Genomic DNA, 72,089 nt, shown 5'->3' on the forward strand with positions numbered 1-72,089 from the left:
CATTCCCATTTCCATAGCCTGGGCAACCTCTAAAGTCTCATAACCTCAATGATTTGTGACTCTCAGAAACTGCATATACATCCATTTCTATATTGTCTTCTTCCCTTCTCTTTTTTCTTGTATCTGTTCTCTCTTCATCTTTCCTTTTCTGCCTCGTTCTCTTTCCTTCATTTTCTCTTTACTTTATTAAAACTTTTTCTTTTCTTCTCTTTTACCTTAATGATTTAGGCACAAAGCCATGAAAAGGGAGACCCAAACTCCTCAGTTCAATGCTCATGTAAAACACTACAGCTTCTGTGGCTTAGGTCAAAGTTTTAAAACCATTTTGACTACTACAATTTTCCTATCTCAACCAGACCATAAAATTATTATAAATCACTGAGTTAGATATCAATCTGTGGTGCAATATTCAATGACCTTGGAGTGGGCCACCATTATACAATTATTAATGATGATATAATGCAAATTGTGGATGTTTTCTTAGACAAGATTACAGTGAGACAAATTATGATGCATGTGTGCACTGGCTATTTGTCCATATTTTTATTAGGCATGCAAAGTTTGTATCATTTTCAGTACATATCTTAAATATATTTTCAGTTCCCCTTTATCTTTAAGGTTATAAATGTTGCATTAAAGTAATTTAAACATATCGGTTTGCCAAATGGATTTATTTATTGCAATTCACTTTGTTCCAAACATATATAGTATCGCTATTGTATGTATTTTCTTTGATAGTTATCCATTTGTTAATATGCATGAAAAATACTTCTCTTTTCTGAGATCAGACAAAATATCCAATCTGTTTTTCTTCTAGTTTTGTCAATTCATCTCTTTCATTCAAATTATTAATCAATCTTGAATGTATTTAAAGTATACCATGCAATTAGCTACTTTTTTATGTATCAAATAAGTAATTAGGAGTTTTAATGATATGTATTAAATAGATATTCTTTCTGATAATGCCAGTGATGAACATTGCTTATAAATAAAAATGGGAGCTATAAATCTGCTTATTTCTAGTATATTTAATCAGAGCCAATGACCTGACATTTAAATTATGTGCAATAAAAAATATGTATTGCTAAACATTTATGGTATATTTAAAACCAGTTTGGCAAGCCCTTTTTTTGTGTTGTTTTCTATTACCAATTCCCAAATTACTGCAAACAGCAGTTTAATAGATTGTCTTGTAGTTCTATGGGACATATGTTTAAGTATGGTTAATTGGGGCTTCTGCTGAGGGTTCCATAATACTAAAATCAATGCTTTTGTGAGGTTGAATTCCCAACTGTAAGTTGAGTAGGTAATAATCTATTTAATATACTACAATATATAATATATTATAATATTAAATTATTAAATTCATAAATATATACCATTTATATTGTGGCAAAAATTCAGTTCCTTGTGGTTCCAGGACTGAGGTCTAATTTTCTTGATAGCCATAAATTTATGGCTTTTAGGTTCTAAAGTTTCTAACCACGTGGTCTACTACACAATGTGTAGTAGATGCAGGAAGAATCCAGCATCTCTGACTCCCCACATCCAAGATAACCTCCCTTTAGATTAACTCAAAGTGAACTTATAAATAGCCTAATAATGGGAATAAAATCATATCGTATTTACAAGTCCCACCTACACTCTGGAGGAAGGAATTATCCAGGACATGAACACTGGGGTGTCATCTTAGAATTCTGCCTGTCCCCCTTCTCACACTTTATTTATCCAAAAATATTTATTTTTAAGATGTTATGTGGAAGATGTGTAAGATACCCCTGTCATTACTACAGTTTTATCTTTTGCAAGATATTTTAAGCCTGTCTTCACATTTTCACTCTTCAATAAATCTTAGTACTCCTTTCAGGTTCTTGATGGAATTTTGATTTTCTTTTCATCAAATCTATTCATTTAGAGAAAGTCTATGGTATGTGATCTTGTCACTCAGGAAAATGGTTTTGTCTTACCATTATAAAGCTGTATTTATTTTTTTTTACCTTAAATTCATTGAATCATAATTGTGAAAATGAACAAATCCAAAGTCTGGACATGTGGGACATGTGAATTTTCTATAGCTGTTGTCACAAATGATCGCAAGCATGTGGGTAAATAACGAAATGTATTCTCTTGCACTTCTTGAGAAAAAGACAAAAATCAGTGTCACAGGGCTAAAATCAAGGTGTTGATAGGGCCACACCCTCTCTCGAGACTAAGAGAACACATTCTTAGCCTCTTTTAGCTTCTGTTAGCATCTGGCATTCCTTGGTCACATCAGTCCAATTCCTTCATCTTATTTCCCATTACCTTTATATTTGTGTGTGTATATATACATATATATATATATATATATCCCTATAACCTTATATATATGTGTGTGTGTGTGTATGTGTGTGTTGTCTCCTATTTTTTTTTTTTTTTGGAAAATATCCCCTTTACCTCTCTCTCATAAGGTCACTATGAGAAAAAGGTGATAGTGCTGTAAGTAATCAATATATTGATCATTATTTTAAGGAGTCATTTGATGATATATAATCCTAAAATATTGAAATATAGCAGGATTAGTTGTTTATTTACCAGTATAGAGTTGATTACTACAAGAATCATAATTTATGAAGTGGTTACCATTAATAAATGAAATAAAGGTTTTTAAGGGGAAGATAAATGTGAGAAGATAAATAGTTTTTATTTGATATTATGGTAATATTTGACAAACAGAATTTTTATTTATTTTTTACCTATTCATTTTTTCTCTCAATGGCTTTGTCATGGATACTTTTCACTTAACTCTACAGTGCATAGTAATTGTGGTTTCTGTGGTTTTGCCATCAGTCCTTTTCTACATATAATTATTCTCTTTTCATTAACCTAACCAACATATTTGTGAAAGTGAAAGTAATATCCCATCATAAGTATTTTATTAAGTGTGTATATACAAACATTCATTCATTTCTTCATTCATTGATTTATTCATTCTAACAGACATTTGTTAATTGTCTGTTGTGAAATAAGAGTATCAAACACTTTGGTCGTGAAAACCAGTAATGCAATTCCACTAACTTACATTGCTTAATTTTCTTTTTCTTTTTTGGTTTAAATTTTAATTAGCGTAGTATCAATAGGAGAGTTTACCTAATGAGCAAAAAATTTAGCATGGTCTCTGATGTTTCTGTATTTTGAGTTGCTAATGATCTTTTACTGGCAATATTTAATACCTTATTATCTACATTTTTTATTGATGTATCATTGGTTTGTATCCTGTCAGTGTTTTGGAAATATAGGACCCTCTCTCCCCCCAGGAACCATTCTAAATTTTTTTTTTTTTTTTAAGATTCTTTTTTTTTTTTTTTTAAGATTTATTTATTTATTTATACAAGCACTGGGTACAGTCGAGAAGCACGGGAGGGTGAGAGAATTCACCAGAGCCAGAGCGGGGAGCAGAGCAGGCAGAAGGACCGAAGTACACTGCTGAGGGGAGCAGCGGGCGGCAGGAGAGGTCTGCGCGCCATGCGGGACCCTCCTCCGGTGGTCGGGGAGCAGCCGAGAATCGAACCCGCGCGGCAGAGGCCGCGGGCAGCTTCGCAACCCAGCGTTCAACCGCTGCGCCACCGGGGAGGCCCCATTCTAAATGTTAATGGACTAAAGTCCCAATTAAAAGACATAGAGTATCTGGTTGGATTAAGAAATGGAATCTCTATTTCTGCTGTTTTCAGGGGATGGATTTGAGCTCCAGAGATAAACATAGGCACAAGGTCTTTTTAGCTTCTGAAACTTTTACTATTTCCATCTTAGTAGCACTCTATATTCTAGTGTTTTCATTTACACTTTTTTTAAAAGATTTATTTTTTTATTTATACAAGAACCGGGGTATAGGCCAGATTCGCAGGAGGGTGACATGATTCACCAGAGCCAGAGCGGGGAGCAGAACAGACACACTGATGAAGTACACCGCTGAGGGGAGCAGCAGGTGTGGCAGGTACAGCAGGAGAGGTCTGTGCACAATGTGGGACCCTCGCTGGTGGCTGGGGATCGAACCGGCGCTGCAGAGGTTGCAGGCAGCTTAGGAGCCCAGTGCTCAACCGCTGCACCACCGGGGAGGCCTTCATTTACACTTTTAAAAAAAGGCATACACCTCACTTTCTCAACATTTTAAAATCCTCCACAGAGATTCCAATGTTATTTTTTGCAAGTAATCTCAGTGTATTTTATATACTACAGGGGAGGTTAATCTTAAATACCTATTAATTTATTATGGATGGTGGGAAAATGCATGTCAGGTATACAGGAAAAGCTGCAATTATGACAGTTATTATAAAAAATCCTTTTGCTGGGGGCCTTCCCCGGTGGCGCAGCGGTTGAGCGCTGGGCTGCAAAGCTGCCCACAGCCTCTGCAGCGCCGGTTCCATCCTCGGCCCCGGCAAGGGTCCGACATGGCGCGACACAACACTCCTGCTGCTCCCGCTGCTCCCCTCAGCCATGTATTTCGTCAGTCTGCCTGTTCCCCGTTCTGGCTCTGGTGAATTCTCTCACCCTCCTGTGCTTCTGACTGTACCCCGTGCTTGTATAAATAAATAAATAAGTCTTAAAAAAAAAATCCCTTTGCAGGGCCTCCCTGGTGACCTAAGTGTTAAGTCTCAGCGCTATCACTGCTAAGGCCTGAGTTCAATCCCTGGCCAGGGTGGTCACCCACTGGGCACAGCAGAACTTTCCTTTTTCACCCACTGCTCCCCTCAGCAGTGTATTTCAATAGACATAGCTGCTCTGATTCCCCACTCTGACTGGTGAAATCTCTTGTCCCATGAACCTCTGGCAAACACTTCAGTTCTATGCAAAAACAAACAAAAAAAAAATAAAAGCCCTTTTTCTTGTGTCAAACCTAGGGAAAGCAAGTTGTTAAATATGAAGATGAGATTTGTATATTTGGATATTGGACTTCCAAAATCCTAATACTTGGTTTCTATTTTTCCATGTATATGTGTCCATATAAGTCACATTCATACATTTTTGTTTCTAATGAAACCAGTTATATGTATTTGACCCACTGAGTCCAAAAGACAAAATAACTAAGCTTCAATAGAGAGAGAAACATACATCAAGAATGGCTATTACATATCCAAATTGCTCCATAGGCCATGCTACAAACATACAGAGATGCTAATTTGATGTTAGGAGCATATTTATAATTTCCATTGAGAATTATGTGTATCAGATCATCCTTTCTGTGTGTTGTTCCTCTGGTAATGTTTCTGGTAATGTCTAAATATGACCTGTAGGTGTATAAATATCTATGGTGATGTCTAAAATTAAATACTTCTCATAAACACAAAACATTAGACTTTATCATTTATTTTTATCATAATGTAACTGAACAGATCAGATACATTTATTCATGAATTGATATAAGACATGCAAAGAGGACAGAATAACACTAACAAGTTTCTGTTTGGAATTTTGTATATACTTTATTTAATTTTAAAAATATTTCTGCAAGACTTAATTTTGTTTTATAGATGAATAAGATAGGGTGCAAAATCCTAACAAAAATTTGGGCTAGAATTTAATGCCTCAAATGCCAAAGCACATTCTTTACTATAGCTGTTCCATACACATGAATAAAATGAGTCCAAAGTCTGTATAAAATGGAACCTTTATTCTTTTCTGACCATGTCCTTTTATGCCTCTTTATATGCTGTTTGTGAGTGTTGGACTGACCTCTGGTAGCACAGAGGCCAAAAGTCGATATTGTAGTTATCAAAGAGAAAGTTTACCTAATTTATCACTGTGTAAAGTTCAATATGGGGCAGTTGTTTATAACCAGAATTATATCCACATATAGCCACACACACACATATATACACTCACATAGTACAAGGCAATGAAATAGTATTAGTTAATGATCTTATTGCAATATGAAAACATTAATGAGCATCTCAAAGAAAATAGGGCATTGGATAATTTAGAGGCATATAAACAAAACCCATTGGCAAATTTTGTTGGAGTAATAAGGGGTGATGGAATATGTGAGGACATGGTAGTACTTTGCTATTACCTCCTTCTTTGGAAGACAAATGTCTTTTCAGAAGACAGAATAGGCAGGTAAGTTTCAATATTTCCTACACACACACCCCTATACCTACACACATACTTACACACAGAGATTCAATAATGCACCTCTTTAACATTTAACATTTTTACCTAAGATATCTGTATTTCCCCTGTTCTTTAGAATCTTACTCTTTTGTTGTTGTAATACGGTAACTTTTATGAACATCTTTCTTTTATAAGAGCTCTAGAGAAAACTGAAGAGGTATAAATGTGACAGTGGCAGCTGTGTTGATAATATGGTACAAATTTTGTCAATGATAGTGCGTTTTCAAGAGAGCTATTTGAATAAAATACGAGTGTTTTCAGGAAGTCCTGGAGGTTAGGAAGTTCTGTTTTTTGTTTTTTTTTTTTTTTTGATGTTTTTTCTTTTTGTGGTCAGGTACTTTGTGTTTCTTATAATTGTTTTGATATTCTGATTAGATCTTCATTAGACTAAGGAAGTGAATTTTCATCCTTTTTTCCTCCTTTTTTTAAGATTAATTCATTTATGTGTACAGGAACTGGGGTGTAGATACCAGAGGTGTTGGGGCATGACAGGATTCACCAGAGACAGAGTGGGGAACAAAACAGGCAGATTGACTGAAATACACTGCACCACCAGGGAGGGCCCCTCATCCTTGTTTTCACTGCCTGTTGACTCCCCAGTCACTGTAATTACTGTACATTCTGCTGCTTGTGATAATCTTACACAGAGATTGAACAGCAATAGCACTAAAAAAAGTTTCAACTTAAGTTGATTTTTTTAAACATTTGAGTGTTAGTGTTCAGACACAAACCAGCTTACCCCCACACTCAGTGTAGACACAGAAAACTAAAGCCACATCTTTCTTCTTTTTTTTTAAAGATTCATTTATTTATGCATACAAGAACTGGGATGTAAGCCAGAGGTGTGGGGGGTGAGAGGATTAACCAGAGGCAGAATGGGGAGCAGAATAGGCAGATCTATTGAAATACACTGCTGAGGGGAGCAGTGGGGAAGGAAGGAGAGGTCCACTGTGTCATGTGGGTAGCTCCCTGGCCTGCCGGGGATCGAACTCCAACTCATGCTGCAGTAGCTGGCAATAGCTTCATAGTACTGTCTTTAACACCTGAGCCACCAGGGAGTCCTAAGCCACATCTTTCTTTGTATAATAATTTGATTTAATTTGCCTCTGTGCTCAGTAATATGATTTCATTTTTCTAGGGCTCTGCTTTCCAGAAAAAAAAAATAATATTTGTAAGCAATTACTGAAGTTCCCTGAAAGATCCATCAATTTTTCAATGGAAAATATCAACAAACAGTTGATACCCTAAGGTTCTTTGAGTCCTTCAGTGCAAAATCTTTGCCTTGCTGTTTCCACAAATCCTAAACAATAATATTGTGATTCTTACTTAATCCTAGTCAAGTTCTTGCATTGAAAGCTGTGCCATACACCAAACTTCCAATTCTTGGTAAATTCTGACCTTAGCTGCTCCTTCTTAAGACACTGCTAAAGCTCTCCGACTTACCATGATAACTCAACTTGGTTTTATCAACAGATTGTGTTGGCATTATTTGTGGAGTTAGTTATTTACTGTTTATACATAGTAACAATCTTGGGAAAAAAAAGTAAATTAAGCTTAAGAACTTACATGGAATGTTTTATGTCATCTGTGTCTAATTAGTCATAATGTTTTATACACAAAAATACCATTGAAAGACAAATTAATTAGACTTGGTGAAAGTTTTCACTATATCCTTTATCAGCATTTAGAATCCTGTACAAATGAGATCAAGAGTCTGGATAGTGCCACAAACAGACACCAGGAAAGTCTAAGAACCACAGTGCTTTTCTTTCTCCTACTGTTTCATTTTGTGGGGAATTTGAGGAGGTGGGAATAGGAAAGGGGTGGAGGAGTTCATGGGTTTCCTGCCATTGAACTCATTCAGCTGCTGACTCTACAGCTGTTTGGTGTCTGAATAAACCCTGTTGTGGACTGAGTACCAAACTGTCTTTTTGAAGTGGACATCTTTCACGGGAAATACTGTGATAGAAAGAAAGTGAGAGATATGAAGAATGAAGATAATGAAGAGTCTGTACCAACAACTGATTTTTCCATTCAGCCCTCCGTCTACCACATCAATTCTACTTTCTATCTATTTAAGATTTGCAAAATTGACATTGTTACTCAGCCTTTTAAAGATAATTGTTATTACATTTAAATGAAATAATAATATACGTGCTTTGCAGGATTACTGTGAGAATTAGCCTTGTACTTTGCACATAGAACATACTTGTCATGGGGCCTCCCCGGTGGCGCAGCAGTTGAGCGCTGGGTTGCAAAGCTGCCCGCAGCCTCTGCAGTGCTGGTTCGATTCCCAGCTGCTCCCCGGCCACCAGAGGAGGGTCCCACATGGCGCACAGACCTCCTCTGTCGCCCGCTGCTCCCCTCAGCAGTGTACTTCGGTCCTTCTGCCTGTTCTGCTCCCCGCTCTGGTTCTGGTGAATTCTCTCACCCTCCCACACTTCTGACTGTACCCAGTGCTTGTATAAACAAATAAATAAATCTTTAAAAAAAAAAAAAAGAACATACTTGTCATATTTGAACTTCTTTTTGAAATAAGAATAGTGTGTTTCAATTTGTATTACACATCCCTCATTCCCCTTTCCATTTTTTTATTTTCATAAATGATAATATTGAAGACTCCACAAGAAAAAGGGACACATTTTTTGTGTGTATTACTTAAAAACTAAAATTGAGTAATAAACCAGTAAATCTGGAAAAATAGCTTTAAGAGAGAGAAAATAAAAAGAATCAGAGTGGAAGCAACAATAATAATGACATTTATTCTGCTCTTGATTCCTTTATATACCCATGATACACCCCCTTCACACGGGCACGCACACACACAATGAAGGTCAGTCACATGTTAACATTTATATTCAAAAGAAACTAGAGATACATTTTTTTACCATTTGCCTTAAAAGTGCAGAATGGACGTATTTGGTTAATGGAACTTGTGATTCTCCTGAAGACATTTAACTTTGGGCTTTTCTAGCTTGTAAGTTCTATATAGCCATCTGAATGGAAATGCCAAAAATCAGAATTACCTGTAGGAGAGTGTAGTGCCAGGAAGGGCACAGAGCAGGATTTCTCTGTTTGAAGCAAATGGGGAAAGGAGAGTCCTGGAGCCCTCGGTGGCCTTCTTGGGCTTTTATAGAGCTTTTACATGCTGGTGCAACAACCAGGTACACCGAAGGCAGGGATGCTGGTGTGGCAAGGGGGTATAGAAGGGAGGGGTGTGAGGGGGTGTTGAGGGAGGTCGGGAGGCAGGCAGGCCTCCCAGCCTCCAGTGAATCTTCACTCTTTTCTGGGCTCTCTGGCCTTCTCTCTCTTTTTCTCTCTGCTGTTCTCTTTCCTCTGCTTCTCTTGGGGAATATATCAATACTGCAGCCATGGCCATAAAAGTAAACAACACAACATATAACAATATAACAAAGTACAGGAACCCACCTAATGGCATCAGGGCAAAAAAGTCTGAAAATCATTTACCCTACAGAGAGTAATCCATGTTAGATTGAAATATTTAAGGCCATTATCTTAGGAATCAATTACAGATAGAGAAATGTAAAGCTTAAGCCATGGAGCACACTAAACTGAGAGATCAGAAAGGTGAGAGCTCTTGGAAAACTAAGAAGTTTACCTGCTGAATGAGACAGCAGGAAAACGAAGGGAAAACTATCACAAAATCCAAGAGATTAAAATAATTCAGGAATGATTGAGTGATCATTTATGCTTAATGCTGATCATGAAGTTGAGCCCAACCCCTTAACTTGGTAGTGTGGAGGATATTGATGACTTTAAAAGAATTTTTTTGTAAAGTGATAATAAAATTCCTGATTAAAAGAAGTTAAAAGAAATTTAGAGCAAAGGAAGTTATGACAGTAATTTTAAGAATTTTGATATAAAAAGAGCAAATATCTGGAGGAAGAATTGGGTCAAATGAGGGTATTTCCTCCCTTTTCTTCTTTTTAAAGATGACTGATATTAAAATATGTTTTTATGCTGATGAAAATGATACAGTAGAGAGGGAAAAATGATGATGCAGGAGAAAGTATTTGAGGATTTGTTAAGAATACAATGTAAACTCTATTCTTTTGATTGAAGTAATTTCAAAGTTTTAATGCCGTTAGCCTTATCACACTTCTCCGCTTTTCTTTTTGTACCATGTGGAAAGAAGGGGAGAAGTATCATTAGTTCAAGGGGAATATGAGATCTGTTGGATTTTATTGCAATAGCAGATTGGAAAGTAGACTCAGGGGAAAAAAAATCCTTAAAATAAAATGGCTATTGTATGATATAATTGAATAAATGTAAGGATTTTCCATGTCAATCAGTGAGAATTCCTTGTCATGTTCCAGGGTTAGAATAGATTGAGACTGACTTCAAAATAAAATTATGGTGACTTAGAACAGAAAATTCTGATTTAATCCTAGAAAAAGAATATAATTTCCAACTGCCTTGAATTTTTGGAAAGGAATGATATTGTGCTAATGTTGAGGTATATCTACTCAATCAGATTTTGTCACTGCCTGATCAACCATTTCAAATGGTTTCATGTGAATACATCATGTGGGCACTCTTGACAATAGAGCCAAGAGAAGCTTCCCATAAGATACAAAAACTCAGAAGAGAGATTGTCACTCCCTGTTTTGTTATGGTACCACAGAAGGTAACCAAATCATAGGCGTGATATCACATATTCAGTGGTTCCATCCACACAAGGAGCAGAAATTATAAAAAAGGTGCATGCCATTTTAATTACTTTGATATTCTGCTTCTTGTATAACTGTTCTTAAAAATATTAAATTATCCTTATCCTACATAAGAGAAACACAGAGAGTAATTGGAATGATTGCTTAGATTTGGATGAGTGACTTGTGGGTACAAAATCTCATTCTTGAGTATAAGGTTTAAAGAACAATATGAGACATTAAGAAAAAAATTCACAAAAGAAGGCTGTAAAACCTCTGATACTGTCATATTTATGAGGAAAGCCACTCATACCAGGTCCAAAGTCTATGCCTCAATTGTCAAAATGAATTAAAAACAATTAAGTACATTAGTCCATTAATTAAAATCCATTGTGCCTCAAAAGGCAAGCTTGAACTGTGTTCTAGTACAAAATTGCAGTGGCCTGTCCTTTGACAAGATATGAAGACAAAATCTTATTCTAACAGAATATGTTTGGAATTCTGATTAGATCAAGGGGGTGGAAGGGGGCAGGCAAAATAGCTTCAGGGTAAATTGAATGCTCTAACCTGAATTTCTTTCCCTGTGACCACTTGGTGCTTGACAATAATAGGGTTAGCATAGGACAGAAGAAAAGGAAATTAAAGATATCGGTGTCACAGATTTATGGTTTCAAGAGGCCAATCTAAACCTTTATAAATCATCAGTGTAAGATTGAGCTGTTGTTCTGGGAAATATCTTTGGTCAAAATTGCATAGTGCAGCTTCTATAAATACCCTCAGAATATTTATTTCTCTATTGCTTGTATTTCTTATCCTCAAAAGGGGAAATAGCATAACCTTACATTGGATTTCTTCATGAATGGCCGGAAGCTTCAGTTCTGTGCATAGTAACCACAAAAAGCAAGCATCCCCATTAACCATTCGATCTGATTATTAACCTTTGAAAATAAACACAGGTTAGATAGTTTATTCCCCTCTAAGAAAGGAAAAAAGAAATCAATAATAACTTAGATTCTATATGTGAACTAAAATGCTCAAGCTGTTGAGCAAAATGTGTCACAGTGTAACAGAGTTAAAAAAAAAAAAACAAGAATTGTTTTTTATGGGTTTTGATGTTCTTCAGATTTCAAGAAAAACTTGAACAAAAAATAACAGAGAAAGGATACAAATATTTGCTGAGCATACACTGAGTATAATGACAATTACACTTAGATGCTCTTACATGCCTCCTCAAATGATAGAAAGAGAAGAGGTTAATGCTTAATGGCATGAACTGTGGGGTCAATACTACAAGTTTCCACTCTTCATGTGACAAGTTGGGCAACTAAAATCTTCCTTTACTTTACCTGGAAAATAGGACTTATAGTATACCCTTTATGAGATTATTAAGGCGATCAATGAGCTAATGCAAACAAAGTACTTAGAAAACCACTCAACTTTTAATTAGAGATATTATTATTATTATTACTATTAGTATTATTATTATTATCATCATAATTATCTCATTTTATCTTCAGTAGCCTTGATATCCTTCTTGCTGCCCAGACTTTAGAGAGTTAGAGCATCCTTTCCATGCTTGAAAAGACTATCATCAAATTCATTTCAACCCAAGAGAAAGTCGAAGTAGATTACAACTGTGCCAAGAGTCATTTACTGCAATGATAAATAAGAGGAGAGCAAGCTCTCATTTGACATACATACAACTGGGTACCAGTAAAAATGTTTCAACTAGAAGAATCAACAATTCGATGAATACCAAATACAAGCAGATAAGACAGTTTCAAATTCTGGAGGCTACAAAAATTAGAGTCATCTATATCTCCTTTGAAAGTATTTCTCTACAAACCCACCAAGCATTCATAGAAAAGACTAAAAAAATCCTTGAAAAATATCTATTGTGGTATGGATTCAAAGAAGAGGATTGGCAGTGGTCAAGTGGGAAGAGAAAGAAACTCTCTAGATTAATTTTCTGTTCATTAAAAAAATAATCTCAATGGGCTCGGGAAGCAAATATCTCTGTTATCCACAGTTGAAAACTTCTACAACTATGACAGGGAAATCCTACTCCCGGGGCAAAGCAGGTTACATGCTGACTGTGCAGCCATAGACAGAAGAACAGCAAAAATAAAAGGCCACATTTCACAATGTGGGGACTTCATATACCTAAGAATAAGGCTTAAAAGGAATACGATACAAGAAATTCTGAATAATAAATTCACAATATTGATGAAAGAAGAACAGGAAAAGAACAACAGTCTACAAGATGTGCTCTGTGAGGTACATATCAAAGGAAAGACCTGGAAACCTCTAACCTGACTCCAATATTGTGAAACAACATCCATTGTACTTACAAGGCAAGACACGCATATAAGGATAACAGTCTCACGCCCCTTCCCAATTCTTAAATGGGTTAAATCACATTTATTAAAAAACAAGAAAATTAGAAGATATACCCATTTCTAGGAGTAAAATTTATAAATCTCATTCTTTGCTACGCAACATGTTTGGCTTCTAATAAGTTATTGGATGGAATATTTTATCAGGAAGTAAAGACACATTCACAATAAGCAAGCAATCATGAATCTGCTCTAGACTTAGAAGTAAGTTTATGTATTTTAGAACTATCTGAGGGGAAATTTTAAACAAGTATGAATATATTACAATGGAAGTATTGGAAAATATGAGAGATCAGATAGATAATTTCAGAAACACAGAATTATAAGAGCCAAAAAAAAATTAGAAAAGAAAAACGCTTTGTCTAAAAATAAGATGCCTCCCACAACTCTACAATAGATTTGATATAGCGGAAGAAAGAATCACAAACTTAAAGTCAAAAGAAATTACCTGAACTGAATATTAGGGGAAGAAAAATAAAAAGAACTGAGTTCAAACATTCCGACAAATGTATATAATTGAAATGGCCAGAAGAGAAAAGATAAAGAACAATGCAGAAGAATTATTTGAACTAATAATGACAAAGTTTTTAAAAAAAAAAGTAATGATAGAGACTAAGCTTAAAGGTTACCAAGTAAAATTAGTAATTCCAAAACTGAAAATATGAAATAATACCTACCTATATTTAAATTGCTGAAAACAAAACAAAACAAAAATTATTGAAAGCAGTTAGCAAGGGGGAAAAACATTACACACAGTGGAACAAGGATAAGACTACAGCCACAGAAATAATACGATGCAGAAAGTCAATAGAAAAGCATAATTAAGGTGCTACGATGGGAAAAAAAAAAAACCTATCATCCCCAAATAATCTAAGCAAAAATATTTTTGGAAAATGAGACTTTGCAAATCAAACAAAACCTCAGTAAATTAAAATGGCTAAAGGAACTTTTCATCCAGAAAATGTATAATAGACACATGAGAATGTGCAAAACAGTAAATAACATTGAAAAGGGAATAAAGGAAAGTTCAGAGTTCAATGTTGTTTTTTTTTAAAGTAAAACCTCTGAAAGATAACTATCTAATGCAAAAAAAACAGCAATAAGCTGTAATTTTAGAATATGTGAAATTTAAACAACACAAGAGGATTTGTTAATTTGACATTGTAAAGGCAGGACAGGCCACAGTGCAGGTTCTCTGATCCCATGCAGACCAGGTAAAGGAGGAGTCAGAGTCCTCAGTAGTTTTGCAGGTTTTTTATTGGGGTTCAGCGGGTACGTGGCAGGCAGGGGTGCTGGCAGACCTCCCAGCCCCCAGCAAGTCTTTACTCTATCTGAGCTCTCTGGAGTTCGTTCTGCCGCTTCTCGGCTTCTCTTTCGGCTTTGGCTTCTGCTGCTGCTGCTGCTGCTGCTGCTGCTGCTGCTGCTGCTGCTGCTGCTGCTGCTGCTGCTGCTGCTGCTGCTGCTGCTGCTGCTGCTGGCGTTTCCGCCCCCCCCCCTCCAGTGACGCCGCCCTTAAAAAGCACAGTCTTAGCTCAGCTGAATCCCATCTACCTATGCCCACACCCTATTCCAGGTGTCCGCCATCAGGCATGCATTCAGGACAAGGATCCATCATCTATCCTGATGGCGGAAGGGCAGAAAAGCCTGACATTTTCTTTACCCTACAGACATATACTATGGTGAACTTCTCAAATACATGGAATGTACATAACTCTATTTGAAGGTAAACTCTAATTTAAAATGTACATTGTAAACCTTACTACAAAATCTTTTTAGGAGATATGTAAATAATAAGTTGGTGAGACTATATAGCAGTTTTATCCTTAGTTGACAATAATGAAAACAAAACTTATGTCCTAGATAGATAAAACACAAAACACAGAATAGCCATACAATTGAATACAGGAAATGCTACTTAACAATAAAAAGGACTGCAGCATTCAAAGAGTGATATATATTGTAAGCATTAAAATTCACACTTTTCAAAAAGACTATACAATTCATATATCTACCAAACACAAGACACTACTTCTCTTTACTATATTTTGCTCAGAAAAATACAACTCTTAATTTGGATTTTCAAGCAGCTTGTTTTCTCTTATGAGCATATTTTTGTAGGGTTTGATATATAATTTTATATCTATTATGATGATTGTAAATGTCAAAATACAGGTGGAGATATGTATATATATTTATATAATACTCATAGCTAAAATGCAATTTTCTTTGGAAGAAAACATTCTGTTTTTGTTTTTGTTTTTGTTTTTTTCTTGTCAAATTCTTATTTGGAATAGCTTTCTAAACAATTTGTAGATTCTTCCACCTATAGTTAGGTACCTATATTTCCTAAAAAATTAGGTCCAAATCAGTTATGTATGAACTTATGACCTTGATGATAGCAAGATACATATGGGGAATGGTAACCTATAGAATTAACTTTGCTGTATTTTAAAACTTCTTGAAGGTAGTTTTCTGTAGATATACTTGTTTCAGAAGACACTCGAAAAACTTCACATATGTAATTATAGCAATCAAGACTCATAAAGCTTGGAATTTTACAACTTTTCAGAGAGCCTCTGGGTATAGAATACCTCACAATTCAGTGGGCGAATTAAATACAATTATGCTTCTTTCCTTCTTTTGGCAACCACTCCCTTTGTACTCTTATGATATGCAAACTTAGAAAAATGCAAAGAAAAAAGAAAAGATCTAAATTGTACTATTATCAGGAGAAACGGAGTCCAATATTATCCTAACATATAAACTCTTACATTGCAAAAAAATTTCCTTCAGTTTATTTGTGAAGAGTCTTTTTTCTAGATTGAAAAGAGAAAACCTGTTAACATATTAGGATATGTTATAGACAAGTATATGCATGCACACACAGCTACTTTTGAGTTTCAAGCATCAGTGTTTGCAATATCGTATGCTTTCCTCATTTGAAATTGCAGAAAACTTAGAGAGCGAGAGAATCAGCTAATGAGCTGAGAGACTGAATATACAGATAATGGTAGAATCATGCATAACAATAAAACTTTGACTTACAATTTGTAGGAGCCTCAGCTTTGTAGCAACAAGTAGACTTTCTTATATCTAATAAACAACACAGGAAGTCAGCAACTATAATTAGAATTATAGTAAGACTGCTGTCTTTATAATAATCCAGGAAGCTTAACAAGAACTTGCAGAACAATAGGCTCAGAATGTTCAGGACTTGATTAATAACTACAGTTTCTTTAATTTTTGCCTGTGCTTTTAATATAGGACTTACCAGAAAGAGCCCAATGTGCTATCTAACCAATCACATAGTCTCCCCATTTCTCGTTAGCCAGTCTCCAGCTTTCTCATACCAGCTGCCTCCTATCAGGACACCCCTCAGGCCTTCCTTGTTTTTCAGTAGAAAGCCTTACCACCCTGTGGCTGACTCCCTTGCTGTGGCAAGTTCTGAACGAATAGCCTTGCTCTTCTCAGTTGGTTGGTCTTTGTTTATTTCCACAGAACGACAAGTCTGAATGTCTAAAATGCTTTAATTTTCTTTATGGCTCAACATGGCCACTTCCATGTCCTTTCAATTGTTTTTTCAAACGTAACTCTAGTGAAAATTATTTTATATTGGGACATTTTCTAATTTACTGAAATAAAATACAATATTTTATTGTTGATAAAATAACTAAAATAATATTTTATAGAGGTTTTGTTATATATCTAGCTGCGTATTAATGTTTTCTTCTTGTACTTTTGTACCTAGAATTCATAATTGATAACTATTTTTCATTGAAATGTGTGTGTATATATGTGTGTGTTTAAATGTATATACAAGGGATGTTGGTGTTTTAAAATAAATAAATATATCTATATATACACAATTCAGCGGAACACAATATGTATTTACTAGACACTAGAATTTTATCTTCATTCTTTGCTTTTATTATTTGAGTAATCATATAGCTATCATTGATAATTAATATGAAACTTCTAAAATGTGTCCGGCTAAATTTTCTTTAGGTTCCTGAGAATTTACAATTGACATTAAATTATTCTATTATTAGAATATGAGTCAACAAATTTTTAGCTGTGGCTTTCACTTTTTGTACTTTTTAAAGGGCTACATATAGTGAATTTCCTTTCTGTTCAATGAGTTAGTTGTCTTACATTGTCTTACAAACTGGACAAACTAGAATTTTTTAGGAATTTGTTATATGTTTTATTTTTTTAATGTGAGAGCACTAACAAGTTGATGAGATTATTTTCCATAAATTTATCCTATAATCAAATGGCATTAGTTAAGCAAAAATCCAAAATCATATGGGTCTCCCTGGTGGTGCAAGAGGTTAAGTCTCAGCTATCAATAACCATTGCCGCCTGAGTTTGATCCCCGGCCAGCGAGCAACCCACATGGCACAGCAGACCTTTCCTGTCTTGCCTGCTGTTCCCCTCAGCAGTGTATTTCAGTCAATCTGCCTGTTTTGCTTCCCACTCTGTCTCTGGTGAATCCTCTCACTGGCCTACACTCCAGTTCTTGTATGCATAAATAAATAAATCTTTAAAAAAATCTGAAGTCATAATCCAACAAAAAGGATGTAGAATCACCCAAGCACAAATGTTATCAGCTCTTATTCTATGTGTGGACCAGCTTTCCACAGTTGGTTGGTTGTTTTCCTAAGCTCCCTGATACCTTCTTTTGTATAAACTCATTATAATTTGTTCTAATGTTAGTTTTAAGGTTAATTATTTGTTCTTGTCAAATAGATACAAGCATCTGTAAATCAGGAATCTAGTTGTATTTGATCTCTTTGTATGTCTACATCCATTTAGCAAAGTACACTGCTTAATAGGCTGATAATGCATGTGAACAGATATGGCGTAATAAGGCAAAGAATAGTATATCTTAAAAGATTTTAAGGGGACCTCCCTGGTGGCACAGGCAATTGAGCACAGCGTAGACTCTGCAGTGCCAGTTTGATCCCCACTGGCCGTGGAGCAACCCACATGGCACGGCAGACCTCTCCTGTCTCGCCCGCTGCTCCCCTCAGCAGTGTATTTTAGTCAATCTGCCTGTTCTGTTCCCCACTCTCTCTCTAGTGAATCCTCTCATCCTCCCGTACATCTGGCCTGTACCCCGGTTCTTGTATAAATAAGTAAATCTTTAAAAAAAAAGATTTTAAGATTCCGGGTTATAAAAGTATGAAGAGAAGGATTTTAGGGTTCATTGAATTGTGTCACTGCCCCCACATATAAATCCTAACCTCACTGCCTGAGAATGTGATATTATTTTGAACGTAGGTTGCAGATATAAGTAATTAAGTTCAGATAAGGTGGAGTAAAGTGGGCCTCTTCTCTAATATGATTGATGTCATTATAAATAAGATAGCCTTGTGAGAACAATGCACACAGAGTAGTGCCAGGTGACAAAAAAAAGACAGACTGTAATTATTCAGTTGCAACCAGGACTGTCAAAGTTCATTGGAAAATCATTGCAAGAGAGGAAGAGGCAAGGATTCCCCTACAGGTTTTATAGTGATGGGACCTGGATTGTGTACTAGGAGCTTCAGTAACAGAGCCAAGCAGTTTCGATTGTTTTAAGTCACCCAGTTTGTGTTAATTTGTTTTTGTTTTTAAAGATTTATTTATTTATGCACACAAGAACTGGGGTATAGGCCAGAGGTGCAGGGAGGTGAGAGGATTCACCAGAGAGAGTGGAGAGCAGAATAGGCAGATTGACCGAAGCACTCTGCTGAGGGGAGCAGCAGGCAAGACAGGAGAGGTCTGCTGTGCCACGTGGGTCACCTCCCTGGCCAGGGATTGATCTCATGCTGCAGTAGCTGGGGATAGCTTCACAGTGCTGCGCCTTAACCCCTTGCACCACTAGGGAGGCCCCAGTTTGTGTTAATTTATTAACAGCAGTCACAGGATGCTAGTACACATCATTTTAGAGTTAGACTTTCTGAGTTTCATTACTGGCTTCACGTACTAATACTGGGATCATGGACAAATTATTGAACCTCACCTAGTTTGTGGTGCTTTATTACTGCAGTCCTAGAAAGTGCATACAGAAAGGGGATTTTCTCTAGTATTTCATCAGTGTTTCCACATCCCTACTTTAGTATCACAATATTCAAGCACTGGTATATTGCAGTTTTCCTTCAGTATCCAGCAGCACCTCCAGCCCAAACACTGAATCACTAGAGTCAATAGCAGTTCCAGAATCTCCACTCCCAAAGTTACATGTTGTATGTTTTGGGACTTGTTATTATACTTCTTTCTGGGTCAGCTTTTGTATCTCTAGAATAGTGAGATTTTATTGTTCAAATATTTACCATAGGATTCAGACAATGTGGCATAAGCTGATATATGCATTGCAAGTGTTCAGTATAATTTAAATACAATATTCTCCATGTACCCAAATTGCTACAAGCTAGAGCTGAGAAAGCAGAAGAGAGAATTCTTTCTTTGGTGTTTGTTTAACTAGGGGTGGCCCTGGTTGTCTCTGCCACTAGATTACTTCAGAGTTTCTCCTTGTGCCCACATATTGGTAGGAGGGTTGAGTGATATTCCAACAGAATATTTTACCCCCAGAAACAATTTCTAACAATTTCTAACAATTTGCTCCTGTTTCTTTTGCTGCAGCAGTTAAGTCTTCTGAATTCCTGATGCACAATAAAGAATGTAGCTGTAGCGTGCAGTGTCATCCTTTGCTAGGATCCCACTCTGCTCCGAGAGTATACCTCAGAGCCTCTCAGTTGATAAGCCAGTCCCACCTCTGCTCACAATAGTGACACTCTTCAGGATGCCAAGTGTGACATTCTACCAGCTGTGTGGCTAGGGCAAATAGGAGAGGGCCAGCAAAGAGAGACAAAAATACTATACTTCCCGGGCACAATAAGTTATAGCTTCAAAAGGAAGAGAGAAGTTGAAAAGTGTTAGGAAAACAGCAGTGACTGTCAGACCCTCCTTGCCTGAAGCATTCTGAAAGCAGGGAGTTTTTTGATCAAAGATAGCAAGGATGAAGCAGAGAAGCACAAACTGCACTAGTGTGGGCAGAGTTGCTGCCTCTGAAAACTAAAAAAGTCTTGTGTGAATGCCACATGGAAAGATTATAGCAAAGAGAACTGCCTTCAGGTGGACTGTCTTGCTCTCCAATTACAATCACCACTGGGAATGTGTCCTCAGGCAAATATTACCTAAAATCTTTGCCTATTATCTGGACAAAGAATTTAGGCTATACCCATTTCATTTGCAGATGAAACAATATAGATATATTTTTCAGTATCACATTTTATTAAGAGTATATTTGATATAAAATTTGCTTTTTGCTATACATAAAAGGGGGAAAAGTTGAAAACCATAATGGAAAATTTAGAAACAGTAATATAGAATAAAGAAAACCTGACTAAGCATACTCAATTAGAATGGGAGTCTAAGTGGATCAAAATGGCTAAATCTGCATTCCAATATCATTGTTCTTTTTAATAGTGTAATAAACTTATAGTAAGTAAAATTTTAAAAGTTTCTTTAATTGACTCAAACTATGAATATTTTGTTTCAATTCCTGCTTTGAATTTTCCTGAAAGTTATTTCAGTGTTGTTTCCCTGATTATTGGCTTCAGTCATTTGGATTTTTGCCATTTTATTACTATAAATCCATTTATTTTTTCATGGAGAAAAATTGATAGAATTTGAACTACACGTAGAAATAAGTCTGAAACTTACTAATTTTGGAAAGTACATTTCTCACTGTCACATAATAAGCAAAAAGAAATGTGCATGTTTGAATGAATTTTCAAGTAGTTAATATAGTCCAGCAACTAGTATTGGGATTAAGAAAAAATTCTTCATAAATGTATAGTAGAATTCCTTAGTAAGATCATTTGGGTCAATAGCTTTTAAATTATAAAATCCATTTCTTTGATGGTAATGGAAACTACCCAGGTTGTTTATTTCTTCTTGATTAATTTTGGTAGTTTGTAATTTTGAAGGAAGTTATTCATTTCTTCCATGTTGCTAAATTTATGACATTATTACGTCACCATGCTACACTTCTAATGGCTATAAGATTTGTAAAGATATCCCTTTTTAATTGCTGATAATGATAAATTACTTTCTTCTTTTTATATCTTTGTTTCTTTTGCTAAAGATCTATCAACTTTTATTAATTTAAAAAGAAATATTTCTGCTTAATTTTATATACTGTTTTCCTATTTTTAATTATATATATATATATTTTGCTCTTTATTGTATTTTCCTATTCACTCTTTTTTCTAATTTTGTTCAGTCCAATATAATGCATTATTTTATTAACTTCACTTTTCACCCATGGAGTATTTGGAAAAGTGTTGTGTAATTCCTTGTTATCTTCTTACACTTCATTTCTAGCTGTTTGCATTATAATTAGAGAACAGAGTCTGTATGATTTTTAAGTTTATTAGGGTTTGTTTTATGACAACTGTATTTTATAATTTTTACACTAATTTTTCCATTTTTTTTAGTATGTATCACATCAATTATGTTTCACATATTAAAATAACTTGGGAAAATACAAGAACTGTCAGAAAAAAATAATAAAAATGAATAAAAAGAAGACTCATATTTAAGGATTATTTTCAAAAATATAATTATTTTTAGTGTTAGAAACTAACCTGTTCTGTTGACAAAATATAAATTCCTGTTCTTTGATTTTCTCTATTCTGTTAATATATGCATAACATAAAATATGTTGTTTTAGATTTTATTGTACAATTCATTGGGATTTAATACTAAACATTAAATATTGTACAAACATCATTATTCTGATACTTATTTAAAGAATAGTAAATTTGGGGATGCAAAGATGCACTTAAGCTCATATGTTATTACAAATAATTTATATTCTGTTATTCAGTAATATTTTGCTTTAAGCTAGAAGGTGGTCATTGATGGTAAGAGAGATTTTTAATTGAATGATTGAGATATTCATTTATTTTACACCATTTATCAAAACTGAGGTCTTTGATTAGATTGTTTTAATTTAAAGATAATAATATCATAACAATTCCATTGCCATTTAAGATTATTTCATTTTTTAAACATTTTAATTATCAGTCTTCTCCATTATTTTCATTTATTTTAAAAGAATATTTTTCACATTATTTTCATTTATTTTAAAAGAATATTGTAACTTTGCTCCTTTGTTGGCAGTAAAATGATCAAGTAACTTAGGCTAGAAATCCTCTAACTCTAAGCTGCCATATTGATTTTAATTGCGCAATGTCAGTGTTTTAGGTGCAATTAACATCATCATGTCCTTAATCAATTATTGTACCTTATTCAATTTATGTTCTAACCACGTTTCCAATTACTATGAGTGCTAGAAACTAGTAATTAATATGGCCATATTGATAAAAAAACATATTTTTAACTTCTTAATTTTATTATGTCTCATTTTGTTTCTCCTGACACTTAAACTATACCTAGACCTAATGCTGAAAGAAAGTTGAGATAATTGTATGAATAATTTAAAATATATACACTATATTAAGTATATACAATATATTAAATATATACAATTTGGAATGAAATTACTACACAGCATGTGTTGTTTAGGATGAGTCAAGTGGTGACTGACTTTGTAAGTAAATGCTAATATTTGTAAAGAATAGTATTCTCCCATTTTCTAACTAAGGATGTAAATTAAATTTGAGTAAGGAAAATTATCACTTATTACTTAAATGCTGCTCTATATGGCCCATGTGTGCTAATAGCAAGTGCCACGTGAAATTTAGGTAGTGAAATAAAGAATCATGTGGTTCATTCAGTCAAAAAGATGAAGGTTGAGGTTCAAAATTGTGATGAATAAAGAGATGGACTTATACTTTCTCAAAATGGATTTGCCTTCTTTCTTTAAAAACCAGAAGGAGGAAAACTCACCAGTACTCTAACTCATGGCCTTTATACTACAACTCAGCGTTCTCAGGTGGATAAAGAACAGGAAAACTGAGACAGAGCAGTGTTAGTAGAGGTGAACTTGGGTCACATGATCTGTCCAGTGTGTCAGAAGTAAAAGGTCTTGCTTAAGTTGTGAAGTAAAGGGCATGAATAACCAGGTCTATGAAAATACTGAACACTGAGACTGAGCACTTAAAATTAGATCATTGAGTAATTACAAGCACAGAGACTAAGAATACTCTACAATTAGTATAATTGCTCTAATGCAACAGAGGAACATGGCATAGGACTAGCAAGGGAAACTGAAGAAATCAGTGAACTCACAAGGAAATAGTAGGCGGGAAGACACAGTCTCTACTGTCCTGAGGTGGTTCTGTAGCCTTAGTATCTGAACTCTGCTTTTTCCAGTATTAAAGATGAAAGTTTCCATGAATAGACATCATACATTACATCTTCTAAGAATTTCTTTTCACCTTTATTCCAACCTCTCACCTTCATTGAGAGCATGGATATATATCTTAAAGTTCACCTTAGACAGAATATGTTAATATAATCATTAATACATCTTTCTAAATGAGAGAGCGTTGGGCCACCAGACATAAATTAAATTAAACTTTTCCCACTAGTCTGCTCACCAGTCCTGAAAAATGTAATGCCTGTGTGTGTGTGTGTGTGTTTTGTTTTTTTGTTTTTTGTTTTTTTTTGTCATATTCTTGTTAAGTAGGGGTGGGGGAAAAAAGCTTGGAGAGATTTATTGCCCATTTGTCTTTGGAAAGAATCCAAGGATAGTTTTTGTTCCCTGTCTTGAAGAAAGGAGCATAACTGTAATTTTCTTAATTATGTGAGGTGCCACAAGTAAAAAGGTAGCAGCGCTAGCTCGGTTCCCTGTGGGAGCATCAGCATCTGTGAGAGGTTGCACAATTCTTGAATTAGTAAGCTTCTCAACAGGGGGGAGCCAAGCTTGTTATTCTATTTTGGATCTGAGAGAATGTTTCAAATTTACCAGTGGTGCTCTGAAAATGCCTTACCAATCACCTAAGCATTGTTGTGTAATTTTAAAATGTGCTGGAAGAATGTCGACAAGATAGATTTTAGAAAAGTAGATTTGACAATAGAATTCAAATTAGAGGAATTCAAACTTCTTTTTTTGTTCTCTGTATCACAATTTTTATAAATGTTCTTAAGAGGGCTATGTAGTTAATTCCGTATATGGCATTTGAAAATATACTCTGGAGGTTGCAGTTTTTTTTAATGACTTTTTAATAATAATAATAAAAAGAAAGATACAGCTTCTGTTCTGTTCTGTTCTTTTCTCGTTAAGTGATTTCTCTGTTTCTAAGTTTTAAATTGTAGGGTAAAGGCGTAGAAATTCGGATCAGCTTATATTCACTTCAAAAGGAAGAAAAGAATGAAACATAAAGAGGCAGTTAAACATTTACCTTTCCAGTCCTTGTCAAAATGCAGCAAATGCAAAATTCTTCTCTAAGTTTTGACTAATACTCACAGGAAAAAAAATAAGTAAATATTTGATTCATATGTTTTATATACTTATATATTTGAAAGATGAGACTAAGAAGGGAATGATTAAAAATTGTGTGCAGTTCAGTGAAAACTGATAACGCCATGTATCTGAGGAAGTGGGAAAGAAGGCATGTCAGTCGAAATTACTTTTTGTTGCAAAAATGAAATTTAGGAAACGTATATTGTGTCTTTAGCAATCAGGGATTTCCTTAACTTATATAACAAGAATTCTTGAAGGAGAAAGCTACAGTCTGTTCAGTGCTTCAGTGATGGACCAAAGTCCTCTCCATGTGACAGGAAGGTGACCAATCAAACATTTGGCATTGGAGACAGGAAGGACACAAGCACTTGTGAATCCCTGCATTCTTATTCAGGGGACATAGTAACCTTCCCAGGCAGAGACATTCCCAAGCCACTCCAGTTGTTATTAATCACAACTGGCCATATGTATGGAAATCATTTATTAGGGTAAAAAATAGTGAGAAATGGCATTATTAAAATAGTCTTTGAACAGTCATGATTATTGTGCTGATATGACACAAAAATCCAGGTTATCATAATAAGTAAGAAAGAATGAGACTAGAGGGTAGAAAAACAACCTCAACCCAGCAAGGCAAATTAAATTGGTGTAAAATTGGAAGTGCCAGAGTGGACTAACTGGTGGGAACTTTTTCCACCCAGATAGGATATAAGCAGAAATGATAATGAACGTTGATCTGCTTATTGGTGAAGAGATAGGCTTAGAGACAATCCATGTCTTTTTATCCTCAATTTAAACAGAAAAATGGAAGGGAATAGTGGTGACTTGAAAGGTATAGGAAAAACAATCAGGAAAACGGGGAACACATTGTGTTTGGGAGAAACATATTGAACTTAATTCTTTTTTTTTTTTTTAAGATTTATTTATGCAGGGCCTCCCTGGTTGCACAGGGGTTCAGATGCAACGTATGAAGCTATTCACATCCACTGCAGCACGAGTTCAATCCCCGGGCAGAGAGCTACCTACATGGCACTGCAGACTTATCCTCACTCGCCTGCTGCTCCCCTCAGCAGGGTCTTTCAGTCAATCTGCCTATTCTGTTCCCTACTCTGTCTCTGGTGAATCCTCTCGCCACCCCCCACACCTCTGGCCTGTACCCCAGTTCTTATATGCATAAATACGTAAATCTTAAAAAAAAATATTTATGCATGCAAGAGCTGCGGTGTAGGCTAGAGGTGTGTGGGACAAGGAGTGGGTGAATGGATTCACCAGAGACAGAGAGGAGCAAAACAGTCAGATTGACTGAAATACACTGCCTAGGGGAGCTGTGGGAGAGACAGGAGAGGTCTTCTGCTGGGCCATGTGAGTCACCTCCCTGGCCCAGGATCGAACTCCTGCTGCAGTTGCTGCAGATAGCTTCATAGTGCTGACACTTAACCCCTTATGCCACAAGTGTGACCCCTGAAACTTAATTCTTAATGTTAGCCTGAGATCATTCATATACAGACATTAGGTTCTCTTTAGTAAGTGCATATACATCAGAGTAGACAATTTTTTCCCTTCTCCAGGACTATAGTGCCCTCCAATTTTTTGTGAAAGAACACATGATTTGTGCAATCTGCAAAAATTTCCAACACTTCCCTAAGGATGGCATAATGTTATTTTTTTGCAAATGTTATGATTTGAGTGAAAGGTTTTCTCAACCTCAGGACTAATGTTGCTTGGAACAGATAACTCTTTTTAATGGGGCCTATTCTGTGCATCACAGAAAGTTCAGCACCATCTTAGACCTCTAACAGCATTACTGGCTTCTACCCACAAAATATCAGTAACTATTCCAACCCATCTTCCCTCTTGTACCTCCCACTCAGTTGAACAAAATGTCTCTAGATATTGTCAACTATCCTCTGAGGGACAAAATGCCCCAGATTGAGAACTACTGTGACCATAAGTACACAATATTATATGTACATGTTATATTTATATGTGTGTATGAGCATGTTTGTGTATACACATACACATCTTTATACATAAATATATATATACACATGCCATAAATGTGCTTGTGGTATTTGTTCTCAACCATAAGCAAAGGGATAACTATGGTGTTTTTCTTTCTTTCTTTTTTTTATATTTTAAATGGACAGGCTTATTAGAAAAAGGAGAAAGGAGAGCAGAGAGCTTCTATGTGTTTGAAAGGAAAAGGTTTGTGAAAAAAAAGATGCCTCATAAATATAGGCAAGCAGTCTTGGGATGAGAGCGGCTGCCATGATGTTTTATTTAAATGGGGACTCTAGGATTCTACTCTGATTCTCTGTCTATGAATATGAATTTTAATAAGATTCCAAAGGAATTCATATGGACATTAAAATCAGAGATGCACTGATGTGTAACATACTGCCGATAGACCTTTTACTGTCTTCTCCTATCCTAGCACCATAATCTCTAGACTAGTCTAATTGATAGACTGCTGTCAGATTGATCCACAGATCTGTGGAATAGAAATGGAGAGCTATTTCCTCTACCTAGTTTTGAGGCTTTCCTTGATCACAATCCCAAATAATCTTTTAATGCAATTTCCAAAATGTCTCACTCAAAAATTCAACATTTCAATCCAACCCAACAACTAATTTGCTGTCACCCATGGGTTGAGACTTTTTATTGAAATACTGGCAATCAGAATAATGGCAAGCATACGAAATCCAGCCTCTTCCAAAGAACTTCATGGTTTTATGCTTGAACTGTTGTTTTTTCACCCCACCTTTGTGTGTGTGTGTGTGTGTGTGTGTAGTAGAAGATAAAACATTAAGTATTAAGTCAGAAAGACTGTCAAGTATGGTTGTGCCACTGAATATGGTCTCTGGCAAGGTAATTAACTCCCCTAAGCCTTAGTTGCCACAAAAATCAGTTACTGCAAGTATATTCATCAAGTGTTGTTTTGACAATTCAGTGACATAACCCATCTGATGACTCACACATAGAAAACCCAAAAGAAATACCAATCATTTTCATCATTAACAATGATTTTAAAAAGCAATAAAATAAATCATGAACTTTGTTTAAAATAAAGAAACACAGAAGTTTGTAAAATAAAAAGGTAATATTTTGTATTTTCTATTCTTCCATTTAATAGCAAAAGCCATTTTTAGTTATTTATTTATTTTTAAAGATTTATTTATTTATTTATACAAGCACTGGGTAAAGTCAAAAGCACGGGAGGGTAAGAGAATTCACCAGAGCCAGAGCGGGGAACAGAACAGGCAGACTGACAAAGTGCACTGCTAAGGGGAGCAGCGGGTGCAGCAGGAGAGGTCTGCGTGCCATGTGGGACCCTGGCTGGCGGCCAGGGATCGAACCAGCACAGCAGAGGCTGCGGGCAGCTTTGCAGCCCAGTGCTCAACCGCTGCGCCACCAGGGGAGGCCCCAAAAACCATTTTTAAATATTGATATCCACTACTATTTATACATTAATTTAAAAGTGTCTAATTCATTTTTGTGTGTGTGTGTCCCAATGTACTGTTTATACTGGTATTTTCAGCAAACAGAGTTAGCAATTAATAAATATTTGTTGTTGAACAAATTTCAGCACATGCCTTAGTTTTACTATCATGTATTTAGAGCCTGGGAGTCAGAATTTGTTTCATTGCTTTCGATCCCCCTAATACAAAAAAAAAAAAAAAAACCAGTGTCTGAGCTCAGTAGAAGCTCAATAAATAGCTGTTAACTATATGCAATGATTGACTAATTGGTTTACTGTGGGAAGCTATTTAAATTAATGGGTATTTTAAACCTAAAAGGAAATTCCTTCCTGGAAAAATTAGTCTATGTATGTTTACTTCTCACTCTCTATTCTTTCCAGTGATGAGAAAGACATTTTCCTCCAAGTAGGTAGTTTATGTTAGAAACTTGACAAAATATTTTTCTTTAGCCATCTGTTTTCCCATTTACGACAAATGGAAACTTAATATTCCAGCATAAACAGTCATCTTGAAGAGAACTATTTGCATCCCAGTGTTCCTCCCCTATTATGGATCCCAAATAAATCACATTGCTCTCAAAGGTGCACACAATATAGATAATGTGTCATAATTATTTTCGTCACCAAGAATCACTTGCTATTTGCCAGTTGATAGGATACTATTTAACTTTCCCCAGTTGGAAATGTCAGTCAGCACTTGCTCTTGCATTATGTAAAAATGCATAATGACTTTCTATTAAAGACAGTTAATTTTGAGGTCTGCTTCAAAGTGCATCATTATTTTCAATTTTTAAGAGCTAACTACGTTGTTGTTCTCAAGATGTATTGATGGGACCTGCTTTTTAGATGTTAAAGAATACCCATAATTATTCTACTTATCTCAGAAAATGTTAGTTCCTTTAGTTGTGTTTAGCATTATATTCTTTCTGGGCATTTAACAAAATTTTATTCATAGAGTTAAAGAGTTCCAGCCTCATCAGAACAGACAGATGGTTTCTATGGAAAATACGCTGTGAGTCCTTGGTTTCATCTCCAAACCCATGACTATTTTCTCTTCAGGAGGTAATACCTGGGATGCATTGTGTCAGAAAAGATGAAGCAGAAATATTTCCTTTCTTTTATCTCCATGTCAACTCCAAACCAAATTCTGCCAATTTTAATCACTTGTGTTTTTAACTTCTTAAACTCTGCCCATTTTTATACCTCAGATTTTTTAATTTGGAAACATTGTTTTCCTTTGGCTTTTGATTCAGCATCTATTCTGGGTTCTGCTTCCATCACTAACTGTTGTTTCTCTTCTTTGTTTGCCCCTATTATACCTTTACTTCCTTCTCTCATATCACCATAGGGCTTAGTTTTTAGAGCATCCAATTTTTCTTTCTGTAGTCACAAATGAACAAACATATACACTCTTGGCCTTTAATTTTATAGCTTAAGCTCAGACTTCTACCCTAAACTTCAGTTACTTAAATATAACTTCCAACTCTACATTCCTATCTGAGTTTCTAGTAGATATCTCAAAATGAACATCAAAAATTAAGCCCCACACCTCTGGTCTGTACCCCGGTTTTTGTATGCATAAATAAATAAATCTTAATATAAATTAAGCTCATAATCTTCCACCCTAAATCCTCTCTTCAGTGGTCTTTGCAATCTAAGGTAATGGCAATTCCATCTTCCCATGTTTTGAGACTACCATTCTAGAAATCATTATTTAAAAAATTATTTATGTATACAAAAACTGGAGGAGAAAGGATTCATCAGAGACAGAGAGGGGAACAGAACAGGCAGATCCACTGAAATGCACTGCTGAGGGGAGCAGCGGGCAAGAAGGGAGAGGTCTGCTGTGCCAGGTGGGTAGCTCCCTGGCTGGGGGTCAAACTTATGCTGCAGTGGCTGCAAAAAGCTTCATAGATTGCATATTAACCCCTTTCACCACCAAGAAGGCCCCTAGAAATCATTTTTGACTATTGTTTTTCTTTCACATTCCAGATTCAATACATTGTTTCATCATATGTCTTTGCCTTCCCAACATGTATTTAACTGTAGCCATTCCTTCATTCTAGCCAAGCCTTCAGATATTATTCTGCACAAAAACTCATTATTCTTATTAATGATATTATTTTAATAAGCTCTCTACTGGTCTCTTTGCTCTGCCTCTCTTCATGCCCATTTATTTTCATGGGGAAGCAATAGTAATACTGTTTAAAAGAAGAGAGCATGTCAGATCATACCATATCTCTGCTTAAAATGCAGCAAAGACTTCCTATTTACGCTAAGTAGATACCTTGACTGTTCTTCCCCCTGACATCCACATAGCCGATTTCCCCCATTCATCACATCTTCAGAGAGATTTTGCTGACCATGCAATTTAACATTATGGTCCTCTCCAAGACTCCTCTCTAATTTATGTTCATAGCACTTACTAATATATAACATACTGTGCCGGTGGTTCTCAAAGTATAATGGCCAGACCAGCAGCAACAATCCCATCAGATAACTTGTTAGAAATAAAAGATGTGGCTCCGGTCTGTCTACTGAGTCAAAAATACAGCACATGGAAGCCAGCAATCTGTATCTTGACAAACCTAGGTGAGTCTGATCCATAGTAAAGTTTGAACATTACTGTATATGTTTTGTTCATTATTTTTTTAATTTCATGATGTTTTCTTATAGTATATTTTATTATTATATCAGCACGTGCATGTACACATACACTCATTTATATTCTGTCTCTTTCCCACTAAAATGAAAGTGTCAAGAGGGAGGATTTTATCAGCATTTCCTCATGCTTCTAAAGCATCTAGAACAATGACTCTACTGCAGTGTGGTCTACAAATTTTCATACATGAATAAATAAATGTAGGATTTCACATCTCCATATCCCTGCTTGTGCTATCCCCTCTTCCTATATCTTTCTTTCAGTCCTTGCCTTAGTAAGTCTGACAATCTGTCTATACTTACCTCATGGAGCATCTATTTTTCCTTAAAACTCTACTCCTTTTCCCCATAAATCAGTCTTCATTAGGCCTTTCTCCATTTGCCTAAGGAAAGTTCTGTGCCAACTATAATAACACAACACATAAACTGAAATTACCTGTTTGAATGTCCACAATTTTCTCCACTACTGAATGTTTCCTTTAAAGGCAAATTGCCTTTACACATACCAAGACCATTTCATAACACAGGATACAGAGTAAGTCCTTACTCAATAGTTTTTTTTTTTTTTTTTTTTTTTAGAGATTTATTTATGTATACAAGAACCAGGGTACAGGCCAGATGCGCGGGAGGGTGAAAGGATTCACCAGAGACAGAGTAGGGAACAGAACAGGCAGACTGATGAAATACACTGCTGAGGGGAGTAGCGGGCAAGACAGGAGACGTCTGCCACTCCATGTGGGTTTCTCCCTGGCTGGCCGAAATTGAACCCGCGTAGCAGAGACTGTGACAACTTCACAGTGCAGCGCTCAACTGCCTGCGCCACTAGGGAAGCCCCAATAGTTTCTATATTGAGCTAATTTTGGAAGATTGTTATTATGATTGTACAACAATTGAAAATGACTAAAATTAATTTAAGAAAAAAACATTTTGGTTGTTGGAAGGATAAATGGTGTTCAAAAGGGTCTAGAATCTAAAGCCAAAAAGTCTGGAATGTTACTGCCACTTCCTCTGTTGATAGATCCAGGCATCTGGATCTCTACAGACAGACATCCTGTCTTCCATCTGTGTCGAAGAAATAGTGAAACTCAAGTCTGGTGAGTTTCCCACATCAGGTTCAAAATGAAGTCTTGTTGGCATCACTGAATCTTTTTTGATTTTCCAAATGAAGGAATCTGAGTGATTTTCTTTAGTAAGGGACTCAGGTATGGTAAAATATACTGTATTCCTGGAGTCTTCTCACTAAGAATAGAGTTGAGATGGCAGGCAACTTAATACATCCTTTGTTTACACGCACACACACACACACACAGAGTTATATTTGTATATAATCATACATAATCACACAATTATATATGATGATTAGAATGTTCTGATTGTAAATAACCATGTATTATATAAATCATATATAAACATATAATATATAAATGGAATAAAATTATATATTAAATTCTATACCAGTGCTACTTACTACAAGATTGAATGCATATTCATTATAATATGAAATTTTATAACTAAGAGAAATTTTGTAATCTCAGTATGAATGAAGTATTTTTCAATATAAAACTTGAAGTTGAAAATCTTTACAAAAATTGTGTATAGAGAAACTTCAACAGTTTGAAATTTTCTAATAACCAACCAAGTTTAATTTGATGCATAACCAGTGTAACAACAAAAGTCTGAAGAATTGTTTTATTTTTCTCTGCATCTAATAAATTTACATTTTAGAAGAGCTTAGTTTCCATCATAGAAGAAAAAATAATTGTTGATTGTTAATTAGCACTGATGTGTCAAACAAAGGATACAGATTGTCTCCTCTTTGACTTGCATCCTGTACACACAAAATAAAATGAAAGTGACCATAAAATATGTTTGATAAAGGAGTAGGTGTTGAAAAACAGCAAAGGGTAAGATAATGGTCATAAAATGCCCCTTAGGGTAACCGAAAAATCTCACGCCACCTGCAAACTTTGCAATCACCATTATGTAAGAAGAATTGCCCCTGTAATCATGGTGAACTATATGCAGCTCAGCTCTCTGGTGTTGATGTTACTGCAGGCCAATAATAACTGTCTACATCAAGTACCTACACTAGACAATGAGTTTTACCTTCTTTGTAAAACTAGTGCCCACAGAGCATCATATGTGAGGAAATCAGGTCAGTAATCTCTTTCTAGTTGCACTCGTGCAATTTTTCCTTTTGGGCACAGTAGAGTTAAAGATGAGGAGCAGATTTTAGACCAGGCTTTCTCTTCTGGGTGTTCATGGCAATATTATGTTAACAGCTTCTCTAGCATGAAGAGCAGGATCAAGTAAAATATTTCAAAATATATGCAAACTACTAAATTACTTCCCAGAACTATTGTGTATGAAATAATGAATACATTTGGAAGACTAAATATTTACTAAACTCCAGTTGGGTAATCTAGTCCTCCATGGTGTAATCTAAATAAATAATACTGAACATGCACATCTGGAACAGAGCATGTTGCTTGAATAATTATTTTCTTGTCCAGATTATCTAGATTTATGTCCCTTTGAGCTTCCTGAAACCTGGGGCTATGCTGTAATTTCTCTTCTATGCAGAGCCTAGCCCGGTGGCAAACACTCAATAGGCCCTTGGTGGCTGTCATTTGAATGGAATAATCTGTTTTGCTATGCATTTGCATTTACAGAATTCATTTCATAAAAGATACTCTCTATACATGATAAATGATAGGAAAAGAATATAATTTTGTGGCTTTTCTGGAATGGACTTGAAGTCTGCCATTTCCCTGCTTTTGTTTTCCAAGAGAAGAATAATAAAAATAAAATAACGATAGTCTGTTCATTTCCCTGTCAGTACTTCTGACACTTTTCTGAGATCATTTAGGGCTAATGCAGCTTTTTCAATTCCTTTATAGATGCCGATGTTTTTAATAGGGAAAAAAAAGATGCTCTTGAAGTCTATTTAGAGTTTCTCCTTTCTCTCAAACTCTTTGATGTATTTCAAGAAACATAGCACTTAAAAAGTGCATTGTGTTCTCATCCACATCCACCCTCCCTACCACCGTCAAATGAAAGAAAAAATAAAAGACAAGTGTGGGGCTGATATATTTAGTTCTTATTTCTTCTTTTTACACTCCTTTTCACAGTCTCTCTGATGTAGTCACTTGGCCACCTCACACATGCTAGAACTCTGAAAATTATTCTCACTACAGCAAAACCACTGAAGAAACATACTTCACAGTCTGATAAATGCTCTTTGTGGTTGTGAATATACCGTATTCACGCAATAATTTTCCAGCAGGGAACAGTGAAACATGAACACAGGAAAGTCCAGGCTGAACACTGCTCCTTTCAAATATTTTTTCTTCATGTAAAACGAATATACTCACCCTTGGCATAACACACATTGAAAGAAATCAAGGTGGTATTAAGAATTAAAAATACAGCCTCCCTGGTGGCATTGGGGTTAGGTCTCAGAGCTATTACCCATCACCGTAGCCTGAGTTTTATCCCCAGCCTGGGAGTTGACCCATATATGGCACAGCAGACCTCTCCTGTCTCACCTGCTGCTCCCCTCAGCAGTGTATTTCAGTGGATCTGCCTGTTCTGCTCCCCACTCTGTGTCTGGTGAATCCTCTCACCCCCTGCACCTCTGTCCTAGACCCCAGTTATCACATGCATAAATATTTAAAAATTTTGTTAAAAATTTAGAATTAGAAATAAAGTGACTATATTTTATGCTTTTGAATATTTTAAGAGTACCTCACTAAAATATTGCTTTCAAAGCTATACCCAGTATGGTGAAACTGTATTTTCTATTTATGTGGCACTAACTACATTTATCAGTATAATAAGATGTAATAGGATGTAAGGTTGTATTACCTGTGTCAATATACCATTACAATTCAAGTTAGTGGAAACACAAGAATAAATTTATTGGTTCAAATAACTGCAATATTTAGGATATTCTGTCTTTAGGCATTGTTGGATTTAGGCCTTAAATAATATCTTTCAGAATCTTATTCTTTCAATCTGCTAAATACACTCCTAACAGGCATGTTGGTGGCAAAGATTTTCACCCTGCGGTTGCAATTTAACCATGGGATTTAGTTTTGAGAGTTTTTGTAACAAACACTTGAAAGAACTTTGTGCCAGGAAGATCAGTGCTGTTGCTGGATAGACCATGAGGCTTTGTCCAGGTGGGACAATTCTGGTAGAATTATGTGTTTCCCAGAGGAAAGAGGAATTAGCAATCAGAGAAAGAGAAAAAGCATTTTGCAAAATCAAAAACATCTGGTGTCTATAGACATAGACATGTAGATATATAATGCTATGTCTATTTTAAAGATGAAGAGAGCAGGACTCAAAATTTCATAACTAGCCTGATATTACATGAGCACATATGTCCTAGTAAGCAACAGAAGAGAAACAAGATCTCTCCAGAAAATGAGATTTTAACATGTGCTTTCTTTTGGGTGTGTGCTTTTCCATAATTCAAAACTTAAAACAATCATATCTTAGTTACTTGACAATTATCTTAAGCGCTTTGCTCACACAAAACTTTAGATTTGCCTGTGATGCTCTGTTGTCAGTGGAAGATGCATGCAAAATACTATCTGTATCTGTGCCTAAAAACTATGGAGGGAAGACAAATCACAGACAAAGTCTGCTGCATGCAAATGTTCAATTGCAATAATTGGCTTTCATAGGAATAGCTTTATTTACTTAAAAAATCCAATTCAACCCACGTTCCCCCGGTGAAAAAATCCATGGATTAAAAAAATGAATAGGGTAATATTAAGAGTGCTAAACTGTCTTTTTCTAGTGTTTATTTCTCATTCATTGTCCCCATTCCAATATGTGTCATTTGTATTAAATTCTACTTATCTGAAAGAAGTGATATTCAAATTACAAATACCCACAATGAATATTAGTGTAAGTGCTTCCTTCTCTCCTGCCTTGGACTGCTTTGTTGGTACATGAATTTGCTTTCATTGCTTTTGAATACTTGTGACAATACCTCCAGTGGCCCAGTCCCCTAATACCTATGCTAAGACATAAACCATGAATAAATTTGCTTCCCCAAACTTCAGATACAGCCCATCACTCTTCATGAATTCTCTTTGGGAGATTTTGAGAACTATGGCCAGTGTCTTTGTCTTTTGCTACCAAGCACCAGAGCATAAGGCTGCAAGAATACTACCAATCCCTTGCAATTCCCCATATGCTAACATGACATTCTGTTCATTACTTTTGATACACTTATGCTACACTGATGAATCAACCAAATTTTTACAATTTTGCTGTCGCTATGATGCTGTTGGTTTCAACCTTTTCTTTGGATGTCTCTCAAATTAATAATGTGCTCGATTATAGAGAATTTATTTCCCTAATTATTGGAATAATCTCTATGTTGTTTCACAGGTTCCAAAGGAGAGCTGTATGTAAAATATGTTTTTTTTCAAATGTTACACACAGTACCTTACTTCCAAATCCCATTTACTTCCCAATGACTCAAATTCCTGGAGATTGAGATGTACAAATTTAAGTGTTCATGCTTTTATCTCTCCCTTTAAACAAGTAATTTTTCCCAATCAATCCTGCTGTTTTGAAGATCAATCAGATAGTTCTGAGTAACACTATGAGCATACCATAAGCTAGTAGTGGGACAGGCATTGCTACTGTGATACATCCTCTGAAGCCAAATTATAAGTGAGAAGGAAAAACATCACTGAATTTTAGACAGTCTGAGGATTTGCTGAGCATAATACCACTTCATTCTCAGAATTACCATGTAAAACAATTCTTTTTAAAAAAATGTAATTTCTTAAGAGTATCATTGTGAGTACTATTTCAATCTTTGAAATCAAGGAAAAGTAAACTGTTCATATTAATCATGTATTGACTATGCAGATGGTAGGTAACAAAATTTAGAAAGCTTACATGGTCATTTCTGAACCCAGAAATCAAGGTTCTTGTTTTATTTACATTTCTTGTCCCCTTTAGCTGTAAGTAAAACAGGTAGCTGATTCTTTGTGACAAATTAGGCTATTTTATCACCCAATTTTATTTTATTTTTTAAAAAGATTATATATTCACTTATGCATAGAACTAGGGTATATACCAGAGGTTCATGGGGTGGGGCAAGAGGCTTCACCAGAGAGAGAATGGGGAGCAGAACAGGCAGATTGATGGAAATACACTGCTGAGGGGAGCAGTCGACAAGACAGGAGAGGTCTGCTGCACCTTATGGGTTAGCTCCCCTGCCAGGGATCAAACTCTGGCCATGGCAGTGATAGCACTGAGACTTAACTCCTAGGCCACCAGGGAGACCCCTTACCTTTCAATTTTAAACAGTCTAATAAAAGGCTAGCATTTTGAAATGAATGGCATTTAGGCTGATATTTATGTATTTGTTTATGTATCACTATCTATGTTTGTATATGTAGTATGTATATGTCTAATATGTAACTAGAAGGAGTGTAAATAATTTATTGTAGTTCTAGGAAGTTTGGGACATGATGGACTTTGGTAGAGGACTATGGGTGCCTTGATGTGGAAACCCACTTGAAGAATGTAATCCTAAACCTCTAAATCATATACAGTATCATAAACCTATGTTGTCTCACTACAAATATATAAATAAAAATAAACAATAACTAAATGTTCATAAAAATAAACTAAGAAATTTTAAAAAGGCAATTGACACAGGTGTTTTTAGGTCAGAAAACAAATTATTAAAAGATTGATCATACTTAGCAATTATCAAGATGAACACACTTAGCACTACATGTGGTGCTAAACATAATCGTATTTTTATGTATTAATATGATGTAATATTACAGTAGGCTCATCAGAATTCTATGGAAGCTATTACCTGGTGAAATACCACAAATGGAAAGTAGCATTAATGATACAATGACAAAGACTCCTCTCTTATGTGGAAGGGCTTTGTTTTTCCAGTAAATTTTGAGGTGTCCATATTGCACATTTAGTTTTCATGATACCCTCTGCTCATATTTTCAGACTGTAGACCCTTTTGTATCTTCATTGGCAGCATAAAAGAGGGTTAGGAGTCGCTCTAGTGGCTGTTTAAGAGATCATCCAATTCTGTAAGCACAACTTCACCTAAATCCAAATGAAATGAGAGAACTGGAAAGAACTATCGCTGTGATGCATGGAGATCACTTTCCAGGGAGTGCTATTCCCCTGTTGGACAATACAGACAAGGGTGACAGCTCTAACTGGAGCTGTGAGAAGCAGAGAAATATTTAGTAATAAACTGTGATAGTTCATTTACATGCAACTGAACTAGGACTTAATGCTCAGTCTTTGGTCAAACACTAGGCTAGAAATCACCGTGAAGATATTTTTTAGATGTGATTAACGTGGAAATTATTAGACTTTGATTATAGTAATGTAACTCCCACAACATAGGTAGATTTCATCAACTTAGTTGAAGATCTTAAAAGACAGCTCTCTCTCCCCCAAAGGAGAAGTAATTATGCCTCCAGATTGCCACTGGACTTTAGACTATATCAACCATGAATTCATCATCCTAAGTCTCCAACCAGGAAATATACTTATTTATGTGAAAATTCTGAATAACAAAAATAATTCTAATTTTGGACCATCCATTGTAGAAATAATAAAAAAATATGGTTTAATCTACCCATTAATTAATTTCCTGCAAGAATACTTGATTTAGGGCCTTCCCTGGTGGTGCAGCAGTTGAGCAGTGTCTGCAGTGCCGGTTCGATCCCAGGCCACCAGCGAGGGTCCCACATGGCGTGCAGACCTCTCCTGCTGCCCGCTGCTCCCCTCAGCAGTGTACTTCGGTCCTTCTGCCTGCTCTGCTCCCTGCTCTGGTGCTGGTGAATCCTCTCAACCTCCCGCGCGTCTGACTGTACCCAGTGTTTGTATAAATAAATCTTTAAAAAAAAATACTTGATTTATGCTTTTCAAATGTAAGAGGGTTTGGGAGCTTATTATTTGTATAAGAAAAGATACATGATTTTAGTTTCTGAGATATGCTCTATTAGCATTTACCATTCAATTTCTTCTTTCAGAAACAGTTCTTTATGTAGGTGTGGTAAGAACACCCCTGAGTTACCCCTAATGAGACAGTCCCTTGTGTAATCTCCTTGTGTTAGTGTGTGATAGTCACAACTATACGTATACTTCCTTATGGAGGACTCTTCACAGTGTATATGTAGGCATTATCAGTGTATATGTAGGCATTATCATCCTTATATCATGAGGATGTGAGCTGTCAGGATGGGAGAGGATCTGGGGTAGGTTCACCCGGCATTAAAATATGCATAGCTTTTAGGAGCTTAAAGTCACTCTCCAGTGACATTCAGTAAGAAATCAGGCACCTCAGTCCTACAAATATAAGAAACTGAATTTGGTCAATAACTGCACGAACTTAGGAAAGAGTTCCAACTTACAGAAAGGAATGCAGGTCGGCTATAATATATTGATTGTTTTTGAAACCCTGAGCACAGTATCCAGTAAAACAAAGTCCAAACTGCTGATTCACAGAAACTATGGAATAATAATTAGATATTGCTTAAAGATCTTATATTTGTGGTAATTTATTACACAGCAATAGAAAATGAATATAGTAGATAAACATTCAGTAATATAATAACATTGTAATGTTTTATACACTGATGAAATAATTATGGAAAATAAAACTCATAAACATATATTAAAATATATACATTTATTCTCCACTCATAGGAGTATTAGAAATATTTTGTAGTAATTTGTGTTTATCATAATTGAGTTCAGTTTAACTAAGTTTATTATATAGCTACTGTGCATCATAAACTATGCTGGGTATATGAGAAATAGCTCCAAAAAAAGGTAAGACAGAACCATTGTTCTCTGGAAAACACATAAGGTGAAATACAGGTTTAAATGAGTATAATCTCTACCTAATTACTCCAGCTAATGGCCAGTATTGTGTTTACCTTTTTATCTGAAATTTTGTGTCATTTTGTTACAGAGAATGGGAAATCTTCTAGTCTAAACTTGCTTAAGAAAAAACTAGTGTGTCAATTGAAACAAATTTTGTGTAATAATCCTTTAACATTTGCTAATTCAGTATTAGATGCAGAAATACTCATAATACCACATTTAGGATAGTTACTGAGAAATTTAGGACTTGAAAGTCTATATTGTCTATGTCCTCCCAACTTTTCTTTTGTCTGAGTTCTTTTCATTTTTCCATCCAAGAAAGGGGGACGGGCTACATCAATGAGTAGTATCTTCCTCCCTGCTCAAAATCAGAACCAATTAAGAAATAAGACAAAGAAGTTGTCAAGGGGATTAACACATAACCTTAAGTACTGACAAAGGACAGGCTGAATGATTTCCCTTATTTCTCTAGACAATTGTCCTGAATGCAGAATTAGAGAGTTTTTACAAATGCAATTACAAGTATACGTTCCTAGAAAATTCTGCCATTAAGAAATGGAGAGGAGATAAGCACATAATTTTGTGGCATTGTAAGCAAAGGTCTGACTCCGTTTGATGTTTGTGGATGATACCGATTCATTTTACACTCTTGCCTCACATCTGGGCAGGCCAATGAGTAAACCCAGATGCCCCATCCATTGGCTCTGACAGAGCCATGCCTCTCCGAGTTGTGCATGCACACAGGAAAGCACACTCTAGCCCTGTTACTGATTCAATGAAAATCAAATAAAGCATTCCTCCTGGCACTCTTGAGACATTTCCAGAACTGCTTAGGAGCTTTCCCTGTTCTCCCCAGGAAGCTTCATTAGGAGATGACTTAATTTTTTAATTTTATCTTTTTTTTTTTTTTTTTTTTAGTTAACCTTGGTTAACAACCCTATATATGATTTAGAAGACAGATGTATGGTGCAACATCACAGCGAACACCAAAGCGCTCATAATCCTCCACCATAGGCTACTGGTCCTGTCCCTCCTTTTTTTCCTCACCACCCCCCCCCCCCCCAATTCTTAATTCTGACAACAGCAATTCTGTAGACAGATTTCTGGAGTTTGTTACTGTTTCATTTTGCTGTTATTTTGTTTTTTTTCTTTATATTCCATATATACTTTTTTCATCTCTTCCTGATGTGTGTGTGTGCATCATACCAGCATCCAAACAAAAGTTTATGTTAGAGATCCATTATGCTTCTGTGGGCTACCACATCAGCACTTCCTCTTAAGAGAAAAAAGAAAATATAGGGGTTTGGCACACAGGACTTGTATTTACCTTCAAGTAACATGACAGAAAATGAATTCCTTCCTCTAGTGAGTGGAGACAGTGAGTAGATACACATAAGAAGTATAAAGCCTTTGGATAAAAGATTGTCTATGGAAGGCAATGTCAAGATTGAAGTATTACTGCTACCTCCAAGCTAATATTTCTTACTTTTCGCTAAGCATTCAAATGTCATTCCATTCTCCTATGCTCCAGTCATACAAATGCACTTTTCCTGGAATTCTTGATTTCCGCTCTCAAATCACTGGTGTCTCAGGTTTTTGAGTATCTATGCCTCTCCTCTTCCCAACAAACCTTACTTACTGATTCTTTCGATGAGCAAATTACTTAGCTAGGAAACTGTATAAATCACTCATATAATAAAATAATTCTAGCTCTGGAATGAATGCATCATGTTTCTTTCATATTTGTATAATTCAGTCCCATTGCCTGAAGAGTGTGTCTTTATTCAGGTAAGACATTCTCACGGTAAGTATTTTATGCACTCAGCTTAATCAGTGAAAAGGTCTTTCACTATTCTTCCAATCAAATACTACCCAAAGGGACTGTTCTGACCAGAGAAATATATGTTCTAAGCTCTTGGCTATATTTAAAAAGATAAATCAAAAACAACTGGTTTCTAAAGTTACTATTGAAATAAGTATCATAGTTATTTGTTAGCAGTCTAGCAGAGCAAGAAATAAGATAGCAAATAAAGTGTGAAAAATAGTTTTAACATTTCATATACTAGATTTAGCAGTTTCTGTTAAATATACCCAAGGGAAGTTTGCATGGAATCTTAATATATTTTAAATAACATTTTTTGAGGCTATTAGGTTTGATAAAACTTATATATGACATTTTAGTGTCTCATGATATAAGAATTTACATATAATATTCACTGGCAAATGCATGCAATTTCTTTGATTGTTACCATTTGGGTGTGTTATATGTTTGTGTTTGTGTATTAAGGATATGGTTAGTCCAGGACAGGACAAGGTAACCACACACTTTTGGTTAGGGTTTTACATCATAAATATTAGTGCTAAACTGAACTATAATTAGTCATTAATTTATTTTGTGAAGGCAACATATGTTCACTTCTTAACGCATGAAATTTATTTTTTTAAGATTTATTTATTTATGCATACAAGAACTAGGGTACAGGCCAGAATTGTGGAGTAGGTGAGCAGATTCACCAGAGAGAATAGGGAGCAGAACAAGCAGATCTACTGAAATACACTGCTGAGGGGAGCAGCGGGCGAGACAGGAGAGGTCTGCTGTGCCATGTAGGTAGCTCCCTGGCAGCCTGGTTTGAACTCATGCTGCAGTGGCTGCCAATAGCTTGATAGTACTGTCTTTAACCCCTGTGCCACCAGGGAGGCTTCTTAACACATGAAATTTAAGTAACTTTTCCCATTCTGCTTTTAAGCTAAAGTTTTTTTATTTCCTTATATTTGTTATTCTATGACTGTACATCTCTTAAGGCCGTTCCTCAAATAGATAACTATCATCACATTTGACAATACTTATCTAGCCTTTGTATAACATTTAAAGCTCAGTACAAAGACTAAGATTTTTAACAGTACAACAATGCAATATTAGGCTTCTATACTCTTCTTATTGCACTTGCATCCTAAGATTAAGAATAGTGTCCTTACACCTGCAACAAAAAAAATCTCCTTTGCATGCTTCTATTTTTCCTCCATGTGTATTTAAAATGTCATGTTTTCATTCCCATCAACAGTGTAAGGACGGTTCCCTTTTCTGAACATCCTTGCCAGGATTTGTTGTTCCTGGTCTCTTCGATGTGACCCATTCTCACATGTGTGAGGTAGTATCTCATTGTGGTTTTGATTTGCATTGACTGACCACAAGTGATGATGCTTTGGTCTTGCTTGTAACAACTCAATAAATTTTTTAAATGTATTTTCCTTTGATTTACATTTTAGGTGAGATGCCTTAGTATCTTCTGCAGATTTCATTACCACCCAAAGTATCAGCAGCCACTAACATATATAACATACAGGTATATTCCAAACCTTTATCTTCAGCCCAGACTCCACTTCTGAATTCAATCCTATAGAGAAATGTTTTAGCATAGAAATAAAAAAGCTATTCCTTTCCAAATCTCAGTTCACTTTGCATTACACATATTTTCTTCTATATGGTATTCTCATCTTTCTTATGTTAAAAGACTTTTTAAATAAAGATTCAGTCCAATAGCAAGTGATCTCATCTCATTTCCATGTGGAATTGATTTCTCCATTCTCTCCTCTTTTTCTATTAATATTTTGCTTCAAAGAATGTGTATTACTTTTTGGACTTGCACATATATAAATATTTATATTTATTTACCTAATTAAGCCTAGGGAAATATTTTGAAAGATTTAGACATATTTCAAGTATCTAAGGTTATTGTGAAATCCTTTAAAAGTTATAGATGCATTAGTGTTCAATGAAATGTAAATTATTTCAAAATGTTGCTGAAATAGAAGTGCTCTTTGATAGTATACACTTTTACTATCAATGGAAAATAAACCTTCAGCTTCTTTGTATGGTCCCTTTATATTTCTGACACTGAGGTGTTGGGGCTCAATAATGAGAGATCATGTATTTTTATAAAGAAGCATATCCTGGGCCTCCCCTGGTGGCGCAGTGGTTGAGCCTTGGGCTGCGAGGCTGCCCACAACCTCTGCAGCACCAGTTCGGCCACCAGTTCGGGTCCCACAAAAAAAAAAAAAAAAAAAGAAGAAAAAGAAGCATATCCATCCAGATTTTGGCAGCACGGATAAGTGACATATTCTTTTGATTTACCAACACAAATTTTGTCTGTCACAGAAGGAAATGAAATTTGTCTGAAACAATCTTTATTCACAATGTCATAGTATGCTACTCTATGTGCTTATCTATTCCAGTTGTATGCTTGTATGTGTTTTTGATACTTACTTACCGAGTTCTGTTTTTAGATATTCCATGATTTTGAGCTTGATATTCCATGACATGGCTTGTAAAATTGTAGGGGGGGTGCAGAGTTTTCCCGTTATTCATTTCTGAGGAGTCACACAAAGAAAGCAACTGATAAAACTTAACATCTGATTTTGTTGAGTTCCATCTTAATTTGTTTTAATACATTAAGGGAGTAAACTTCAGAGACTGCAAAGAATACAGGTAGTTTTCATGGGAAATCCCCACCGGCAAACACTGAAATATAAAGGACTTCTCTGAATCTTTTCTAACATAAGGTGCTGGGTTTATATGATCTAAATAATGATGATTCTGTAGTACCCAAAGCTTTATCATGTCCCCTGTCATCTTACTTGCCAAACAGGAAAAATGATCAAACTACAGAGGAGTCCAGTACTTAGGGCTCTCAGGAAAAATGGACACAGCTGCCAGAAATGTTCCAACATGTGCTATTCCAGTCCACCAAAAAGCACAGCAGGTATAGTTCACTGCATAAACTTACTAATGGAATGAAAACTAGTAGTGAGATGAAATGAAAGAAACAACTTAAATATTTATAAACGCATATAATATTCATGCAACTATTGGAATTTTTGACAAGCTCCTGTAAAATACACCCATTTTCCCTGCTTAGACATCAAAGTATATGAGGCAGACAACATAAGGATAGAATGTAGGGACAAAAGGGCCCCTCTCTTGTTGATGCAGACCAGGCTGGAGGATGTGACTGTATATTAAGCATGTAGATCTGGTAGTAATGAGCTGAAGAAATAAACACATGTCCCCATCTGGACCTGAAAATGCTGACCTCTGGTCAGTCTTCCTAGTATGGCAGGGAGTGTGCTAGTCTTTGGAGAAATACAGGAATCTTATGACTTCTTGGAACATCTGACAGGAGGAGGGACAAAGTTCAACAAATATGCCCAGTAATTTCCCCAAAAGTATCAACCATATAATCATGACATATTTCCTAGAGTATAATGATATAATGAACAGAGGTTACTTCTCCACTCTCTCCTCATTTCCTTTCCTCTCTGTTGAACAACCACTTTATTCTCAGTCTAAAAGCTGTTTTCATTGTATTCTTTGTTTCTTTGTATTCCACATTTGATTGAAATCACTGGTATTTGTCTTTCTAATTTTTTTTGCTTCGCATAATCACCTAAAGTTCCATCTATGATGTCACAAAAGGCAATATTGTTTTTTTTAATAAACTGAACCGTATTCAATTGAGTCTATATTACAAGCTAAACATCAAGCTTCATCTAAACACCCATCAGCTTCATCTAAACACCACAAGCTTCATCTAAACACCCATCAGTGGATATTTAGATTGTTTCCATGTCTTTTTTATGGTGAATAGTGCTACAGTGAACATAGCCATGTATATATCTTTTAAAATTAGTGTCTTCATACTCTTCAGAAAATACCTAGAAGTAAAATTGCTACATCATATGGTAAATCTATTTTTATTATTTTAAGGAATATACATACTGTTTTCCAAAGTGGTTGCACCATTTACATCCACAAACACATCCTCACCAACAGTAGTTATTTCTAGTCTTTTAGATATGGACCATTCTCACAGGTCTCATGGGGTGATGTCTCAATGTGGTTTTGATTTTCATTTTCCTATTAATAAGGAATAATGAATCTTCTTTTAATGTGCCAATTGGCTATTTTTTTATCTTCTTCGGAGAAGTTACTATTGAAATCTTCTGCCTATTTCTTGATTGGGTTGTTTGTTTTTAGGTGTAACTGAGTTGTATTTGTTCTTTGTATTTTATAATTAAGAATATAAACTAATTCAAAAAGTTTTAATTGTTGCTAGTAACTGAAGTTAATGGGGTAGCTGTTATTAAATCCACATTCATGGTTCAAAAAAGAAAAAGAAGGAACAGAAAAGTCTTAGTTACTCAATCATGACCTTACTAACACTGGTAATATTAGGGCGATAACATTCATCTCTTGAGGCTTAATCTAATGACCTTTCCCCTGATTTGAATCAGACAACTATGTCTATTCAGTGGAGAGTCTCGGCTTATGAATAAATTTAAAGTACTCCAGCAAAAGTAATAAGGTAAATATTTTTCACAGTGAATATAAAAAAAAAAATGTTGTATCTTCAAAAGGGAGAAAGCTCTGTCTTCCTCAAACAACATTAGGTTTCTTTGGGACCCATTAGATATTCCACAGTTTTCCTGATCATTTTTTTTTTTCTTCAGGGGGTGCTGACAGCTGTTTGCAGTTAAAAATAAAGATTCTTGAGTTGCTTGAAGGCAATCCAAGTTGAACAAGAATTTGACTATCCTCAATAATTTCTCTTATCTTTACTTAGTGATGGCATTTATAAAAGGAAAAAAAGTATTGCCTTGGGTACCCTAAGATTAACATAGTATACACAATATTATTTTTATAAAGCCATCATATTTTATTTTATGAAAATATGAATGCCCCATTTAGTATGATCTGTGATGGCACATTCCTCATAGTGGGATAACAATAAAATATGGACAGGGCCTTAAGTCAACAAGTCAATAACTATCAGGATAGGCAAATTATTCTCATTTGATAAAAATAAAGTGCTATTATATATTCTGTTGTATGATTTGACTAATTGTGTCTCATAAATAGATATAATTACATCATCTTATGTATGAAAGATTTTGTAAATACAACAATATATAGTATAACTTTTCTACCATCAAATGCCAATAATCTCAAGAAGCAAACTATTGAACAGACTTTCACAGTAACAAAGATTTATAGTATATAAAATCTATGTATAATGTATAAAAAATGATCAAGGATAGGCAAGGCAATACATAACCAGGTATAGGGAGAAAATGCAGCAAGAAGTCTTCATATAAGAAGTGGTGTAAATGTATAAGTCAAATGTTAAGCATGAGTTAGTCTTGGAAATAAAAAGGTACAGGTGTAGACAATAATGGTGCTCACTAAATTTTTGAGTTTTCCTTTTCTTCAAGGAAAAAGTCAATTTTTGGACAAGGCTATGTGACTTATTGGCAAAGTGGATGTAGCCAATATAAGTGGAGATGGCATGATTTTACTAGTGGGGAAATACAATTGAAGGTCAGAGTCAGTGTCCCATGCTAGCTTGTCATTCCACATTGAAACCTGAAGAGTTAGTTTGGATGCCAGCTTCTATGGACAGTACGGTTTCCATTTGCTGAGTCCCTGGTCGGTAAAATGAGAATATATTCTCAATATGCATTGGACATGTAGCATAAAAAATAAAACTTTGTTGTCTTAAACTATTGGTATTTAGTCATGTTTGTCATTGTGGTACAATTTATCTTATGTGGAGTGATACAGGATTTTGGTAATTTAGCACAGATTTTGGAAATAATTTAGAACAAGGAGGTAGAGTGACAACAAAATAATATCAAGGGCCTCCCCAGTTGAGTGCTGGGTTGCGAAGCTGCCCGCAGCCTCTGCAGCGCTGGTTCAAAAGCAGCTGCTCCCCGGCCACCTGAGGAGGGTCCCACGTGGCGTGCAGACCTCTCCTGCCGCCCGCTGCTCCCCTCAACTGTGTACTTCAGTCCTTCTGCCTGTTCTGCTCCCCGCTCTGGCTCTGGTGAATTCTCTCACCCTCCTGTGCTTCTGACTGTACCCCAGTGCTTGTATAAATAAATTAAATAAATAAATAAAAATTAAAAAAAAGAAATTTTAAAAAAGAAAGAATTCAAAATAATATCAAGATTGCAAAAGGGACTGAGTTATGGAAGATTTTGCTGAATTTAATGATTTTGGGTTTTATGTTGTGATTATGCATATTACTAATATAAATAGATTTGTTGTTACTATAGAACCATGTATCACACTCTTGGCACTGTTGATATTTTAGGCCAGATGATTCTTTGTAGCAAGGAACTATCCTTTTCATGGAAGATGTTTAACAGGATTCCTAATCTGTACCATTAAATTATTGTGTTTGTACCCTGGCTTCCCACCCTGATTGTGAAAACCAAAACTGTTTCTGAATCACAACCATTGTGAAAACCAAAGGTGACATTGCCAAATGCCCCACAAAGAACAAAAACACTCTATATTGAAACTATTGAATCATAAAAGAAGGTGAAAATGGTGGAAAGCAAATAGCAAAGAATGGCTATTACAGCTATGATAGATCACTTACATCTTCTAAATTAGAATACATGAATAATCTTATTTGAGTTTTTGATAAATATCTCTTTGTAACATTGAAAATGGACTAAAGAGGTACAAAATAATTGTTGAGATGCTTTCTTGTTAGGCTATGGAAATTATTTGGCTGTTAAAGAATTCTAAAATTTCAGTCTGCTCCATGACTGTATGGGATTTTATGTAGTACCTTTGTGGTAAAAATAAATTTATGAAAGTTGATTGTCCAAGAATTTCAAAACAGTCTTATACTTCACATTAAATAGAAAAATGTCTAGCTATGTTATGCATGGTTCTATCATAAAACATTTGGTCTTTGATATGTGATCAATGGAAAGAACTAGATAATTCTCTAATCCGCTGCCTGAGGCTAGCTAGAAATATAGTGCATTCAAATTAACCTTTTGCTTATGTTGCTTATGTAAGTTAGAATGATGTTAAGAACTTGATCTTTGTACAAATCTTACATTGTGTATGTTGCCTTAAGATGTGTCAAAATTTTATGCCACATTTCAGCTGAATCATTCAGATAATATAATGACATTTTTTATATTATTACTTTAAATACTAAGTAAGGTAATAAAACAAATGATAAAATTATACTCTGTGGCATGTAATAGAGTTGCTTATCTGTAAGACTCTTGTAATTTTTTAAAATAATCAGATTACATGTCTTTAATACATAAATAAAACCAAATTTGTCAAGTCCTTGTTTTGTATCCTATACTTTGCAAGTGTTTGCTTTTATATCATGAAAATATCTGGATCTTGAAAAATTCCTTTTTTTCTTCTGATCTCCCTGAGGTTTAATTACCCTCTTTTCTCTACCTTTCATAAAGGTGGAAGCATCTTCTGTTTCAAGCCACCTATATATTTGTATCAGATTGTTTCAGACAACATGGGATAACCAAAGGAATCAATTTCATGGGGACGGATAGGCTAATACTTTCATTTTTAAAGATATAGGATATAAGCAGTTATTCTTTTAGATTTAAAGGCAATTCAATGGGATTAACATATATTTTTATTCATCTATTTATCAGATACTCATTGAGCATAAATTAGAGTTCAAGGACTATAATAAGCAATGGTGATATCAGTGAAAACATTCAGATACAGATCATTGCCCGAGATGACCAAAAACACAAAGTTCAACATAATGTGATAAATGTAATGTTAGATCTTCTCACATCCAAAGGTTTTCAAACTTGAAGAGCAAAATGAAAGAAATAAAGTATTTCAGATATACATCACAATACAACAAAAGAAAAGCCAAAAAAATGAATTATTCTCAGAGAAATTGAAAGTAGATGATCCTGTCTGGGGTATGGAATGTAGCACAGGAATTGCAATAGGTTCTAAGGCAGATGATGGAAGAACTTCCTAGTCCTACTAAGATACTTGGGTTTTATCTGAAGAGAATTGGGAGATAACAGACATTGAGTCATTATAGTGTAATAATAAGATCAAATTAAAGAGATGATTTAGGATACATGTTGGTAAATTGCAGGATTAAGGCAGGCAGCTTAGTAATTACACTGCCAAAATGTATAAAATATAATAGCTGCTGCTGTTTTACTAGGTTGCAAACAAAATTATAGAATATTCATCTTGATTTGTGATTGATTTGATGTGAGTGAGAGTAAAAGGGAACAAATAATTTGTGTAAGTGTTCCTGACTGACCTGGTTAAACAATAATGCTGCTTAATTACCAAAAGAACACCATAGAAAAACAAGTATAGGAGAGATTAATGGAAGTGAAGGTTAGGGTTCTATTTTGGCCACTTAGGGCTGGGACTCAGCTGATAGAAATGGCCTGGGGTTATTAATATGTTGTTAGGCATTAATATTTTGATAACTTGCAATATTTATGCATGAGTTTACACAATGTTATGAAAGGAAAGCTGCAGAAGAAATTCTGAAATTTAAGGTGCATCTGAAGAAGAATGCTACATACATAGACTTGGGGAGTTGGTAGAAAACCCAGCATAGTTACATTTTGGGAATTAATATAAACAAGTATACACTGAAAAAGAAAAGTTACAACCTGAGTTTATACTGTATATAACGTTAGGAATGAATGACCTATAATAATCCTCTGTTAGAAAGAGAACAACTTCAAAGAAAACTCTTATCACCTTCCAAATTAGAAATTATCCTCCCTTTAAATTATATTTGGAATTCCAAGATAAATAGCATAGGAAATTCCATTCATTGTACTCTACAACTCTCTCAATATTAACATATTTACTATTTTTCCATGAACGAAAGGCATTAACAGATTTTGAAGGGATAAAAAACTTATTTTATAATGCAATGGTTACATGTATCTTGTTATAAAAAATTACTCACTTTAACAACATCTAGGGATATTATACCATAATCCTTTCAGATGGGGGCACATTATAGTGATTCATGTGCCCTTTTCTCCCTGTCTCATGAGAGAGTCAATATGAAGAACAAATAACAGTTGTGAGCATATTGTACATCTTTTTAATGCAAATGGCCCAGTAAATTGTGGATCGACTCTTTAAATAGAATGAGTATCTATATCCTCAAAAATTATGTGAAATGAGGTGGGGAAAGGTAGCAAAATGTAAATATAGACTGAAAAGCTCGCTAATGATGTTTATTTTGTTACTTAGCTGCCATTAGATAGATAGGGTCCTTCAAAAATAGAATTTCTGTTCGTCCTTAATAACAGTCTTTGTGTTCCTTATTTTATTGCAGGCATGATGCAAGAGTGGCAATTTCACAGTAAGCAGCTGGACTGATGCTATTCATTAGCAATTGTACAACATATTATAGGAAAAAGTAATGTTTTGCTTAAGTATGACTTTCAAACCTTAAATCCCTAACTGAATGTCTGTCTTGCCCACACAAAGTATGTATAATATCATTATTTTTTAACTAATAAGAATGAAAATATTTAAATAAAATTTGAAAGTTTAGGATAAATTTTTAAAAGACAGCTGGGTGAAATGCTCTATATTATGCATTATTGCTATAGGAAAGAACAATCCTTCTCATTAGCTAGATATCCTACTCAGCCCAGCTGGGCCATTCCAGTGATCTAGGGAGTTGAGGTGATCATGAGCCAATGATTATTCATTTGTATGAGCCGCCAGCATAACCTGCCAGTAATAGTTACCCATATTCAGCATCTGTGCATAGACACTGATAGGGGTAATTGTGATGGCAGCCAAAATGGCAAATCCCAGCATGTCCTGTGCTTGAGCACAGCTATTCAAACAAAAGAACATTTTCAAATTGCCTGAACTGGCATAAATTCCCCAGCGAATTTGACCTATATAGCAATGGGTAGATTATGGTTTCAAAGTCTGGCTCAAATCTACTGCAGATTGACTACCAATCATATTTAGAAAAGTTGTACAAAAAAACTGATGCAAATTTTGAGTCTCTAGACAGCATACAAATCTATGTGATTACACTAACAGTTCTGGAATCATGCATGCTGTTGCTTTATTTTGTTGGGAACTAGAAGTTTCTCAAACATAATATATGCATATGTGTGTATATATACATATATGTATATTTAAATATATGTCCATCGTATGTATCAATTAATAAAAGAACTTAGAACTTCATGTTTGTATAGATTAATCTTATTGTATATTTCATTTTAGATGCTTTTATTTTCTGATAGCCTTCATTAATTTCTCCTCTATGAAATGATGACATTTCAGGGAGAATTTTTGTCCATTGAATATTTCTAACTCTGACATTTGAATCATATCGTTTAAGTCAATGTTTTCCAAAGGACATCTTCCTATACAATAGCTGGGTTGATTACTCAAAAGATGTATTTATAGTCTCTATTAGATTCTATTTAAGCTTTGTAGTTCTGAAAAACAGCCTAAGGATATGACTTTTTAAAAATATTTATTTCTTTATGCATACAAGAGCTGGGGTACAGGCCAGAGATGCGGAGTCGGGGGGGTTTGAGAGGATTCACCAGAGACAGAGTGGGGAACACAACAGGCAGACTAACTGAAATAAACTGCTGAGGGGAGCAGTCCACGAGACAGGAGAGGTCTGCCTTGCCAAGTGAGTTGCTCCCTGGCCGGCCAGGGACCAAACTTGTGCTGCAGAGGCTGCGGATTGCTTCATAGTGCGGTGCTTAACCCCTTGTGCCACCAGGGAGGCCCTGAGCATATGATTTATTTAAAAGCATATTTCCAGATGACTGTGACATCATGTTGTGATCATCTTTTGATAGCATTAACCCCACTAATTAAATTATGCCACTCAGACATAAGGTACCAAAAATTAGAAAGAGAAATAGATCAGTAAAAATTACAATGACATGACTTTCGGCATCAGAAATTATAGATATAGATAACATTTGTGTTCCTTCCCTGCTTTTGTATGTGTTTAATATATACAATGACTTTATTCAATAGATTGCTTTGTTTCTTCTTCACTAAACAGTAAAAATGAACATGTGTGTTATGTAAATATTGAAATTATTCCTTTGTGTGCTTCCAACATATATTATTTACTCATTTCATTTGTGTGACCTTCATTATTCTTCTATACAAACAATGCTACAATAAGCATGCCCTTCTAAAGAAAATTTGAAAATTTCTTTGTGCTGGAGTGGATCTGCTAAATTCGAAAAGTATTATATATGTTATCAATCACAATATTCTTATGTGAGAAATGTGATTGATGCAAAGTGCAAGTCTTTATCCTTTGTGTCATATTTTATTAGAAGTGGTATAGATTGTCCTTAAAGTTCATCCATGTTGCTGCAAATTGCAGGATTTCTTCTTTTTTTTATGGCTGAATAATATTTACCCATATTTGTGGGTGTCACTTTTTTTTTATCCATTCACCCACTGATGAACACTTAGGTTGTTTTTATACTTTGACTATTGTGAATAATGCTGCAATGTACATAGGAGTAGAGTTATCTTTTCAAGATATTGATTTTTCTTTTGGATATATACTCAGAATTAGAATTTCTGGGCCACATGGTTGTAATATATTTAAATTTCTTGAGGAACTTCCACATGTTTCTTATACCAGTTTGCATTCCTAAGAGTTTGCTTTTCTCTACATTCTTGTCAGCATTTGTTATGGGTCTTATGTGTTTTGTTTTGTTTTGTTTTTTTGATAATTACCATCCTAACAGGTGTGAGTTAATATCTATTTTGGTTTTGATTTGCACTTCCCTGATGATATTCATGTTAAGTATCTTTACATGTACATGTTAGACATTTGTATGACTCCATTGGGGGGAAAAAGTCCATACAGGTCTTGCCCACCTTTAAAGAGTATTCTTATTTTTATTTTCATATTTTTATTATTGAGCATATAAGTCCATTTTATATTTAAATTATTAGCCTCTTAGTGAATATGTGGTATGCAAATATTTTCCATTCCTCAGTTTGACTTTTTATTTTGTGGATGGTTTCATTTGCTGTGCAGAAAGTTTTTAGCTTGATATAGTAAGCTTGTTTATTTTTGCTTTTATTACATTTGCTTTTGGTGTTAACTACAATAAATTCTTGCCAAGACCAGTGTCGAGGAGTTTACCCCATGTGTTTTGTTCTAGGAGATTTCTAGTTTCAGATCTTATATTTAAGTCTGTAATCCATTTTGAATTTATTTTTGTGTATGAAGTAAGATAGAGGAGTAATTTCATTCCTTTGTGTGTATATATCCAGTTTTCCAAATACCATTTATCGATCAGAAATGACTTTATAAATTTAAACATTTCTTTACCATGACATTCTAAAAGAAATTTTTGTTCTTAATTCCTGGAATAAAAAGGTATACAATATGTTGGGTGCTGAGCTATTCTATTTTATCTCCAAATAGTCATCTCTTTCTGTAAAATTAGTAACTGCTTGTTACACAATAGTATTAACTTAAAAAACAACATGACCAACTTATCATGGTGACTACATAATCCTTCACCTCATTTGTAGGAAATTATCTGATGCTTGTGCAAAATGTAGGCAAAGCTGTTGTATTTTATGAAACTATCTTATTGTAATGTAATTCCATTTCATAAATGATGAAATTAAGTAATTTCTATTATATATGTACATTTCTAATTTCATAAGCTGAGAGACTTTTCTCATGAGAGACTAATTTTTATATTTCTTCTAGAATGAATTTCATATGGTTTAAAAGGACATAAAATTCATTCGAATGTATACATTATTAAACTGTGCAATTTTTCTAAAATGCTGTTCTATTTATGAATTAATTATTTAACCCTTTATTACTTCTCATATTATTTTATACTTCTAATTATCTTTGAGGTAGCTCTTCAATTTGCTATCAGTTAAATTGTTTTAACTATGATTTTTAAATATTTAATGAGACCTTTAAATTTTAAAACCTTTAGTATTAAGAAGGATGTTTTTACCTTTGAAAATGTTTACAAATTGTCTTTTTTATAGCAGGTTCTATATTTGAATCATTAATGTATCTTTTTGAGGATAATTTATTCTAAAAGACTTTTGAAGTTAGTTCTGCTTAACAATAAATATTTTCAATAAGTGGATTTAATTGTAATTATCTCTCCCTAGTAATACAAATATGGCTTACATGTAGTAAGCCACCTTGGGCAATTGTCTTTAACTTTATCAAGCTCAGTTGTGTCATTGTGAAATAGAGATGATGATAACCACATGGCTACGTGAAAATTCTATGAGAGAAAGTGCCACAAGGCACTTAGCCAGGTCTTTTTTTTTATATAATAAATTTTATTGTTATATTCCCCATACAATTGCAGCCCCCCCATTCTGACCCCAATCCCTCCCCTCCCGCCCCCACCCCCCTAAAAGTGTCTCTGGTTCATAGTTTTTTGTTGATTTTGATTTTCACTTTCTTATAGTTATTCATTTTCCTGGTCCCTTATTTAAGTTTTCTAGATTCCTGCTATGAGTGAGACCATCCGGTATTTTTCTTTTTCTTTTTGGCTTATTTCGCTGAGCATGATCCCTTCCAGCGCCATCCATGTTGCTGCAAATTGCATGTGTTTATCTTTTTTGAATGCTGAGTAATATTCCATGGTATATATGTACCACATCTTCTTGATCCAGTCATCTATTTTTGGGCATTTGGGTTGTTTCCAAAGCTTAGCTATTGTAAACAGTGCTGCTATAAACATAGGGGTGCAGGTGTTCTTTGGAATTGATGTTTCTGTGTCCTTTGGGTAAATACCTAGGAGTGGAATTGCTGGATCATATGGAAGCTCTATGTTTAGTAGGTCCAGAAATCTCCACACAGCTTTCCACAGTGGTTGGACCAGTTTGCTCTCCCACCAACAGTGCAGAAGAGTTCCTTTTTCTCCACACCCTTGCCAGCATTTGTTGTTGCTAGTTTTTTTAATATGTGCCATTCTCACTGGTGTAAGATGGTATCTCATGGTAGTTTTGATTTGCATTTCCCTGATGGCAAGTGATGTTGAACATTTTTTCATATGTCTGTTGGCCATTTGCATTTCCTCTTCAGAGAAGTTTCTTTTTAGCTCTTCTGCCCATTTTTTGACTGGATTATTTTCTTTGTTGTTGTTGAGTCTCATCAGCTCTTTGCAGATTTTTGTGATCAGTCCTTTATCATTAGTGTTGGGTGCAAAAATGTTCTCCCAGTTGGTGGGGTTTCTCTTTGTTTTTGTTATTTTCTCTTTTGCTGTGCAGAAGATCTTTAATTTGATGTAGTCCCAGCTGTTTATCTTTGCCTTCACTATCACTGCTTTGGGTGATGTGTCTGTAAAGATGTCTTTGATGTGCAGATCCCGTAGTGTTTCGCCTATATTTCCTTCTATATATTTTATGGTTTCAGGTCTTATGTCTAGTTCTTTAATCCATTTTGAGTTGATTTTTGTGTATGGTGTGAGGTAGTGGTCAAGCTTCATTCTTTTGCATGTAGCGACCCAGTTTTCCCAGCACCATTTATTGAACAAACTTTCTTTGCTCCAATGCATAGTCTTTGCTCCTTTGTCAAAGATTAGTTGACCATAAATCTGTGGGTTTATTTCTGGATTTTCTATTCGATTCCATTGGTCTGTATGTCTGTTCTTGTTCCAATACCATGCAGTTTTGATGATTATGGCTTTGTAGTATAGTTTGAAGTCTGGGAGTGTAATGCCTCCATTCCCTTCTTTTTTTTTCAGGAGAGCTTTGGCTATTTGGGGTTTTTTGTGATTCCATATGAATTTCATCAATAATTGTTCTATTTCTTTGAAGAATGCTATTGAGATTTTGATTGGAATAGCATTGAATCTGTATATTGCTTTTGGAAGGATGGCCATTTTAATAATGTTTATTCTTCCAATCCACGAGCAGGGGATGTCTCTCCATTTCTTTGTGTCTTCTTCTATTTCTTTTAACAGTGTTTTATAGTTTTCTTTGTATAGGTCCTTTACCTCTTTTGTTAGATTTATTCCCAAATATTTGATTTTTTTTGTTTCAATAACAAAAGGGATGGTTTTTTTGATTTCTTCTTCTTCAGATTTATTGTTTGTGTATAGGAAGGCTACTGACTTTTGCGTGTTGATTTTGTATCCTGCCACTTTACTGAACTGATTGATGAGTTGAATTAGCTTTTCTGTGGAGTTTTTGGGGTTCTCTATGTATAATATCATATCGTCTGCAAATAGTGATAGTTTGACTTCTTCTTTTCCTATTTGGATTCCTTGGATGTCTTTCTCTTGTCTTATTGCCCTGGCTAGGACTTCCAGTATTATATTGAAAAGCAGTGGTGAGAGTGGACATCCTTGTCTTGTTCCAGATCTTAATGGAATTGCTTTCAGCTTCTCACCATTGAGAATGATACTGACTTAGCCAGGTCTTTACATGGAATTTTTTCAGCAGAGTTCATATGTTTCAAATGTTGCATACATATATGTGTGTGTATATGTGTGTGTGTACACTATTTTAACTATTACATGAAGCAATTTAAAGGCAATTTAATTAGTGACATCAATCAAAGAATGTATGTACAAATATTATTAGGAAGAGCTTTTTAAAAAAAAAAAATTATTTATTTATTTATACAAGCACTGGGTACAGTCAGAAGCACGGGAGAGTGAGAGAATTCACCAGAGCCAGAGCGGGGAGCAGAGCAGGCAGAAGGACTGAAGTACACTGCTGAGGGGAGCAGTGGGTGGCAGGAGAGGTCTGTGCACCATGTGGGACCCTTCTCTGGTGGCCGGGGAGCAGCCGGGGATCGAACAGGCGCCGCAGAGGCTGTGGGCAGCTTCGCAACCCAGAGCTTAACCGCTGCGCCAACGGGGAGGCCCTAAGAAGAGCTTTTTTGAGGGACTGAGATAGTAACTTAATTAACTTATAACTGGTACACTCAAGATAGTAGTTTAGTTTTTCATGCATACGTTGCTTGATTCTGTGTTGACTTAATGCTTCTGCAGGCTTACTGAAGAGTGCTAAAATGGCACCAATACCTCCAGAGTTATATGATCCTTATTGTTTATTAATTAGTCTTTTTCCCTGTCTCTTTGAGATTATATATGTGTATGAACTGGATATATATGTATGTATGTGCACTTTCTCTCTCTCTCTCTCTCTATATATATATATATATATATATATATATATATGTGTGTATCCATACATACACACACACACACACACACAGAGGCAGACATATACACACACAGGTAGAGTGTGTGTGTTACAGATATAAATTAGCTGGTTTTGTTTCACAATCTGGATGAATTATGGATAGGAATATTGTTTGTATGCCATGGTATCACAGAGTCATCCCTTCCTCTTGAGGACTGAAAGTGATCCCAATGTCATTGGTGGAGGGACTGGGAAGATTAAGCATATCTATATTTCCTAAAATATTCCATTAATAATACTATTTAAATCACTAACACAGCCCTTAAAAAATATTATCAGAATTTTGATTGGTGTGATATTATGTTCTAACTTCAATACATTTATTTTCACTCTTATGGTCCTAAATGTCATTTTAGGTAGACAATAAAAATGCAAATTCTGATTCCTGTACCAAATTCACAGAAAGATGTATTAGTAAAATGCCAAAATCAAATGCCAACTTTGCAGAAAATATGTACTTTACAAATGACCCCTCTTTTAAAAGTAGGAAGAAAGGTGAAATTAAAAGATGTCTATTTATAATATGACCTATAGTCACCTATTTCATAGCATCACTCTACTTTTTATTAGTTTGTATGAAGTTGGAGCATGACAAGATAAAGAAGAACATAACTAAGTTGACATGAATGTGGAATCAGAATTTATTATTAGATACCTGCTGTGTCCTAGGTATCTATTCAGGTCATTTTTCTAGAATTTGAGAGTCAAACTGTAATTTTCCTTGAGTGTGGTGGTGTTCTTGAAAGAAAAAAGGGTAATTTGTCAACCTAAAGTGAGGATGATGTTAAGATGAAAACAAAACAACAAAGTAAAACCAATCCTGTCTACACTCTGAAAGACTCAAGGTCTTTAAGGTCATAGAAAAGTAAATTTCTCATGTCTCCTAATTGTCATCCTATATTTTCACCATCTTTTTTCAAGAAAGTATGAGTTTATGCATTGATGGCAGATGTTTGTGAGAAATGATGTTTAAAATTGAGTTGTAAGCTGAAGGCATTTTTGGAAAACCTGAGGCTACATACAAAGAAATAATCAGTTGCACATCGTCCATGGAAGAGATTTCTAGGCAAAAAAAAAAAAAAAATGCACGATGAAAGTTACAAGGAAGAAATACACTCAGTATTTTGGAGAACCAAAAAGATAGCATAACAGAATTAGCTGATTAAGAAGAAAAGAACATAGGATAAGGTTTAAGGCTAAGTAAGGTGAACAACAGACCTTAGACCAAAGGAAAAAAATGTTGCACTTTTTTATGATACATGAGAAATTTTTAGAAGAATCATATGCTTATATATATATATATATATATATATATATATTTTAAATGCTCACCTGCCTGCTATGTGGAAAACTGATTAGATGATTGAGTAGGGACACCTAAGCCTAGAGAAGAAAGGATATCTTAAATGACAAGTGAGGAAAATACAAAGATCTGGGTTGTTTTTTAAAAGTAAAGCATATTGCTGTTGGAATGGCTGGGGAGTGAGGAATAATAAAGAATGAGGAAATCAAGATGGCATTTGTGTGTGTGTGTGAGTGTGTGTGTGTGTGTGTTGTGCATATACTACCAGGCAGTGGGTGATACCATATAGTGGGAGAAAGAGGTTGGAGGACAACAAAATGATTGTGGTTAAATATGCCATGATTAGCATAGCTGAGGTGGAAATAAAGTGTTTGAAGGACATTTAAGATGAAATCTGTCTTCACAGTGATCTAGATGGCACTGAGCTCCAATGACAAGGGACTGTAGTACATCAGATTAGAGGCGAGAAAAGAAGAGATTATGGTCCAGGACCAAACTTTCCTGTATTTAGAGGCTCAGCAAAGAAGAGGGAGTTAGCAAAGTGAACGGAGATGGAAAGCATTTTAGGGAGGAAAAAAGTGATGAGGAGATGTTTTAAGGAATTCAAGAATAGGAGGTGTTGAAGATGATAGGAGAAATAAATTGTCAGAATATAGAAGTCTCTAGTGTCCTTGAGAACTTCACTCAGGGAGGAAAAGAATGCGGAGGAAATTATAGAGAATTATTTTTGAGACTATTTTCTCCAAAAGGACAGGGAAATGGGTGGTAGCAATCACCTGGCAGAGTTTATAGCCAAAAGATATTGCACAGCTTGAAACCTAAGAAAAATAATCATCTCTCATCAACTGAGCGTTAGTGGAAACCAGAGGAGGAAGGGGTGATGCAGGAAGAACAAGGCCAGGACATGATCTAGTACCTGAACTGCATTCACCCTTAATTCCCTGTCACTCTTTCCCTTGCTTAGTCTGCTGTGGTCACATTCACCTTCCTGTGATTATGGAAATACCTCTCACATTTCTAATACTGTCTAATATTTCTAATACTTTCTAATACCTCTCACATTTCTAATACCTCTCACATTTCTAATACTCACATTTCTAATACTCTCTGTGTGGAGTCCTTGCCTTGGATATCCACACATCTCATTCTGTTATGCATTTTGTTTTCTGCTCAAATTGAGCTCCTTTGAAATCTTTGCTGACTAATCAAAATAAGCTATCATTCTTTGCCATTCTCTATCCTCTTGTCTTATTTTTCTTCATGTTTATTATCACTACCTGACATACATATATTTGTTTATTATCTATTTTCTTCTACTAGAATATAATTGCATTAAGGCAGACCAGTTTATTCTGCTATTTATTGTGGTTCTCATATTTAGAATATGTCATATGGCATTAATTACATAACTAAATAGATGCAAATGTTCATATGTTAATGAAAATAGTAATAAGCTACACATAACTGATCCAATAACAGCTAAAATTTCTCCTTTCCTTTAAGTAAGAACTTTAAGTAAGAACAGTTTGATTTGATTATACCACATTCATATTTCTCTTAGGGGTTCTTTATTGAGCACAGAAGAACTGGGGTATGGGCCAGAGGTTTGGGGGGCAGGGGAAGCAGGAGGATTCACCAGAGACAGAGTGGGTGGACTGACTGAAATACACTGCTGACTGGAGCAGCAGGTGAGACAGGAAAAGTCTGCTGTGCCATATGTGAGTTAACTCCCTGGCTGGGGATCGAGCTCAGGCTGTAGTGGTGACAGCATTGAGGCCTGTTCTGTTAAGGGTTCTTTTACCTTCTTCTATTGAGCTGCACTTCCCAAATTTGCCTTTCACTGTTTCTGAAACAAACAAACAAACAAACAAAAAATTCCCTAAGCCTCTGCTTATTATTCATCTACAGCATAAGAAAGTTTTTGTTCCACTTGATGTTCATTGAGAGTTGTGCTATTCATTCCAACATTTAATGTTGCATTATAATAAGTAAAATATTCTTACTTTCCCCTGATCTTAGAATGCATTTAATAACAGAAGCTTAAGATGTTATTCTGTTCACTGAAAGTGTGTCACTTTCTGTATTAAATGCTTTACATATGTAACTCAGAAAATCAATACCCATCCCAACCCAGACCTAGAAGCTAACTTTGGAGAAGCATTAATACATGCTTGGAGAGGTCCTATTTATGAAAGTAAAGGAAATCTTTAAAGTAAAAAATCCGACTTAAGTTGAATGTAACCAATTTTTTTTTTTTTTTTAGTTTGCTAATGAATTTTAATAGGCTTGTTTTCATCCATTGGTAAGCTTCTGAGCATGATCTTGAATCTAGACAGGGCATTGACAGCTTTGCATAAACATGTAAAACACTACCTGTATTGCATTCAGGATACATATTTTATTCTAGCATTATATTAATCTATAAAAAAAGAAAATTACGTTTTAACTAATGTCAGTTGTTCTAGATTTGATTTCCGTTGTGATGGGATACAGGAAATCAGATGAGTGTTTTTTCAAGTTTCATTTTTTTTTTTTCTCAAAAACAGTAGGATTGCAGTTTGAGAGATGACACAGTGTGACAACATTACACATACGACTGTATCTGTGAACAGTGGCTATTACTTCAGTTTCTTTTGTTTCAAGTGACAGAAAATCCAAATCCAAAAACAAAGTGAAGTTTATTAATTAACATTAATGAAAACTACAGAGAAAACTATCTTCAGCTACTACTTAACAGAATTGAAACAATAGATCTAGGGTCTAATTTCTCTCTTTCATCCTCAGCTCTTAGATAGGTTTTTATCTAACAGTTGCAGATGGATATAGTCGCATCAGAACTTATTCCAGCAACTTGATAAACATCAGACCCCAATATTTCTTTTTTTATTTATTTATTCATGCATACAAGAACCAGGGTACAGGCCAGAAATGTGGGAGGGCGGGCTAGAGGATTTACCGGAGATAATGGGGAGCAGAACAGGCAGATTGACTGAAATAAACTGCTGAGGGGAGCAGGAGAGGAGACCTCTCCTGTCTCACCATGTGGGTATCTCCCCAGCAGGCCGGGGTCAAACCAGCACTGCAGAGGCTGCAGACAACTTCACTGCACTGAGCTCTACTGCCTGCACCACCAGGGAGGCCCAAGACCCCAATATTTCTTTGAGCAATTGTTTTAGAAAACTTAGAAATATGAATTATTTCCTACCTCTTTGATATGTAAATCTTCTGTCAGATTCTAACCAGTTTTCCAACCCAAGACTGCCTTTCTTAAAGATCTGGGAGTCATTCTTTTGAAAGGTGAAAATCAAGAAAAATAGTGCCCTATCTCCCAGACTGAGTGGAAGGTAGGAGTCTAATTTCCCTAAACACAACTTAGCAAATAAATAAGTTAATCATCAAAATCACCATTCTCTCATACCACAATGTCCTCCAGTAATGGACTAGCTCAAACAGCACTTAAAATTTCTTCCATGTTTTGTTTCAAGGGAGTTGAAAAAAGATTTTTTTCTTTTCTCTAGAATGTTGTGTCTCATGGTCTTCCCATTTCCTTCTAAAGTTACCACTGCTGCTCTTAGTAGTAGACATTTAAGAGTGTGAATTGGAAGGAGATAAGTGAGTAAAAAGAATGTATATATGATTCTTATGAGAACAACTTTCGAAAGTAAAATGGAGTTAACAAAATGGTGGTTGACTATATTTCTCTTTTTCTAAATCAAATCCGATTATTTGTAATGAAATAGGATTTGTAATATAAGCATAACAAAATGACAAGAACTCATAAAAATGACCTGTTAGTGGGCCTCCCCTGGTGGTGCAGGTGGTTGAGCACTGTGCTGTGAAGCTGTCCGCAGCCTCTGCAGCGCCAGTTCAATCCCCACCGGCCAGCAAGGGTCCCACATGGTGTGGCAGACCTCTCCTGTCTCGCCGGCTGCTCCCCTCAGCAGTGTATTTCATCTGTCTGCCTGTTCTGTTCCCCGCTCTGTCTCTGGTGAATCCTCTCACCCTCCCACGCACCTGGCCTGTACCACCGTTCTTGTATAAATAAATAAATAAGTCTTAAAAAAAATGACCTGTTAGTATTATATATATATATAAGTATATATAGAGATAATTTACTTAAAAACGTTTTATAATACAGTATAATTTTTCAAGTATCTAATAATAGATCTCATGTATATCATTTTAAATTAGTAATATTTGTTTCAATCAGTACTAGAAGGAAATAAAAAGATTTACTGTGTCTCCTGAAAATTTTTAAATTCTGTCTCATGCAGAAACACCTGTTATTATATTTGGTATCCAGATCCTCTGTGAAAAACACACAGTTAACCAAAGTAATAGCCACTGTTCACAGATACAGTCATATGTGTAATGTTGTCATACTGTGTCATCTATCAAACTGCAAAGATAATGAGCTCAAAAACACACAGTTTATGATTGTTCTCTCAAAGAAATCTCATCTAGTGTACATAATTGGAGAGCTAAAATACCAAACAGTAGTTGTGAGTTTTGCATGTGAAATCTTAATATGATAATGTTAACCTGTCCTAATTTTTACTCCCTTGTAAAAATAATTGTCTAATGTATAGAGTTCAAGAAAATTATTTCAGTATCAATTAAGTGGCCAGGAATAAGGAATATAAACAACCTGCCTCATAGATAAGGCATAAATTGTCTTTCCTGAGGATAACTACTTCAAAAACTGAAGGTCATTGTCACAATCTGTCAGCATATACCTTCTGTTATTATTTTTAGCTAAGTAAACTCCTCCTCATTAGAATGTCATAATTATATATATAGGGCAAATTTTGCTAATAAATGATACAGTTTTCAATTTTCTGATTTAACAATTCTCAGCTGTTGTGTTTTTTCTTCTGCTTGTGATGTGTTGTCATTTTTTATTGTACTTAAGTAAATGTGATAAAAAAATGAAAGACCACCTCATTATCAATAATTCAAGTGTAATCATGTGGCATTGGCATTTGATGACAGTATTGGGCTGGATATTCTTTTAGACTTAATATCCTTTAATGCAGCCATTTGAATATGAGATGGGATTATTAGAAAAGTATCAACAGATCATAGCCAGATGTACAGTGATTTATTTCAATGGTACTATTAGGGTTGTAAAGCTTTCAAAGATAATCACTAAAATTCTCAATCCAGGGTGAAGAAATAGCTAGCCTGTAAGGGAAAACATTTTCAGGGAACAAAGCCATTTAATGTATTTTCTAGGTAACTCTTGCTGAACCACAATCGCAATATTGATGATTCTTTTCACTAGCATGTTGCTGGCAGAAGATGCATGGAAGTACAGAGAAAAGTTTAATTTTGACTAATTCCTTTCTTCTTGTAGATTTCATCATCCTAGTGTTTAACACCTACACATCTGTCATGTAAACACAGTGGCACAGGCACCAGTTTTTTTTTTTTTTTTTTTTTTTTTTAATAGAGGCATGCTTTATTTATTTAGTTTGTTTGTTTGTTTATACATGCACTGGGTACAGTCAAAAGCGCGGGAGGGTGAGAGAATTCACCAGAGCCAGAGCAGGGAGCAGAACAGGCAGAAGGACTGAAGTACACTGCTGAGGGGAGCAGTGGGCGGCAGGAGAGGTCTGCGCGCCATGTGGGACCCTCCTCCGGTGGCCGGAGAGCAGCCGGGGATCGAACTGGCACCGCAGAGGCCGCGGGCAGCTTCGCAACCCAGCGCTCAACCACTGCGCCACCGGGGAGGCCCAAGGCACCAGTTTTTATATAAACTTTTAAAGCAAACCTGGGTATGAAATTACTATTAACTTGAAAATGGAAACTTTAGATAGGCACAGAAATATGCCCAGCGTGAAGCAATCACTGATCCATCCCAAAGTGTGCAAAGCCTATGTTATGAAATAATTGAGACTATGCAGGATAGGTGAGCTGATGATATGCCATAAAAAACTTGGGTAAAACCACTTTTAAACATAATTCATGTAAGATACGTGAAAAAAGGAATAGCTAATTGGCACTACAATCTCAATTCTAGTCGTCAACTCTTATATTCAAAATCTTCTACAAAACCTAATTCTAAAAAATAAAATTGAAATATGTTACTACTTTGACTTCTTTTCTTTGTTGTTGTCATTCATTGGTCTCTGAAATAATATGTGCATATTTTATTTTTTTTTCTCACTCAGTAATTGCTTTGCATAAGTAACATGATATTCAGTGCTTTTACCTAATAAAGATAATGAGAAAAAGTAAAATGCAAATGACAACAGCAGATACAATGGTGAATCATCCAAATGCTTGATTTTCTTGACTTAAACCTGCTGCTGCAATAGAAGCAACTATTAGCACTCTGACAGATGGTGCCAGAACCCATTGTCTCTTTTAGTCTTTCTCCTTTTTCTCCCCCCTCTCTTTAGTCATCTCCCCATTTATGACAAAATCATTATGCCTGGAAGTGTTAATGTTTTTTGAGCATTATGTTAATAACATCAAAACTCGTCACAGTTTGATATTTTATTGATTAGTAAACAGTGAAAAAAATAGATGTGGGCTTTGAACAAGACACTTTATCTTTTGTCACAATATACAATGGATTCTCTTTTCTCATCGGTAACTATGTTTGCACAACCATTGCAATAATTCAGAATAAATATATATTTGTTTTTCTTCATGGCTACACTTTTTCTCACTAGGACCTTAATTAATGGAAATGGAAAGTAAATGCATTCTACCCAACAAGACAAAATTCTTACCAGAAAAATGTTCTTTTGTAGCAGTAGTAGCAGCAGTAGTAGTAATAATAATAATACATAATAATAATAAAAAATAGCAATGGCAAATCTAAAACATATTTATGACCTTGGTAAAATCTAAATATTTGGCTCACTCACTAACCTTCACTGATATTTTACTCCTTTCTCTCATTTCTTTGACTAGGAAAATGTAGTAAAGACATGTCATCTCTCTAAACATAAGAACTCTTATTTTCCAAAATTCTAAGGTTGTTCCATTAATGCAAAATCTGTGTGTAGGTGAAATTTGTTATGTATATGATTATTGGATTTCTGAATTTGCTATAACAACACATTTGTTTAAAATGATGCAAAATTATTATCTGAAAGTTTTGGAGATCAAATATCCAAAATAGGTCTTAGTAGGTTAAAATGAGGTGTTGGTAAATTCCCTCTGAAGGCTCCAGAAGTGTTGCTTTGGCAACAACACACTGAAAGAAACGGAGTCGTGGAGCAGGCTGCACAATGCAGGATTGATAGAAATGATAGAATAACCATATGGCATCAGTTGTAATGGGAAGGAAGGCACAGAGAAAAGGGAGGGGTGAAACTAGAAAAGGTACTCTGTCATCTGTAGTATCAGGGATTGTGAGTCTGCCCTCCAGGCACTTCTCATCTGCTTGATGGCTTGGTATTGTTATTGAGATCAAGCCCTAGATCCCCAGCCATAGTTACAATCTTACCAACAAGACTTTCCACTGATCAGCTTCTGGGGTCCCTTCTTGTAGGGTAAATAAAAACTATCAGGCTTTTCTGCCCTCCTGCCATTAGGATTGATGATGGGGGCCTTCCCTGGTGGCGCAGCGGTTGAATGCTGGGCTGTGAAGCTGCCCGCAGCATCTGCGGCGCCGGTTCGATCCCTGGCTGCCAGCGAGGGTCCCACATGGTGCACAGACCTCTCCTGCCACCCGCTGTTCCCCTCAGCAGTGTATTTCGTCAGTCTACCTGTTCTGCTCCCTGCTCTGGCTCTGGTGAATTCTCTCACCCTCCCACACTTCTGACTGTACCCAGGGCTTGTATAAATAAATAAATAAATAAATCTTAAAAAAAAAATGCAGTTTATGTTTAAAAAAAAAAAAGGATTGATAATGGATCCTTATGGTCCTGAATGTATGCCTCTTGGCAGGCACCTGGAGTCAGGTGTGGGCATAGGTAGATGGGATTCACCTGTGCTGAGAAACTGGGCTTATAAGGGCAGTGTAAAGGGGATGCCAGGAGAGAAGCAGAATGAACGAGAAGAGCAGAGAGCAGAACTACGAGAACAGAAGCAGAGAAGAGAAGCAGAGACCACCAGATAATGCCGGAGAGCCCAGAAAGAATGAAGACTTGCTGGGGGCTGGGAGGCCTGGCAGCCTCCCGGGCCGCCCCCCCCCCACCCCCGGCACCCCTGCGTGCTGTGTACCCAGTAGAATCCCAATGAAAGCCTGAAAAGCCACCGAGGGCTCCAGGACTTCTTCACTCCATCTGCCTGGGTCATAGAGATCCTGCCCTGTGGCCATCCTGCCCCTACACTTGTCATAACATCAGTCCTCAGCCCCTGGGCATTCCCAGTCATACCTTACAATGCATAACCTCCCCAGGGTGATCAAGCTTTCTGTTCATGATTGATTGGAAAGTTGCCTTGTAAGGTTTAGCTATGACTGATTGCCTGGGCAGTTCTGACCTTGCACAGGAATGCATAACAAAATGGTGCTGGAACAGGCCACTTAGGAGTAGCAGACCCACACAGGGGAGAATCTATTTCTTTGCTTTTCCAGTTTGTTGAGTCAGTTTGCTATTTCTTGACTCATGGCCACCTTCTGTCTTCAAAACTAGCAGTGACAGTTAAGTCTTCCTCATGTTGCATCCCCTCTGATACATGTCTTTCCACACTGTAGAGCTCTTGTCAGTATTAAGCCACCCTGATAATCCAACATGTTCTCCTGATTCAAGGTCAGCTAATAAATAAATAAATCTGTCTCTAATCTTAATTCCACTTTGTTATATAAAATAGTATAGCTGTAAGTTCTGGGATTTAATACATTGAATTCTTTGGGGAACATTCTGTTTACCACTCTGAACAAAGGAAAAAAAAAATCTCCACACACATATATGTGTGCACGTGCACACACATGGATTGTGTAAATATACACAGACACAGTATTAGGTCAAAATAGGACTTTCTAGATAGTATACTGCCTGAGTCGGAAATCAAAAACTTATTTACATAGGTAAGTGTAGGGTAAATGATGTCAGACTTTTCTGCCCTCCCACCATTAGCATTAATGATGAATCCTGAGGTCCTGAATGCACACCTGAGGGCCATCACCTGGAGTAGGGTGTGGGCATGCCGAGGTCTGTACACCTGGGCTAAGACTGGGCTTATTAGGGTGGTATCACTGGAACGCTAGCAGAGCAGAAACACCAGAAGAAGAGAACCAGCAGAGAAGCAGAGGCCACGAGAGAGAATGCCAGAGAGCCCAGAAAGAGAATGCCAGAGAGCCCCTGCCTGCCACGTACCTGGAAAACTCAATAAAATCCTGAAAAAGCCACAGAGCTCCAGGACTCACTTTCCTTCACCTGTCTGCTTGGATCATAGAAATCCTGCTGTGTCCCATCCTGCACTGCAGTAAGTCTTGTATCTCACAACTTTAAGGTCCTAATTATCCTAATTATTATGCTCATGTAGGCATAATACTGTGAGCTGAGGTGGATATTACTGATGAGGAATCATTCATAAATTGTTCAGTATTTCATGAGTAGCCTGGAGTGGCTATTAAATTATGTCTTTCCACTTCTTTTTTTTTTTTAATTTAGGTAACTTTGATTTACAACATTGTGTTTCATAGATGCAGAATCTAGTTCCTTCTAGTGTTTGTTGTTTGTTGGACTTTACTTGACACTTTTATTTCTCTAGATTCCATATATAAATAAAAACATCCATTAATTGTCTTTCTCCTTCTGACTCAATTTACTTAACATAATATCCTTCAGCCCCATCTATTGCAGAGGGCAAGAGTTTCTATTTTTTTTATAGCTGAGTAATCTTCCACTGTGTATATAGACCATATCTTCCTGATCCTCTCATCTGTTTTTAGGCACTTTAGTTACTTTCCATAAGCTTGGCTATTGTAAGTAGTGCTGAAGTGAACATAGGAATGTACATTTCCCTTAAAATTAATGTTTTTGTATTTTCCAGGTAGATACCTTTGTAATCTTATAGTTCCATAGAATTTTCAGATCTGCACCTATATGCTCTAGATTCCTTTACAAGTCTTATGCCTATATGTAATCAGTTTTCATTCTCAACACCTGTACCTCTTCTCACTCAACACCTGTGCCCTCAGTCTCTTGGAAAGTCTTTTCTGTGCTTTGGAACCTTGAATGCCCAGACAGTGCATTTCCCATGGGCAGCCCTTAGCCACTGACTGAAGAGAAGGAACTTCCTTGCCCCTCATGCCCAGAGTTATGACGATCAGTTTCCATTGACCTGTGCTCCCCTGTGAGATTGAGCAAAATACACCAAGTGTTACTTCATACATCATCCTTAATTATTCTCTTTCCCTCACTTCTCCACCAGCCTACTCTTCTTCTCTTTCACATTGATACCTTTCTAAGGTCCTGCTCTGGGAATGTAACAATTAGAATTATGTTTTCCTAAGATAACAATAGGAAAAGATTTTAACAACCCCAGTTCATATTTCTTGTTTTTTCACGTTGTTTGGATGGCATTCCTGGCTCTGTATTAATTGGAATTTTATTTTCAAGTAGTAAAAACCTGCCCTACATGTTAAAGTTTCTGTCTTTCTTACCCTGCCCTTTTCTTGCAATACCTTCTCCTTGTTCTTGTTTATTCACCTGACTCCACTGCATCTTTGAAGAGTGAACTGCTAATTCCTAAAATTCAAGCAGACAGCTGTCTTTCTTAGGCATCCTTCCTGAGTGTCCCCATGGTAACTTTGTGTTTGCCACTGATTATGATGTTTTAAACTCCATGTTCATGTTGCCTCCTAGAGCAGCACAGCATAGCAATAAAAGCATTGGCTCTTAAGTCAGACTGTTTTCAATTCCAGCTCAGGCACTTACTAGCAGTGTAAATGAGCTAGGATGCTTAATCTTTTTGTGCACATTTTTAAAGTGGGGATTATAATGGTTCCTACCTAGCAGAATTATTGTATGGATTAACTTAATTAACCTGTATAGCACGATTGCTTTAAGTAGTAATAATATATTACCTTATATGTTAAGGTAATATAAGCAGAGAGGAATGAAGCAGTGCAACCATATGAAAAGTGCTTAGGGAGATGAAGGGAGTTATCACCCCTTAATGTAAGGTACCTAGGGTAGGCTTGTCGGAATGATAACTGAGTTAAGATATAACATAGTGAAGGAGTAAGTCATACATTTGAGAAATAATGAGTGAAAATTCACAAAGTTAGAGATTTCCTGACATATTCTGTGAGTAGCCAGGAGGTGAGTGTGACTGGAGTGTGTGATGAATTCAGAAGTATAATCTTACCTAGATCATATTGGACCCCTAGGCAAGTTTAGGGAATTTATCTTCTACTCTTGGAGAAATGGGGAGTTGATGGAAGGTTTCGACCTAGGGAGTAGAACACATCTGACTTACAATGGAAAATGATCAGTGTAGCTTTCATTCTGAGTAGAATGTATGCAAAGGGCAGGGAGGAAAGCAGCAGACTGATTAGAGAACATGCAGACTATAGAGGCGGATGCTCAAACCAGAAACCAAATTTGAAGGGAACAAGATAGGAATATTTCAGATTCTGGATTTATGCCCAAAATTGAAAGAACATAGTTTCCTGACTGATTAAATGTGAATTGTGAGAGAATCAATAAATACTATATTTGCTTTTTGATTTGCTTTTTTTTAACTTGGGAAACTAGAAGATGATTGAGGTTCTAATATACAAATAGAGAACAGTGAATGGAACAAATCTGGGTGTGGCGAAAGTTCAGGAATGCAGATGTGGTTATGAAGATGGTTCCTGACTTAGGATGGTTTGACTTAGGATTTTCAACTCTATCATGGTTTGAATGTGATATGCATTCAATGGAAACTGAGATATTTTCTGCTATATCCCTTAATGCTGGGCAGGGGAAAAACGCTGCAACTCCCAGGGCCTCCCTGGTGGTGCAGGGGTTAACGTCTCAGCACTATCAAGCTATCACCAGTGACTGTGGCATGATTTCAATCCCCATTCAGGGAGCTGACACCTATGGTGCATAGACCTCTTCTGTCTTACCCCCTGCTCCGCTCAGCAGTGAATTTCAGTAAATCTGCTTGTTCTATTCTCCACTCTGTCTCTGGTGAATCCTCTCACCCCCCCCCCCCGTCCCTTCCCCCTCCCCCACCTCAGATCTGGATCCCAGTTCTTGTATGCATAAATAAAGTTTTTGTATGCAAAAATAAATCTCTAATTAAAAAAAAGAAAAACAAAACTACAACTCCCAGTCAGTATTTTTGACTTATGATGGTTACAGTGTGCTATAAAATAGGTTGTCCACAGGACATAAAATGAGGAAGGTGTGTATTAGATATGAGAATGGTTGTATAATTTTGTAGTTCAGAGAATGTAAAAAATACACACTAGAGATACAATTCGGAGGTTTAAAGACATGAATTGTCCAAGAGTTAAATCCTACAATAGAAGAATGAAGAAAAGAGTTAGAACCAAGAAAGACCAGTTAATATAGCCTGTAAAGACCTCTGATAGGAAGTGCTCAGACTGTCATCTTGTCCTCTGGCAGGTGACAGCATGGCCTTATGCCAATATTTGGTATTTTCCCTTTGATACCCACTGGTAAAATCAGAATAAAATCCATGTCTTATTTCTCCTTTTAAAAATTCCATTGCTGAATGCAATATCTAATACAAATTAGACATGTGTGTGTGTGTGTGTGTGTGTGTGTAAAAGAGGATCTTATGGCAAGTATCTCAAATATGATAGCATAGATCGCTGATGCTGAATTTTGCTCTAAATGCTGAATGTCATGCTTTACTTCTTTTTTGAAATATATATTCTTACTGGTTTTCATAACCATGTTTTGTTTCTAATTAGATATGAAGCCTAGCATACCTGCTGATTTGCCTTAAACACATACATTACATACTGACAAGGATAGACTAATTCAGAACACACCAGCCAAAAGAAAAAGAACTTCCTCATCTCACCCAGTTCGGACATATTTATCCTTTCTCAGAGATTCAAGATTAACAAAATATTTCCCAATGAGCTTCTCCAGCTGGGAT

The sequence above is a fragment of the Talpa europaea genome (assembly GCF_964194135.1).
Source record: "Talpa europaea genome assembly, chromosome: 5".
NCBI lineage: Eukaryota > Metazoa > Chordata > Mammalia > Eulipotyphla > Talpidae > Talpa > Talpa europaea.